General features: G+C 51.6%; 1 protein-coding gene across 1 annotated transcript; it reads left to right on the top strand.

Annotated features, from left to right (window-relative positions):
- Positions 1-2,824: 2,824 nt before the first annotated feature.
- Positions 2,825-38,112, top strand: LOC149428948 (uncharacterized; the record flags this gene model as incomplete). Its single annotated transcript, XM_089666905.1, has 9 exons — positions 2,825-3,152; positions 6,663-6,926; positions 10,823-10,917; positions 12,983-13,246; positions 20,434-20,683; positions 30,751-31,080; positions 31,257-31,550; positions 31,776-31,882; positions 34,658-38,112. Coding segments are annotated over 9 exons (2,166 nt in total), but the record flags the coding sequence as incomplete, so codon positions are not given.
- Between the last annotated feature and the right edge of the window lie 31,609 nt (positions 38,113-69,721).

Genomic DNA, 69,721 nt, shown 5'->3' on the forward strand with positions numbered 1-69,721 from the left:
GGGTTATGGAGAGCAGGTTTCTTTGGGGGCGGGGTTATGCAGAGTAGGGGGGGGCTTTGGGGGCGGGGTTATGGAAAGCTTCACACAGATTTTTACCTCCCTGCAGAGAATCCACGAATGTTTAAAAGAAAAAAAAAAAATTTAAACTTTCTGGTTTTAGAAACAATCTCCCCCCCCCCTCCCACGGTACAATACAGTGAATTCTATACCAACAATAGAGCTTAGGGGGCAGGGATATGGAGAGCGGAGGGGGGCTCTGGGTGGGGTTATGGAGAGCGGAGGGGGGCTTTGGGTGGGGTTATGGAGAGCGGAGGGGGGGCTTTGGGAGTGGAATTATGAAAAGCTGAGGGGGGCTGTAGGGACTGAGGTATGGAGAGTAAAGGGGCATTGGGGGCGGGGTATAAAGCTTGTGAGGCAGGCGGAGATATGGGGGGGGGGGGGGATGTAACAGGCGGGGTTCGGGAAGGTGTGGGGGATGGTTATATTAAGATTTATGAGGATTCTGGAAATGAGGCCATGGAGGTTTATTGGGACTTTAGGGTTGGAGGGGGACAATGGAGGTTGGGATGAGGTTGGGGGAGGTTGAGGGACCATGGAGGTTGGGGGGGGGGGGGGGAAACTATGGTGGTTGAGGGGGAGGTTGGAGGGGGACCATGGAGGTTGGTGGGGGGGCATTGGTGGTTGAGGGGGGGTTGGAGGGGGACCATGGAGGTTGAGGGGGGGGGTACATGGAGGTTAGAGGGGGACCATGGAGGTTGGGGGGGGGAGGTTGAAGGGGGACCATGGAGGTTGGTGGGGGGGGTTTGAGGGGGACCATGGAGGTTGGTGGGGGGGGGGGGGAGACATTGGTGGTTGGGAGCGCACTGCAGTGAAGCTATTACTGTATCCATGTTGGGTGGAGCTCCGATTCCCTGGGGAACAACCAATGGCTGTGCATTTTGGAGGAGGAATTTACATTGAAGCGCATTGTGACATCACAGGGATGTTATCCAACCATCTTACTGGCCGTTCACATAGAATATACAAGATGGAAACCACAGGGGATGGAGTGTATGCAGACTGGGGAAAGGTGATGAGGGATCTGGGGGGGCTCTGGTGGCCCAACTGTGAAGGATAGGGAGGGCTCTGGGGTTGGACCCGTGGAGGATAGGGAGGGCTCTGGGGGTTGGACCCGTAGAGGATGGGGAGGGCTCTGGGGGTTGGACCCGTGGAGGATGGGGAGGGCTCTGGGGGTTGGACCCGTGGAGGATAGGGAGGGCTCTGGGGTTGGACCCGTGGAGGATGGGGAGGGCTCTGGGGGTTGGACCCGTGGAGGATGGGGAGGGCTCTGGGGGTTGGACCCGTGGAGGATGGGGAGGGCTCTGGGGGTTGGACCCGTGGAGGATGGGGAGGGCTCTGGGGGTTGGACCCGTGGAGGATGGGGAGGGCTCTGGGGGTTGGACCCGTGGAGGATGGGGAGGGCTCTGGGGGTTGGACCCGTGGAGGATGGGGAGGGCTCTGGGGGTTGGACCCGTGGAGGATGGGGAGGGCTCTGGGGGTTGGACCCGTGGAGGATGGGGAGGGCTCTGGGGGTTGGACCCGTGGAGGATGGGGAGGGCTCTGGGGGTTGGACCCGTGGAGGATGGGGAGGGCTCTGGGGGTTGGACCCGTGGAGGATGGGGAGGGCTCTGGGGGTTGGACCCGTGGAGGATGGGGAGGGCTCTGGGGGTTGGACCCGTGGAGGATGGGGAGGGCTCTGGGGGTTGGACCCGTGGAGGATGGGGAGGGCTCTGGGGGTTGGACCCGTGGAGGATGGGGAGGGCTCTGGGGGTTGGACCCGTGGAGGATGGGGAGGGCTCTGGGGGTTGGACCCGTGGAGGATGGGGAGGGCTCTGGGGTCGTTCCTGTGGAGGAGGGGGACGTTTGTGGAGTATGGATAGGTTCAGTCTGTGTGCAGAGTGCGTTATCTGGAGGTTTGTGTGTGGGAAAAAAATCTATAATTTCAGTCCCACACATAGAATATTCCTTGGGTTCACCATTGGTGACGTTCCACCCGTGTTTAGGGTCTGTATCCCCAGACAAATAATACGGGAAGAAATGTCCCCGAACTATCTGTCAGATTTTAAAACAGTGTGGCCGTTCAGGGCTCCGCCCACACGGCCGCGTCATTCATTCACAGACTACCGTGAATGAATGAACCTCGAGTCCCGGCAGCCTTAGCAGCTGTCAGCCTGTAGTCCTCAATGAACTATCACAGCACTGAGGAGCGCCATGTTAGTTTTTTGAAGCTTCCTATCAGAATATCCGCTTGTACACCCTCCCGCACATCTCCGCACGCCTCCCGCACTCCTCCGTACGCACGCCTCCCGCACGCCTCCCGCACGTCTCCGTACGCACGCCTCCCGCACGTCTCCGTACACCCCCCTCCCCGCACGTCTCCGTACACCCAAACCCCCCCCCCCCCCCCCATACATCTCCGTACGGCAATCTGTTACTCTGACAGGCCTGCAGGAGACCGGCATGACACCATAGATCCATAGATCTACTGATCGCTGGTGTAATGCCTTCCAGGCTCCTGCAGACAAAAATAATAAAAGCACTTTTTTTTTTTAACCTGTAAAAGAGAGCGCATGTATTATTTTTGTCTAAAAGGTGAACTTCTCCTTTAACCAGAGCCCTCCTCAGCCCCGACCCTGGACACAAGTGTAATGACTCACTCCTTACAGAAGGGGGCACACTTTGTAGTTAAAGTATTTCTGTCTATTCTGTTCCCTGGCTAGGGAAGCCTGTTTTGTTACTTGAAAACTTTAATAAAAAGATTGAAATATTATAAATCTCTTTTCTTCCAGGTGTTCTGTCCATTCTGATTCCCGTGGAATGTTCAGGGACGGTGTATGTCCGGACCGGAGGAAACCTCACTGGTTGTATGCCGTGTCTTCACCCTGATGACACCCTGGAGCTGTACAGAGAGTGCGGAGGAATGGACAAGGAGGGTCTCTTGCTGATTCTCTGTCACAGTAACTCTAGTAAACGTTCTAACCCCAGAATCCTCCTGGACACAAGCAGCCAATGCTGGACTTTGCCAGATGGCGGGAGGAATGATTCCTGTCTGTATAGGATCCATTATCTCAGCGCTGGGATTCCAGATCACATGACGGACATCCGAGTTCTGGGTAAGAGCCAATAGGCACCACCGTCCTCCCCACCCGGCATCGTCTGTAGGTCAGGGTACGTCTAGTCGGTGTCACTCACCTGGACCCGTTCTGTAATGCTGAAGACGTTTCACTGTTCAGACAACATCACAGAACGAGCCCATTGTAATGAGTGTCGGGAACAGACCTCGGCATTTATAACCACATGGGTCTCACTGTTGCTGCAAGTTTAGACCTGTATCTAATCTGCTGCTCCTTTGAAAAGTGATCAGAGTTCAGACAGCCTTTCAGAGGTGATTAACAGGCAGGAGGTGATGACACCTCCACCACCTGTTTTAACCCATTTTTGTCAAACGTGCGCTTGCGGCTCTTCCCTGCAATGGGTTGCATTCAGCGTGCTTGCTGATGGCAATATGTTGGCTTCATACACCCAACCCCCCCATGTTCTGCTGAAATTACAGCCACATGTTTTTACCGCTCCGCTGATACACTGCAGCAGGATGGCGCAGGCAGGCTCCGTCACGGACATATGTGATTGAGCCTGTTGTGTATTAGTGCGGCATGCTCCTCTGACTGCTTTGTCCATCAGCACAGCGGATCCGGTAACCAGGAATCGTGATTGGTCCTAGCGATCACATGATACCAATGGCTTTCTATTCATGAACCGCTTGCTTACTATTGTGATCTGAGATTTGGCCCAAATCAATGACATGATATCTGGCTACCTGTACCATGTGATTGGCTATAGTGTACAGAAACCTCTGCTCAACCCTCCATGGTGACACTGAGCTGCGCCTCACTAGTCCTATGATGGCGCTATACTGCGCTGGGGACATTATGATAAAAAAGATAAAAAATTGATTAACCTCCCTAGCGGTCTGATTATGTCCATATTTCTGTGCTCAAAGCGGTACATTTTTTGCATGGAAATATGTTGTTTTTTTATTGTTGTCCTGTAATTCTTAGGAATAACTCGCTGAAATCTGTCCGAACAAGAGTCTAGTAAACATCCCGGGGATGATAAAATTTGAAACCCGAAATCATAAATTATAATATAATCATAAAAAATAATAATAAATGTAATTCAATAATATAATCAAACCAAAAACACTGAAATTTGAAATATAGCGCCAAGTTCGCACATCGCTGAGCAAAGTCGCAGAATCGTTTTCAGTGTCTGATGAGGAATTTCCCCCACCAATCATTATCACTCAATTCTGCAAGTGGTTCTGATTTACTATCGCTGTTCTCTAGCCGGTCTAAAACCGCGTCTGACCTAAAGGGACGCTTTTTGGACGCCATGGACGTTTCTCAGTTTCCAGGCAGAAAGAACAGTAACAATGCAGGCAGGGCGCCGGACAAAGCACTCGGGACAAAATGTATGTGAAATGGTTTGATACAGGAATGGAATACGATCAGATATTAGTGTAGTGAATGTAATAAAATATATAATAAAAATATATATATATATATATATATATATATATATATATATATATATATATATATATTTATATATATTAGAATTTTTTATATATTTTTTTTGAGCCTGAAAAGCATTGCACCAGCAATCAGAGCACTCGATATCACTGGGAACTACCACCCAACATTTGTAAAGGATTGATTCGTTCACAGAACTCTGAGACTGGATGACGTGGCCATGTGGGCGGAGCCCTGCACAGCCACGCTCTTGTCAGAGGGATAGCTGGTACAGGGAAGTTCTCCCCGTGCTGCTGTCACACACGCGGCTCGGATCTGCATTCTGCGGCGATGTGACTCACGTGTGCATGCGCAGACTAGGTGAAGATGGAGGCTGTGGGGAGCCGTGACCGTGCGGTGCTGGAGGGCTCTGTAGGCAAGTCTGTCCTAGTGTGCAGTGCATACTAGTACATTATGACTTGAACCTGCTGGGGTGCCTAGTTCTTTCATCTTCTAGCCTGACTGTGCTCCTGCATGTTTTCGATCGGAACATATTAAAGCGGTAGTGAAGTAGGACCGGGCAAAACTCCACGCAGGGAGAGTAGACGTCTGCTTGAATGACAGAGTAGGCTAAGACGTAATCGGCAGTATCATGACATTTCCACACAAAGTAAGTCCAGTATGTGGGGAATTCCCCAACTAGAACATCAGAAGAGGTGATATCAATGAAAGTATTGCAACGTGATTGGTTCCCATGTGCCCCTCCCCAGACCTAGCTCGGGACTCACTCGGGGGGAGATAGTCGCCAGTTGGGCTGCCTGGTAGTACGTAGCAAAGTGAGGAACACCTGGAACCCCCCCCCCCCTCCCTCAAAAACAGCTTGGACCTGTGTAGTCGCGGGTGAGTTGCACCCCATATGAAATTTGAGACTGCATTGCAATATTCATTAAAAAAAAAATAGGGATGAGAAGTGGGAGATTGCAAAGTAGACCATTTGGACAGCAAAGTGGAACAAGTGAGCTAGCTTTAAGGGCATTGGAATGACTGGGTAGCCAGATCACTCGCTGTGTTCTTTCATAACTGAAGCATAGTAAACTATTGGGGGTGGGGGGCTGTCAGGTTGGCTGTATGGGGGCCCATGGTTTCTCACAGCAGCCCTGGGTGGAGGGGGGCATAGATTGGTACCTGGGCACTGGATAACCTTGCGCTATCATTGCCCACAAACTATTCCAAATCAAGTGTTTGTTAAGCCTAGTAAAACCAAGTGGTAGCAGGTCATGGCCGCCGGCTCTGAAAGCTGCTGAGCAGGGGCGGACTGACCATTTGGAAACTTGGGCACTGCCCGAGGGCCGGGGTCAGTAGGGGGCTCCATGAGATGCCGCTGGTACCTTTTTCATAGGCTTTTTTGAGTTTGGGCAAGGACACACGGGCCCCATGATCCCCTATTGCCCGGTGGCCCCATGAGTTGTCAGTCCGCCCCTGTTGCTGAGTGAATGTAGAGTATAGAGTTTTGACGACTTTACGTTGCTGTGATATCTCACACACAGGCCCATTGCATTAGAAAAATAAATAGGGGTTTCAAACGTTGATATCTCTCAACATGTTCTTGGACAATCAGCATCTGCCTTGACACATTACATAGTTATCAGATGATAGTAACTATGTTACCCATATGGCTGTATTTGCTGGGGTGTGTTCCTGATACTCATTACAGCTGTGTTGGGAGTCGTGAAATATCTTTAACATTCTAGGCCAGGGGTGGGCAGCTGTGGCCCTCCTGCTGCTGGTGAACTACAAGTCCCATCATGCCTCTGCCTTTGGGAGTCATGCTTGTAACTGTCAGTTTTGCAATGCCTCATGGGACTTGTAGTTCTGCAACAGCTGGAGGGCCACAGTTGCCCACCCCTGTTCTAGGACAAGTCTAGTTGATTGGGACAAACTACTACTAGATGCTCCTGACTCCATTGTACTCTATGGGGGAAATTGAATAGAGAGGACTGCATGTAAGAGTGTCTGAAGATTGCTTGACTAATGATCAGTGCTGATGAGCTAGCACTCTTTTCCATGTATCTGGGCTCTGTGTTGGTGACTTATGACTTCTGATCATTCCAGATCCGGTTCTCATCTCCAACATCACCAGTAATGGCAGCCGGCTGGGTGAGGACATGGCGGTGAGCGTCCAGTTCTCTGGAGAAGAGAGCGCTGTGACCTGGGAGGTGGACGGGAAGCCTCTCCCTGAAAGATACCGGCTGATAGATGACAATTGGACGCTGATTATCCCCAGTGTGCAGAGAGACGACGCCGAGAGGAGATTCCGGGTCAGGATCACCAACCCGGTCAGTAATGACACCCAGGAATTCCAGCTGGAGAGCAGAGGTGAGAGGGGCAAATACTGGGGTAATGCACTGATCACAGGGGTGTGGAAATTTTTGAAAAAAACTACTTGTCCAGGGACTAAATCAGTGCGCCAATCTACTTGTCCAGATGAAGAAAAGAAGAAAATTTTTTTAACCAAAACCGTATTGAAATCACAGATGATTTTAAGACTGTTTTAAAAACAAAAGGGGTTTTATGGCGACTTAAATGTGTAACATTGCGCTGTTTATCTCCTCCCATTTTTATTTATTTTTTTATGTCGCATGATATTACTGCAAAATTTCAGTAAAAATACAAGTTAATTTTAGCTCACAAAAAAAGCAATAAATTACCCTATTTTTTTTTTTTTTGCATAGTATAATAGATGAAGTTGCATCGAGTAAATAGATATCCAACATGTCAAACCTTAAATGTGCGTGCGCTTGTGAAATGGCGACGAATTTCAGTACTCGAAATTTTCTATAGGTGATGCTTTTAAAGCCTCTTATAGGTCATCAGTGTAGTGTACGGAGGAGGTCCGGTGCTAGAATCATCGCTCTCATCATGGCGTGCGCAGCGATATGTGAAATGTGTATTGTAACTGACATTTACATGCGTAGGCGCCCCAGCGTGTGCTTTTATGTTTGTGCGTATATGTAGGGGGGGGGGGGGGGGAGATATGTTCTTCTGTGTAACTTTCATTTTTTAATACAGTGAGGAACAGAAGTATTTGAACCCCCTGCGATTCTGCAAGTTCTCCCACTTCTCCATCATGGAGGGTCTGACATTCACATTGCAGGGGATTCCCACTCTGAAGACAGAATTCAGGGAATCACATTGTATGATTTGTAAAGAATGTATTTGTCTCGCACAGCTGAACAGAAGTATTTGAACCCCTGAGAAGATCCGTGTTAATATTTGGTACAGAAGTCTGTGTCTGCAATTACAGAGGTCAGACGGTTCCTGTAGTCCTTGGCCAGGTTTGCACTGCAACAGGGATTTTGGCCGACTCCTCCACACCGATCTCCTCTAGATCTGTCAGGTTTCGGGGCTGTCGCTGAGCAACACGGAGTTTCAGCTCCCTCCAAAATGTTCTATTGGATTTAGGTGTGGAGACTGGCTAGGCCACTCCAGAACCTTGATATGCTTCTTACGGAGCCACTCCTTGGTTCTCCTGGCTCTGTGCTTTGGGTCGTTGTCATGTTGGAAGACCCAGCCACGACCCGTCTTCAATGCTCTGACTGAGGGAAGGAGGTTGTTGCTGAAAATCTCACCATAAATGGCCCCATTCATCCTCTCCTTAATACAGTGCAGTCGTCCTGTCCCCTTCGCAGAAAAGCACCCCCAAAGCATGATGTTACCACCCCCATGCTTCACAGTAGGGATGGTGTTCTTGGGATGCAACTCATCCTTCTTTTTCCTCCAAACACGATGAGTGAAGTTTAGACCAAAAAGTTCTACTTTGGTCTCCTCTGACCACATGACTTTCTCCCATGCCTCCTCTGAAGTTTGCCAATGACCATCTGGATGATCCAGATGGGCCTGGACATGTGATGACTGGAGCAGGGGAACCTTCAGATGGGCCTGGACCCCTTGCTGTTTCTCAGGGGTTCAAATACTTCTGTTCAGCAGTGCAAGACAAATACATTCTTTACAAATCATACAATGTGATTTCCTGAATTGTTTTTAAATTCTGCCTCTGAGTGGGAATGCACCTACAATGTGAATGTCAGACCCCTCCATGATTTCTAAGTGTGTGTGTGTGTGTATATATGTATATATGTATATATGTGTATATATATATATATATATATATATATATGTGTGTATATATATATGTGTGTATATATATATATGTGTGTATATATATATATATGTGTGTATATATATATGTGTGTGTGTATATATATATGTGTGTATGTATATATATATGTGTGTATATATATATATGTGTGTGTATATATATATATGTGTGTGTATATATATATATGTGTGTGTATATATATATATGTGTGTGTATATATATATATATATGTGTGTGTATATATATATATATGTGTGTGTATATATATATATGTGTGTGTATATATATATGTGTGTGTATATATATATATGTGTGTGTATATATATATATGTGTGTGTGTATATACATACATACATACATACAGTCAGGTCCATAAATATTGGGACAGTGACACAATTCTAACATTTTTGGCTCTGTACACCACCACAATGGATTTGAAATGAAACGATCAAGATGTGCTTTAACTGCAGACTGTCAGCTTTAATTTGAGGGTATTTACATCCAAATCAGGTGAACAGTGTAGGAATTACAACAGTTTGCATATGTGCCTCCCACTCCCACTTGGACCAAAAGTAATGGGACAATTGGCTTCTCAGCTGTTCCATGGCCAGGTGTGTGTTATTCCCTCATTATCCCAATTACAATGAGCAGATAAAAGGTCCAGAGTTCATTTCAAGTGTGCTATTTGCATTTGGAATCTGTTGCTGTCAACTCTCAAGATGAGACCCAAAGAGCTGTCACTATCAGTGAAGCCATCATTAGGCTGAAAAAACAAAACAAACCCATCAGAGAGATAGCAAAAACATTAGGCGTGGCCAAAACAACTGTTTGGAACATTCTTAAAAAGAAGGAACGCACCGGTGAGCTCAGCAACACCAAAAGACCCGGAAGACCACGGAAAACAACTGTGGTGGATGAGCGAAGAATTCTTTCCCTGGTGAAGAAAACACCCTTCACAACAGTTGGCCAGATCAAGAACACTCTCCAGGAGGTAGGTGTATGTGTGTCAAAGTCACCAATCAAGAGAAGACTTCACCAGAGTGAATACAGAGGGTTCACCACAAGATGGAAACCATTGGTGAGCCTCAAAAACAGGAAGGCCAGATTAGAGTTTGCCAAACGACATGTAAAAAAGCCTTCACAGTTCTGGAACAACATCCTATGGACAGATGAGACCGACATCAACTTGTACCAGAGTGATGGGAAGAGAAGAGTATGGAGAAGGAACTGCTCATGGTCCTCAGCATACCACCTCATCAGTGATCATGGTGGTGGTAGTGTCATGGCGTGGGCATGTATGGCTGCCAATGGAACTGCTTCTCTGGTATTTATTGATGATGTGACTGCTGACAGAAGCAGCCGGATGAATTGTGAAGTGTTTCGGGAATATTATCGGCTCATATTCAGCCAAATGCTTCACAACTCATTGGACGCTTCACAGTGCAGATGGACAATGACCCAAAGCAGACTGCAAAAGCAACCAAAGAGTTTTTTAAGGGAAAGAATATGGAATGTTCTGCAATGGCCAAGTCCATCACCTGACCTGAATCCAATTGAGCATTTCACTTGCTGAAGACAAAACTGAAGGGAAAATGCCCCAAGAACAAGCAGGAACTGAAGACAGTTGCAGTAGAGGCCTGGCAGAGCATCACCAGGGATGACACCCAGCGTCTGGTGATGTCTATGCGTTCCAGACTTCAGGCTGTAATTGACTGCAAAGGATTTGCAACCAAGTATTAAAAAGTGAAAGTTTGATTTATGATTATTATTCTGTCCCATTACTTTTGGTCCCTTAACAAGTGGGAGGCACATATGAAAACTGTTATAATTCCTACACCGTTCACCTGATTTGGATGTAAATACCCTCAAATTAAAGCTGACAGTCTGCAGTTAAAGCACATCTTGTTTGTTCATTTCAAATCCATTGTGGTGGTGTATAGAGCCAAAAATGTTAGAATTGTGTCCATGTCCCAATACTTGTGGACCTGACTGTATATGTGTGTGTGTGTGTTTCTCTCTCCAGTTTAGGTTAGAACAAGTCAGAGGTGTTGTTAGCCGTGTACAGAGATACTTTCAGTCTCAGACATTTTACTTCATCACATTTTTATCGCAGGTTATGAACCATATGGAAGGAATCGAGGCGTCACGGCTGGTATTGTTGTTGGAGATGTCCTAGTAATAATGGGGGCGATTTACCTGATCCTTCTGGTGAGTGATGTGACTCTCTGTATACTATTGCTGTGATAATGAGCGGCCCACTGATGGTGGGGGGGGGGGGGTTATATTGTTTATATCGCAGTACACTCCTTATATTCAGTGTATTGGCAGACATTTCATTTTCCAGAGCGAGTATTTTTGGCCATGAATGGTTTTTTGCGTTCTATGATCTGGCACTGTTTGGTGCACTGAAATGACAATTCTGGTGCTGAAACTGAAATGTTTGCGTATGTGGGGGGTGTTGAGGCTCAAATATTTTACTTTTTAATGTGTGTTTTTATGAATTTATCTTTAAAGCCGAGTTCCAGTCATTTTTGTGTTCTTTTATTAAAGGTCAGCAGATACAAAAACTGTATCTGCTGACTTTTAAAATACAGACCCTTGCCTGTCCCTCGGTCCTGCGGTGTCCTCATCACAGCTGGTTTCGCCGTCCATCTTCTCTCCCCAGCGCCGGCATCTTCAGTGTGGGCACCCGGCTGTGACAGCTTGTGGCTTCACAGCCTGGTGCCCACTGCGCATGCGCTTGTTGCACCGCACCTTCTGATTGGTCCAGCAGTCCCCCCCCCCCCCCACCAAAAGGTACCAATATGGCAGTGGGGAGGAGGCAGATAAGCAGAGCTTCCGCTTTACGTTTATTTATTTTTTTATGTGATGGCATAAAAGTGACAGGTCCTCTTTGTAGGGGGGGGCAGTGTGTGCAAGGAGGGGGCAGGAGAGGAGCAGTGTATACAGAGAGGCTCCCTCACATGCAGCCACTAAATGTCATTACCGGTTTTTAAATGAAATTTCCGGATTTTTTTTTTTTTTTTCCTTCACTATAGCCCCAAGAAGGAGCGGTCATTCACCCTGCCGCTTAAGTAAACAAAGGGGTGGGGGTCACAGTGACTCCGCCCCTTTGTTTACTTTAGCGGCGGGGCGAATGACCGCTCCTTCTCAGATGTATAGTGAAGGAGAAATTAAAGCCAGAAATTGCATTTAAAAATCGGAAACTACATTTTAGTGGCTGCAAGTGAGGGAGCCTGTCTGTATACCCGGCCTCCCCTCGCTGTATACCCGGCTCCCCTCCTCTCCTGCCTTTCTCTGCCGCCCCCTCCATCTGCAGTACACTCAGCCCCCCAAAACCCCCCTGCCAAATAGTCCACCCCTCATTGGGGCCGGGCCTCATCAGCACCTGTATCGGCTCACTTTTTTTCCTTTTTGGTGAAGTACCGATTTATGTTTCGGCCGCTGATGTTTCTGTGCATCTCTACTGTTTGATATTATTATTTGTGTGTTTTTTATAGCACGGCACATTTTTTTTCTTATGTTCATGTAGTTCTCATTAACCATTTCCTGTGCGCCCTACAGCAGAAATACTGCTACAGGGTGGCCATTTGCGGCTGCCAGTCACCATGTCCCGGCTGGTGATTACTCACCGGCGCCCGGTCATTGCCAGGCATCTCCAGGGAGAACTGTTTGTAAACAAAACCGTTCTCTTCCCTGTCAGCTCCTGCACACTGCTTTGCATGGCTCTGCACTGCACTGCCATCCAGAGCAGTATGCTTACAATGAAGCACACAGTCACAGCCTTTAGCAAAACTGCACACAGTTAACCCTTTGATCTCCCCAGATGTTAACCCCTTCCTGCCAAGTGCCATTAGTACAGTGTAAGTGCTTTTTCTTAGCACTGATCACTATTGGTGTCAGTGGGGATGTCAGTGATACCAAGTCAGTTCAACCCCCCCCCAAGTTGCAGAATGCCTGCTGTAGTCCCGCTACAAGCCGCTGATCGCTACCATTACTAGTAAAAATTAAACAAAAAAAAAAAAATCCCATTATCTATACCGCCATTTGTAAACACTTGAACTTTCACGTAAACCAATAAATTTTATATGTATTGGGTTTTTTTTTTTTTTTTGTAACCGACACGGAGCAGAATTCATTTTGGCTGGCGGTGGTACCATATGGTGGAAGGTTGCAGTAGATCAACCATAAAGAGTGTTTGTTTTCTTTGAGGGTTTCCTATACCATCATCTGACATGTCCTTCTTCTTTTTTTTTTTCTTTCATATGCTCAGAAATGTTCCAGAAATGTGATCCCAGAAACTACGACACTAAATGGTAAACCATACGGATCTGTGCCAACCATTCCGGAACATGAGCCTGTGCCACTGTCACCGAGAGATGAGCCTGTGACTATCATAGTACAGAATGGATCTGTGCCCACCATTCCGGAACATGAGCCTGTGCCGCTGAGAGATGAGCCTGTGACTATCATAGTACAGAATGGATCTGTGCCCACCATTCCGGAACATGGGTCCGTTCCCACTGTCGCTGAGAGATGAGCCTGTGACTATCATAGTACAGAATGGATGTGCCCACCATTCCGGAACATGAGTCTGTGCCGCTGTCACTGAGAGATGAGCCTGTGACTATCGTACAGAATGGATCTGTGCCCACCATTCCAGAACATGGGTCCGTTCCCGCTGTCACCGAGAGATGAGCCTGTGACTGTCATAGTACAGAATGGATCTGTGCCCGCTACAGCCCCGCGGCAATGGAGAACCTGTGACTATCATAGGACATAATGGGTCTGTGCCTGCTGTCACTCCTGGCCAATGGATCTGTGCCCTTCATGGTACATAGTGGGTCTGTGCCCTTCATGGTACATGATGGGTCTGTGCCCGCTGTCACTTCTGGCCAATGGATCTGTGCCCTTCATGGTACATGATGGGTCTGTGCCCTTCATGGTACACGATGGGTCTGGGCCCTTCATGGTACACGATGGGTCTGGGCCCTTCATGGTACACGGTGGGTCTGTGCCCTTCATGGTACACGGTGGGTCTGTGCCCTTCATGGTACACGGTGGGTCTGGGCCCGCTGTCACTCGGGGTAACAAGCCTGTGACTATCACTGCACATAATAGACCTGTGCCAGGTGTTGGCCTCAGAATGGATCCGATGCCACCATTGCCCAGACTGGAGATCCTGTCACTCACAAGTCTCTGCATGAGGCAGACTTACCTGTAGCCAACATGTCATCGTATCCAGGCACTGGAAGAGATTGGAGAAATGTATGTTGTACTGTGTACAATGTGAAGCCGTATACCCGGTATTAGCGATGGTCAGCTTGAAAACTAAACTCAACTGTGGCCCCGACCCTTCCAGAAGCTTCACCATTGCAGCACATCTTCAAGCCTTGAGGTGGATTGCATCAAGTTGGCAGAACACACCTCGATGCCCATACATTGGTGTTGGTGGCAGCAATAACCCCTCAAAGCATTGATGTCATGGATACAATATAGTTTGATTATTAGGGAAATGTATGGTTCTTAAACTATTTCTTTTCTTCTTATCTTTGCAAAAAAAAGACTTGAAAGCATTTGAAGGAGACCAGAGCTCTGCCAGGTAGGCTGGATACTAAAACTCCCTTTATTGCTAAATTCTACCTTTTTACCTGGCAGAAAAAAAAGGATCCTTTTAAAAAAAAAAAAAAAAAATGCTTTTTTTTTTTTTTTTTTTTCCTGACTATAAAATAGAAAATGTACATGTAACCATTTTTACTTAATAATAAATGTATATAATTCCGTTTTTGAGGTTTTGTGGTTCTTCTATCGGTACAGATTGTGGGAAGAGAGCAATTTACTAAACTCCTATTCCTACTACCTATCCTGGAGGGGGAGGGGGAGGGGGGGGGGGTCTGTGCTCCCAATTTACACTTGGAGGTGAAGGTCCTTCCTAAAAGCAGATGATGGCGATTACCTGTTAGAAAAGCATCTTCTACCATTTCCCCGTGCCTCAAATATTCTCTCAAATGGATTCCAGTCTTTTCTAGTTCTTATAGGCTTTGGAAGGCTCTCAAAAAAAATACTTCAGTTGGTAATATCTTAGTCTATCCATCTTATTAAAGACTTCTCCCTTTCTTTCCTCCAAATCTTTGTATGACCCAATTTCCTCTCCTCCTTGAGGCACGGGGAAATGGTAGACACGGAATGGCAAAAATTCATAAGATATTAATGGATCTTGACACACACACAAAACTAATTCACATAGAGAAGTGGGAAAGAGATATGGGAAGAAAGATGGAGGAGGAGGAACAGAGGAAAATGTTTACACTAATTCACGATAATGTTGGCACGCGGGAGGTGGAAATAAATTATAAGTGTTTGAATAGATGGCACATTACCCCTAATGTGGAGCACAGGATGAGTGTGGAGATTTCACAGATGTGTTGGAGAGGCTGTGGAGAGGAGGGCACGTGGTATCATATGTGGTGGGAGTGTCCAGAAATACAGGTGTTCTGGCGGAGGATAGTTTACTTGATAGGGAAAATCACTAAAATTAATATAGGATTAGATCCAGAATTATGCCTCCTCCATATCTCAGAGCTCTCAGTGAAAGCATATAAGAGTTCTGGGATATGGTATTTGACCGCAGCAAAGAGTCTGATCCCCAGGTTTTGGAAGAAAAGAGAGGTGCCAACTGAGGAGGATTGGAGGGGTACAGTAAACCAGATCTCAGACAGAAAAATTGTTCTATACGCATGAGGACAAGTTGGAGCTGTATAATAAAAAATGGAAAGGATGGGAAGAATACAGAGAAAAGGAAAAATATATGAAGAGATAATATCCCAGGAAGAGGTTTTAGAAACGGCTTTAGGAACAATAGAATAATATGGACTTAATCCGAGAAGAGAAAATGTGAAGTGGAGGAGGGAGGGGCTAAGAGGATAGAGGGGGGAGGTTCTCGGGTGGGGGGGTTGGTAAAAAAAAAAAAAAAAAAAAAAAAATGGAAGTTATATATAAATTATGAGGAGAAAACAATGTTTTTTTAGACAACGAGTTTAATAGAAATGTTGAAATGTTTTTGTATATGATTTGAAAAATCAATAAATATTAACAAAAAAAAAAAAAGCATCTTCTGTGCTCCTCTCTGGTTGTAGTTTCACATCGGTGGAGCCGGACTAGCCTGAATTTGATGGCATTAGCTCCACCCACTGCCATCCCAATGAGATCTCTGACCAGCCGATTGGAAAATATCATTGGACAGCTGAGTGACAGTTGGTGGAGCTTAACCATCGAGTCAGGGAAAGTCAGATCCCGGTAACAAAGTGAAACTGAATCAGAGTGGAGCTCAGAGGATACTTTTTCTGGCGATAACAGTTCTTGTTCTGCTAAGCCCTAGGCAGGACTTTTCAGTTTTTAAAGTGTTACTAAACCCCGGACCCCCCATTCCCTCTATCCGCTCTCCCCGGACCCTGCCATTCCCTCTATCCGCTCTCCCCGGACCCCGCATTCCCTCTATCCGCTCTCCCCGGACCCCGCCAGTCCCTCTCTCCGCTCTCCCCGGACCCCGCCGTTCGCTCTCTCCGCTCTCCCCGGACCCCGCCTTTCACTCTCTCCGCTCTCCCCGGACCCCGCCGTTCGCTCTCTCCGCTCTCCCCGGACCCCGCACAACATGGAAATGCAATTATTTTAGTAAATATAAACTGCTATATACCTTTTCTCATCAGCAGTATAGAGCAGTCTTGTGACTTCTATTAGTGTCCAGCAGAGCCCTGGTTAATGCTTGGAGGAGGAGTTTTCTGCTCCAGGAGCATGCAGGACCCCTGACCTCTGGACAGTGCTGATTGGCCCTGTACAGATCGCATGCACTCTCCCAAGAAAAAAAAAAAACCCTCTAGCAATACACACCAAGCTGAGCATGTGCAGAGTGACTCCACATGATATGTCTTATCCTGATGTCTCTGATCCTCCCCTTCTTCCAAACAGCTTTTTTTTAAACCCGTGCAACGGATTATTCCCTTAGGTCCCACAGTGAGTATAACAAGCATGCTTTACTGCCGCATCTGTGTGCGGTGCGGTTCCTGTGCCAATCACGTGCGATCTGTGTGCGGTGCGGTTCCTGTGCCAATCACGTGCGATCTGTATGCGGTGCGGTTCCTGTGCCAATCACGTGCGATCTGTGTGTGGTGCGGTTCCTGTGCCAATCACGTGCGATCTGTGTCTGGTGCGGTTCCTGTGCCAATCACGTGCGATCTGTGTGCGGTTCCTGTGCCAATCACGTGCGATCTGTGTGCGGTTCCTGTGCCAATCACGTGCGATCTGTGTGCGGTTCCTGTGCCAATCACGTGCGATCTGTGTGCGGTTCCTGTGCCAATCACGTGCGATCTGTGTGCGGTTCCTGTGCCAATCACGTGCGATCTGTGTGCGGTTCCTGTGCCAATCACGTGCGATCTGTATGCGGTGCGGTTCCTCTGCCAATCACGTGCGATCTGTATGCGGTGCGGTTCCTGTGCCAATCACGTGCGATCTGTATGCGGTGCGGTTCCTGTGCCAATCACGTGCGATCTGTGTGCGGTTCCTGTGCCAATCACGTGCGATCTGTGTGCGGTTCCTGTGCCAATAACGTGCGATCTGTGTGCGGTTCCTGTGCCAATCACGTGCGATCTGTGTGCGGTTCCTGTGCCAATCACGTGCGATCTGTATGCAGTGCGGTTCCTGTGCCAATCACGTGCGATCTGTGTGCGGTTCCTGTGCCAATCACGTGCGATCTGTGTGCGGTTCCTGTGCCAATCACGTGCGATCTGTGTGCGGTTCCTGTGCCAATCACGTGCGATCTGTGTGCGGTTCCTGTGCCAATCACGTGCGATCTGTGTGCGGTTCCTGTGCCAATCACGTGCGATCTGTATGCGGTGCGGTTCCTCTGCCAATCACGTGCGATCTGTATGCGGTGCGGTTCCTGTGCCAATCACGTGCGATCTGTGTGCGGTTCCTGTGCCAATCACGTGCGATCTGTGTGCGGTTCCTGTGCCAATAACGTGCGATCTGTGTGCGGTTCCTGTGCCAATCACGTGCGATCTGTGTGCGGTTCCTGTGCCAATCACGTGCGATCTGTGTGCGGTTCGTGTGCCAGTCACGTGCGATCTGTGTGCGGTTCCTGTGCCAATCACGTGCGATCTGTGTGCGGTTCCTGTGCCAATCACGTGCGATCTGTGTGTGGTGTGCTCGGATCCGTACACTTTGCATGGCTCAGATCGCACCGCATCGGCACCAGAAGGGCCAGCCCCCTTTTTTTGGTCCGGTCTAGAATCGGATGGCACGGGTGATCACAATCGGGATAAGGACAGCAGGTAAGTCTCCTGGAATGGAATCTGTGTGCAGTGCGGTTCCTGCGCCAATCACGTGCGATCTGTGGGCGGACAGCAGGTAAGTCTCCTGGAATGGGAGGTGCTACCTGTACGGAGATATTTCTGCTGGGAATATATTCGGGAAATCTACCTATCAGAGAGTTCCGTTTGGAATGCCCATTTTGGTCTGCGGGACAAGAAAAAGTGACTTTACTGACCCCATCCTACCCCCTGCTGCTCTCACCTCCTCCCCTCCAGCAATGGGCTGTCCCTCGGCATCTTCTGGTCCAGTGCAGGGCTATGGGCTCTGTATTGTACTTGATGATGTCAGATGACCTGTGACCACTGGAGTGTAGGAGGAAGAGGCTGTGGGCAGAAACCATGGGGCCCTCATACAGCCAACCTGACAGCCCCTCAAGATAAAACACAGTTTACTATGCTTCTGTTAAGAATGAACACAGTAATCAGTAGCGATCATTCATTGTGTTCATTCAGGAAAGGAAGGCGCTGGCAAATGTGACATACTTACCACACCCCTTCTGTGACCCATATACTGGACCCTTCCCCAACTCTCCCTCCTAAAGGATCCACTGAATACTATGTTTCAGTTGTGAATGAACACAGTGAGTGGATGGTACAAATCACTCATTGTGTTCATTCAGGAAAGGAAGGCCTAGCAAATGTGACATGCTTATCACACCCTTCTGTGACACATATACTGGACCCTTCCTACACTCTCCATCCTAAATGGTCCACTGATTACTATGCTTCAGTTGTGAATGAACACAGCGAGTGGATGGTACTGATCACTCATTGTGTTCATTCAGAAAAGGAATGGGCTAGCAAATGTGACATGCCTACCACATCCTTCTGTGACACATATACTGGACCCTTCCCACACTGTCCATCCTAAAGGATCCACTAATTACTAGGCTTCAGTTGTGAATGAACACAGCGAGTGATTGGTACTGATCACTCATTGTTTATTCAGGAAAGAAAGGGGCTGGTAAATGTAAGATGCTTACCACACCCTTCTGTGACACATGTACTGGACCCTTCCCCCACTCTCCATCCTAAAAGATCCACAGATTACTATGCTTCAGTTGTGAATGAACACAGCGAGTGCTCAGTAGCGATCATTCAGGAACGGAAGAGGCTGGGAAATGTGACATGCTTACCACACCTCTCCGTGACCCATATACTGGACCCTTCCCCCAACTCTCCATCCTAAAGGATCAATTGATTACTATGCCTCATTTGTGAATGAACACAGCGAGTGATTGGTACTGATCACTTGTGTGCATTCAGGAAAGGAAGCGCTTGGTACATATAACATGCTTTCCACGCCCTTCTGCTACTCTCCAACCTGAAGGATCCTTTAGTGTTCTTGCAACTACCGGAGGGAAGGAGGAGGAGGGAAGCTCATGCCCAATCGGAGAGCATGCGTGCGCATTCATGTCTGACAACACTGCAATATTTTTTTTTTTTTTTTGCGCATAATTGCCGTAGTGCAGGGATAGCTAAACTTTTTTCAAAGAGGGCCAGATTGGATGAAGTGAACATGGTGGAGGGCCGAACATTTTCCAAACATTCTTTGAGCCATTACAATTAAATGCAAATAAATGATTTTATGCCAAATTAATTGCAAACGACATACTTTTCATTTCATAACATTAAGATCAGCTGACAGCTGAGTTTTCACAATGTATTGAAAATAAATTTAAAAAAAAACTTACCTGCACTAATGTGAAGGGTGGAAAAGGTAGGAGGAGCTGAAGTCTCTGCTGGGCAGCCGGGAGGGGAAGAGAAACACACTTCACGCTGGAAGCCCGGCCCTGACGTCACCGCCCTCTGTCGCTCCCAGCGCTGAGCAATCACGCATGCGCACTGCTCTCAAGCAGATGACTGTCTGCCATAGAAGGGAGGGCCACATTACACAGAGCAGGGAGGGCCGTATTAAACCGACCCCCAGGCCGTAAATGGCCCACGGGCCGGACTTTAGACATGCCTGCAGTAGTGAAAACCGTACTCCGGGTGGGGGCTGGGTACCGGAGCGGACGCAGGTCGTGTCGGCTGCAGGCAAAGCTGTGAGAGGGGAACTACAGGGGCGGAGACACCGGAGGAAAAACAGGCGTGGCCGAGAGCTGACTGTGGGCAAAGCCGCTGATCTGACATAGCAATCAGAACCGTAGGAGCTCCGCCCCCTGTCCAGTTTCAGCTTTCTGACTGGCTGGAGAGGATGAATAATAAGTAGCCATGTGCGCAGAGCCCCGCCCAGCTACTGAACGGCTCGTTGAGGGGCGGGGTTAGGTGATTACCGTCATCATGGGCGGAGTGTCAGATCATCTGGAATATGTTTTACATTTTCACACGGAGAGGACACCGACCCTGATCCCGGCAGAGGCGGCGGTGTGAGGGGGAGACACGAAGCCATTGGCTGCCCCAGCGGAGGAGGACTCTGGTAGTCACATATTGCATCGCCATTCATGCGGCTGCCGTATACATGGAATGCGGTCATCCCTCCCTGACCGACCACCCGGGGATAACAGCGCCTGCGCCGCCTACAGGGATCAATACCGAGATATTGTCTGCTTCCTGCAGTAATCCAGTGTCGGTAGAGATGTCGGTGATGATCGGGCGATGTGTGACAGGTAATGTCTGGGCTGTCCTCCGTATACACGGAGATCGGTATATAGGAACGGACGGGATCCGTATACAGCGATGTGATGTCCGATCCCGGCACTGTAATATGTAATACGGAGCTCGGTGGTCATGTACTGTGATTTCTGTTGTCACACCTGATGGAATGAGAGTCGGATGAGATATTTCTCGGAATCTCCTCCATACAGAATGACATTTGTTAGGTTTCTGTTCTTGTCTTCCAGTAGTACACTCAGTATTCCCTGACACCCTGGGGAATGAAGTGTCATGACAGGTGTCAGCTCTGTGTGCTGTACAGTATAAAGTATTGGGTCATTGCCATGTGTTAGAAATGACACCAATCACATTGTACTGAGGAGCTCGGGGGGCGGTAAGATGTAATGAGGAGCTCGGCGGGCGGTAAGATGTGACGAGGAGCTCGGTGGTCGGTAAGATGTCATGTGTGGCTCGGTGGTCAGTAACAGGGCTGTTTTTAATGTTGATTGGGCCCTGGGCAAACAGTAGACAGCAATTGGTTGCTAGAGGTTACTGTACATTGCTATTGCGCACTGAGTGGTTGCTATAGATTTCTGCTTACCATTAATGATCACTGATTGGTTGCTAGAAGTTACAGCACATCATCACTGCTGATTGGTTGCTAGAGACTACGGCAGATCTGTACTGTTCACTGACTGGTTGCTAGAGGTTACTGCACAACTGCAAGACGGCACATTAATACACATAGTACAAGAGATGGTAAGAAACTTCAGACACAGTACAGGAGACGACCAGAGACTGCGGACACGGTACAGGAGACGACCAGAGACTGCGGACAGTACAGGAGACGACCAGAGACTACGGACACGGTACAGGAGACGACCAGAGACTGCGGACACGGTACAGGAGACGACCGGAGACTGCGGACACGGTACAGGAGACGACCGGAGACTGCGGACACGGTACAGGAGACGACCGGAGACTGCGGACACGGTACAGGAGACGACCGGAGACTGCGGACACGGTACAGGAGACGACCGGAGACTGCGGACACGGTACAGGAGACGACCGGAGACTGCGGACACCGGTACAGGAGACGACCGGAGACTGCGGACACGGTACAGGGGACGGCCGGAGACTGCGGACACGGTACAGGGGACGGCCGGAGACTGCGGACACGGTACAGGGGACGACCGGAGACTGCGGACACGGTACAGGAGACGACCGGAGACTGCGGACACGGTACAGGAGACGACCGGAGACTGCGGACACGGTACAGCAGACGACCGGAGACTGCGGACACGGTACAGGAGACGACCGGAGACTGCGGACACGGTACAGGGGACGACCGGAGACTGCGGACACGGTACAGGAGACGGCCGGAGACTGCGGACACGGTACAGGGGACGGCCGGAGACTGCGGACACGGTACAGGGGACGGCCGGAGACTGCGGACACGGTACAGGGGACGGCCGGAGACTGCGGACACGGTACAGGGGACGGCCGGAGACTGCGGACACGGTACAGGAGACGACCGGAGACTGCGGACACGGTACAGGAGACGACCGGAGACTGCGGACACGGTACAGGAGACGACCGGAGACTGCGGACACGGTACAGGGGACGACCGGAGACTGCGGACACGGTACAGGGGACGACCGGAGACTGCGGACACGGTACAGGGGACGACCGGAGACTGCGGACACGGTACAGGAGACGACCGGAGACTGCGGACACGGTACAGGAGACGACCGGAGACTGCGGACACGGTACAGGGGACGACCGGAGACTGCGGACACGGTACAGGGGACGACCGGAGACTGCGGACACGGTACAGGGGACGGTCGGAGACTTCGGACACGGTACAGGGGACGACCGGAGACTGCGGACACGGTACAGGGGACGACCGGAGACTGCGGACACGGTACAGGGGACGACCGGAGACTGCGGACACGGTACAGGGGACGGTCGGAGACTTCGGACACGGTACAGAAGACGGTCTGAGTTCTTCCAGCAATGCACAGATGTAGTTTGTGAGGATCGGCTCCGGGTTGGTATAACTGTCCACAGGCAGTCTACGAGGGGGGGGGACATAGCTGGCCAGCCGTGCTCAGCATCCTCTCTGAGGTCCGGGGGCGGGGCTTCCAGGGGGGGGGGCTCCCACTCACATTGCAGCTTCTACTACAGCAGCTCCCTCCCGAGCATTGAATCTGAAGAACAGAGAACAGAGGTATACCGCTCAGGGAAACAATCCGGATCAATCCAAGACGGGTGCCGGCTCTGCCTCCCCACCACACACCATGCAATAGGAAGAAGGGTCAGCCGCACTCCGCAGGACTGACATTTCTTGGTCCATAGAACACACAGGACACCGGGACATGAATCCAGGACTTGTAACGCGTTTCACACCATCTCGTGCTTCACATAGAGAACATCAGGAATGCTGCCTGATATAGGCGTCAGGTGAGAGAACTCCAATAATAATCATCACTCCTGAGTCCTGAGGATACGCCGACTGATACATTGTAACAAGACATAGAACCATTGTATCAGAAAGAATAATGTCAACAAACAAGAGGAAGGAAAAAGAAAAACAGAGAAAGAATGAAAACTAAAACTTGGGAGTGAAAATTAAAGTAGAAATACACAAAGAGTTCAATAAGAAGGAGTGAATATCCCACAGAAAGCACAAATATATATACACACGTGGTAGTCGTGCCGTATGTGGTTGTCGTGCCCGTATGTGGTTGTCGTGCCGTATGTGGTTGTCGTGCCGTATGTGGTTGTCATGTCTGTATGTGGTTGCTGTGCCCGTATGTGGTTGTCCTGCCCGTATGTGGTTGTCCAGCCGTATGTGGTTGTCGTGCCCGTATGTGGTTGTCCAGCCGTATGTGGTTGTCGTGCCCGTATGTGGTTGTCCAGCCGTATGTGGTTGTCGTGCCCGTATGTGGTTGTCGTGCCGTATGTGGTTGTCGTGCCGTATGTGGTTGTCATGCCGTATGTGGTCGTGCCCGTATGTGGTTGTCATGCCGTATGTGGTCGTGCCCGTATGTGGTTGTCGTGCCGTATGTGGTCGTCGTGCCGTATGTGGTCATGCCCATATGTGGTTGTCGTGCCGTATGTGGTTGTCGTGCCGTATGTGGTTGTCGTGCCCATATTTGTGCTTTCTGTGGGATATTCACTCCTTCTTATTGAACTCTTTGTGTATTTTTACTTTAATTTTCATTCCCAATTTTTAATTTTCATTCATTTTCTCCATTTTTCCCTCCTTTTGTTTGTTGATCTTATTCTTTTTTTTTTTTTTTTTCATCCAATGGTTTTATGTCTCGTCACGTGACTTGTTACAGGGACTTGGTACTATTTTTTCCTCTTCTCTACTGACCGCCATGTTTAATGGGCGGGATCAGATGAGCTTCCTGGCCCCGCCCCGTCCCTCTGTCGGATTGCAGCGATGTCTCCAGTGAACTCTGTGCGCTCTGCGATGCCATCATCGGGGCCCCAATTCGCGGGTAGCGCGGGCTGCTTTGGACCCCACAACAAATTCTGGGTCCGGGGTAGCTGAACGGTTTCCCGGCATGTGGGCGTGTCTCGTAACTCCTCCTTTATGTCTTGGGGGTGTGTTCTATGACGTGATTGGTTGCCCGTGTACTCTACGTCACAGAATAGGTGTGTGCAGGGAAGGAGTGGTGGTTGTATGTCAGACAAGACTGCTGACAGACGGTCCCACAGAGCCCGGTGCGGGAAGGATGGAGACGATGATCGGTATGTACTGAGAGCGGATGGGGCCGCCGACAAGGGGGTATCTCCGGTCCTCCTGTAGGGGCCCCGGGCCCTTCTCTGTGACAGGGGGGCGGGCCCGCAGCTTATCACCCATCAGTAATACGGCTTTCTCTCAGCCGGAGCCCCTTGTATTGCCGCTCGGTACACCCCCTATACACACCGGGGGGCGGGGGGGGGCTTCTGTACTGTATGAGGGACAGCCGAACCGAAAGGTACCAGATTCATGAAACTAGGAGGGGGCGGGGCATACCTTTGTAGCCCCGCCCACCGCGTCATCTGGATCAATGGCAGCACGAGCTGCCCGTGTTGGTGACTACGAGGCACACCATGCAATAGGAAGAAGGGTCAGCCGCACTCCGCAGGACTGATATTTCTTGGTCCATAGAACACACAGGACACCGGGACATGAATCCAGGACTTGTAACGCGTTTCACACCATCTCGTGCTTCACATAGAGAACATCAGGAATGCTGCCTGATATAGGCGTCAGGTGAGAGAACTCCAATAATAATCATCCCTCCTGAGTCCTGAGGATACGCCGACTGATACATTGTAACAAGACATAGAACCATTGTATCAGAAAGAAGAAGATCAACAAACAAGAGGAAGGTAAAACAGAGAGAGAATGAAAACTAAAACTTGGGAATGAAAATTAAAGTAGAAATACACAAAGAGTTCAATAAGAAGGAGTGAATATCCCACAGAAAGCACAAATACATATCCACACGTGGTAGTCGTGCCGTATGTGGTTGTCGTGCCGTATGTGGCTGTCGTGCCGTATGTGGTTGTCGTGCCCGTATGTGGCTGTCGTGCCGTATGTGGTTGTCGTGCCCGTATGTATTTGTACTTTCTGTGGGATATTCACTCCTTCTTATTGAACTCTTTTTGTATTTCTACTTTAATTTTCATTCCCAAGTTTTAGTTCATTCGTTTTCTCTTTTTTTTCCCTTTTTCCTTTTTTTGGTTTGTTGATCTTATTCTTTTTACAATGGTTTTATGTCTTGTCACGTGACTTGTTACAGGGTTTTTCAGTATCATTTTTGCCTCCTCTCGCGACCAACCAGGCTTAATGGTCAGAGGCGCTTCCTGGCCCCTCCCCTCCCCTCTGTCGGAATGCAGCGATGTCTCCAGTGTACCCTGTGCGCTCTGCGGTGCCATCATCGGGGCCCCAATTCGCGGGTAGCGCAGCTGCTTTGGGCCCCACAACAAAGTCTGGGTCCGGGGCAGCTGCCCGTTTCTCCGGCATGTGGGCGTGCCTCGTAACTCCTCGTGTATTTCTTGGGGCGTGTTTTAAGACGTGATTGGTTAGTGGTGTATATATATGTGACGTAGGGTATACCACCAACCAATCACCGTCTCGTGACACTCAAAACAGGAAGGCGTGTTGGTATTAGTAGATGGGACAGTGCGGACGGCCCCACAGAGCCCTGTGCGGGAAGGATGGAGATGATCGGTATGTACTGAGAGCGGATGGGGGGCGGGGTCTGTACACTGAGCCAGTGTCTCCTCATGTAGGTATGTCCCCCTGAAGCAACTGGGCATGTCACCGGGGTATCTCCGGTCCTCCTGTAGGGGCCCCGGGCCCTTCCCTGTGACAGGGGGGCGGCCCGCAGCTTATCACCCATCAGTAATACGGCTTTCTCTCAGCCGGAGCCCCTTGTATTGCCGTTCGGTACACCCCGTATACACACCGGGGGGGGAGGGGCTTCTGTATTGTATGGGGGACGGCCGAACCTTTTCTGAATTATGGAACTAGCTGGGGCGGGGCACACATCTAGCTACGCCCACAATCTCTTTCCCCTGTAGGTGACAGTACAGCGTTCTCTATGGAGGGGAGGAGCGCCGTGTACTGAGAGGGGGGAGAACTCTGCAGGGGGGGGGGGGGGTAATTGCAGGGCTGTAGCTGCATTTTTACTGCTCACTGTATTGGTGTCACTGGGGATGTCAGTGACACAAAGTCAGTCCCATTTCCCCCCCCCCCCCCCCCCCCAGTGTCAGAATGCCCACCGCAGTCCTGCTGTAAATCGCTGATCGCCACCATTGCTAGTAAAAATAATCCCCGTATCTATCCCGCCATTTGTAAACGCTACAACCTTCACATAAACCAATTACAGTCATTTACACACATTGGGATTTTTTTCAGCAAACACACCGAGCAGAATACATTTTGGCTGCAATTTATGATGAAATTTGATTTTTTTTTTTCACTTTTTTTTTTTTTTTTACTGGACATGTTTTATAGAAAAAAAATCAAAAATATTGGACAGACCGCAGGGCACGGCGTGGGGGACACAGCCAGGCACACTACATGGGACACAGCAGGTCACACTACGGGGGACACAGCCGGGCACACTACATGGGACACAGCCGGGCACACTACATGGGACACACCGCAGGACATGGCGTGGGGGACACAACAGGTCACACTACATGGGACACAACAGGTCACACTACATGGGACAGACCGCAGGGCACAGCCGGGCACACTACATGGGACAGACCGCAGGACACGGCGTGGGGGACACAACAGGGCACACTACATGGGACAGACCGCAGGGCACAGCGTGGGGGACACAGCCGGGCACACTACATGGGACAGACCGCAGGGCACGGCGTGGGGGACACACTACATGGGACAGACCACAGGGCACAGCGTGGGGGACACAGCCGGGCACACTACATGGGACAGACCGCAGGGCACGGCGTGGGGGACACACTACATGGGACAGACCACAGGGCACAGCGTGGGGGACACAGCCGGGCACACTACATGGGACAGACCACAGGGCACGGTGTGGGGGACACAACAGGTCACACTACATGGGACAGACCACAGGGCACGGCGTGGGGGACACAACAGGTCACACTACATGGGACAGACCACAGGGCACAGCCGGGCACACTACATGGGACAGACCGCAGGACACAGGAAGGGTGGACACAGCCGGGCACACTACATGGGACAGACCGCAGGACACGGCATGGGGGATACAGCCGGGCACACTACATGGGACAGACCGCAGGGCACAGCTGGGCACACTACATGGGACAGACCGCAGGGCACGGCGTGGGGGACCGCCAGACTGGAATGACAGATCTGCCTCTCAGCAGGGAGGTCCTCACGCCAACCGATGACATCACGTGTTCACCCCGCCCCTTGCAGCTCACTGTCTCTCCGGCTCCCGCTCCCAGCCTGTACATGAGGATCCCAGCAAGCTCCTGTCTGCCCTCAAGGTAGGATGTGATCTTACAGGGGCACTCTGATGGGCACAACATAGAATGTGCCCCATAGTGCAAAATGTGCCCATCAGAGTGCCCCTTAATATAAACGTGCCCATCAGAGTGATGGGCACGTTTATATTAAGGGGCAGAGTGCCCCTTAACCACTAGCCCACCGGACACTTCTACCCCTTCCTGCCTACAGGGCGCTTCTACCCCCTTCCTGCCTACCGGGCACTTCTACCCCCTTCCTGCCTACAGGGCACTTCTACCCCCTTCCCGCCTACCGGGCACTTCTACCCCCTTCCCGCCTACCGGGCACTTCTACCCCCTTCCCGCCTACAGGACACTTCTACCCCCTTCCCGCCTACAGGACACTTCTACCCCCTTCCCGCCTACAGGGCACTTCTACCCCCTTCCCGCCTACCGGGCACTTCTACCCTCTTCCCGCCTACCGGGCACTTCTACCCTCTTCCCGCCTACCGGGCACTTCTACCCTCTTCCCGCCTACCGGGCACTTCTACCCTCTTCCCGCCTACCGGGCACTTCTACCCTCTTCCCGCCTACCGGGCACTTCTACCCTCTTCCTGCCTACCGGGCACTTCTACCCTCTTCCCGCCTACCGGGCACTTCTACCCCCTTCCAGCCTACCGGGCACTTCTACCCCCTTCCCGCCTACAGGACACTTCTACCCCCTTCCCGCCTACAGGACACTTCTACCCCCTTCCCGCCTACCGGACACTTCTACCCCCTTCCCGCCTACCGGACACTTCTACCCCCTTCCCGCCTACAGGACACTTCTACCCCCTTCCCGCCTACAGGACACTTCTACCCCCTTCCCGCCTACAGGACACTTCTACCCCCTTCCCGCCTACAGGACACTTCTACCCCCTTCCCGCCTACCGGGCACTTCTACCCTCTTCCCGCCTACCGGGCGCTTCTACCCCCTTCCCGCCTACCGGGCGCTTCTACCCCCTTCCCGCCTACCGGGCGCTTCTACCCCCTTCCCGCCTACCGGGCGCTTCTACCCCCTTCCCGCCTACCGGGCGCTTCTACCCCCTTCCCGCCTACCGGGCGCTTCTACCCCCTTCCCGCCTACCGGGCGCTTCTACCCCCTTCCTGTCCAGGCCAATTTCCAGCTTTTAGCGCTATCACACTTTGAATGACAATTGCGCGGTCATGCAACACTGCACCCATATGAATTTTTCCACCAAAGTAGCACTGGAACCTTTTTCCAAAATCCCATCACAGAGTCACATTGATGGGAAGGGGCACCCTGGGAAATAATGTGATTTCCATGGTCATGTGACTTTGTGTGACTCAAGTCGCATCAGAAATCGCAGCCGTGTGAACCTGACGTTCTGCTAGTGTGCAATGCTGGTCCTAAAATGCACCAAAAATGAAAAATCCCTTCATTGTTGTAAATACGACCCCCAAACCTGTGCCCCTGTTATTGCCGGTCACCCCATCCCTCCTCCCGGCCTGGATGAAGATGCTGAATCTGTGTTGGTGGGTCGGTGTAGGTCAGGGTTGTAGACCAGATCTGACAACGTCTGAGTACGGTAGGTGGATGCCAATGAGTGACTGTGAAGGACGGACTCCTCTAGCAGGTAAAAGGGGTCCTTGTGGTCCCCATCTCTGCGATTTTAGCCCCTCCGGTTATATTCCAGAAGCTGGGACGGTGTCATCCACCATGGCTGATGCTTGAAGCGCGGTCAGCTGGGACTGCGCAAATCCAGACAAGCTCAGTTTGGTCAGTCTTTGGACATTTCTATCGTGGAACGGCATTCACCATCCCAGTGGAAATGTCTGGAGGCTGGTCTCTTAAAGGGAGAGTCCATAGGAAGTAGCTACTAAAGGACAGAGGTGGATGAGCAGAGACCAACCTAAAAAGTGTGTGACCTGTTTTAACCCCTTCCCTACCGGGCACTTTTACCCCCCTTCCTGCCCAGGCCAATTTTCAGCTTTGTGTTGTCACACATTGAATGACAATTGTGCGGTCATGCAACATTGTATCCATATGACATTTTCATCATTTTTTTTCACACAAATAGAGCTTTCTTTTGGTGATATTTAATTGTCGCTGGTGGTTTGATTTTTTTTGCACTATAAATGAAAAAACAGAAACAAAGAAACTTTTTTTTTTTTTTTTCCAAATTTTTTTGCTAAGAGGTAATTTTTTTTTCTCCTTCACTGTTGTTCGTTAATGAGGCTTCACTGATGGGCACTGAGGTGGCACAGGCAGCACTGAGATGGCACAGATAGGCAGCACTGAGATGGCACGGATAGGCAGCACTGATGGGCACTGAGGTGGCACGGATAGGCAGAACTTATGGGCACTGAGGTGACACGGATAGGCGGCACTGCTGGGCATTGATGAGGCACTGATGGGTGGTGCTGACGGATGGGCACAACTGCTGGGCAGCACTGACGGGACACAGGTGAGCACTGCTGGGTGGCACTGATGATCGGTGCCGATCTGCTCTGTGACAATTGCCGGGTATCAGCAGTACTTTCATCTCGCTGTGACAGTGTAAGGAAAGTGCTCCCGATAACCGGCAACTGTATATACTCGGTGATCTGCTCTGTCATTGGACACCATTGATCACGTGCTAGAAGTCCGCTGTGATTGGTCTTTTACCCCATCACGTGATCAGCTGTGCCTGTAGGAGTTCGCTGGGGGCGCATGGGAGGGCGCATTGTTTTTTTGGAATTCTATTGCCCGGTTGGATTCACAAGGAGTGAAGATCTGCTTGGAGGGACCTAGCATGGACTGGTTGCAGCATGAAGGACATTTACCAACAAGCGCATGTGACCTCTGCTATTATATAGGTCTAGTGATGAGGTGAGCAGGGAGAGCGCCCACAAGGGGAGCATTTCTTGTTTGAAGCGGGGGCCAGGCACTCTATTAGGACATTTCATTGGGACTGGATCACTATTTTACAGATTCTAGTTGTGGACGTATGTTTGTTTTTTATGGTTTCTTATGTTCTTTGAGGAGTTGGCGCACCACATGTTAAATGTAATATTCCAGAACAACATTTACAAACAGACCTCTAGTGATCTATTTTTCTCCTTTTAGTTCTGTATATCCTCAGCTGCCCATTGCTGACATGGGGGGCGGTGTACATACAGAGCGGGTCGGAGATCAGTGCATGTAATATGAAGTGTCCTCAGCCTCGAGGTGTCGTGGAGCTGTACAGACAATGTGGAGGGAAAGCAGAACCTTTACTTGAGATGTACTGTGGTGATCCTCGCACCATCAACAATGACAAGGCCAGACTTCACCTGGACAGGGAGAGCGGCTGCTGGAAGCTGACCCAGACTGGAAGGAGAGACTCCTGTGTGTATATTATAGAATTTCACGGCAGCTCAATAATACAACTCTTCTCTACAGACATCCGTGTTCTGGGTAAGAGACCATATAATGAATTGTGCTCTATGGGGAATGATGTATATTGTGAATGTAGGTATGTGGGGGAGGAGCTACAGATCATATGAGGTAATGATAAGTCTGTGTACAAGAGCTAGCACTCTATTCCCTGTATCTGGGCTCTGTGTTGGTGACTGTCCTCCTGTTCACTTCAGATCCGGTTCTCATCTCCAACATCACCAGTAATGGCAGCCGGCTGGGTGAGGACATGGCGGTGAGCGTCCAGTTCTCTGGAGAAGAGAGCGCTGTGACCTGGGAGGTGGACGGGGAGCCCCTCCCTGAAAGATACCGGCTGATAGATGACAATAGGACGCTGATTATCCCCAGTGTGCAGAGAGACGACGCCGACAGGAGATTCCGGGTCAGGATCACCAACCCGGTCAGTGAGGAGATCCAGGAATACCGGCCGATCAATGATACAATGTTCATCAGAATGCCGGAAGCAGAAGGTATTGGTGACTATGGGGGAGGGGTCATGTTATAATGTATTGGGGGGGTCAGCTTGTCTTCTCTGACCTGGGGGGTCATAGTGGGAGGGTGACGCAGGATAGCAACATGGTGTCATGTTGTCTCTGCTCTCCTGATGGAGGATTATACAGGTGAGATGTCACATGACTGTCAGTACAATGTAGTATATTTATCATTTGTGTATCTCAGTCTAGGTTACATTGTAGTTACAGATGCTGAATCGTCTAGAAGGCTCGTTGTTGGTCTTGGTGTCGGTCTTGGTGGTGTTGTCCCAGTAATATTGGTAGCAGTGATGGCCTATATCATATATCAGGTGAGTGATATTCCCTCTCTCTATATTACACTGACTGTAGTAAGGGGTCTATTTAACTGGTTCCCACCTGGCCGTCAGTCTATCCTTTCCCCACTGCACCCCCCACACATCTGACAACAGATGCAAAGTTACTAGTGATCGAGTGTCTGGGTGCGGCATGACCTGCTGCCTGTTCTGTCTCCTTATGGTGGACCCTAATAATGAATGATGTCATGTTTGAGAGATTCCTGAAGTAGCCCCATCCTAGTCGGGATCTGGGAGGCGTATGGCCGGGATCTGGGAGGCGTATGGCCGGGATCTGGGAGGCGTATGGCCGGGATCTGGGAGGCGTATGGCCGGGATCTGGGAGGCGTATGGCCGGGATCTGGGAGGCGTATGGCCGGGATCTGGGAGGCGTATGGCCGGTCGCTTGGAGGCGTATGGCCGGGATCTGGGAGGCGTATGGCCGGGATCTGGGAGGCGTATAGTCAGGCTAAGCATAGCTGCATTTCTCTGATCACCAGAGAGGCTGTCAGGTAAATTCAGTGCGGTATTCTGCTTAATAGACTGTTGTGATGGATTAGTCAGGTCTGCTCATGCTGCTCTGGTGCTGGAATTTGCCTGAGTTCTGCCCACCTTCAGGAAGCTATAAGAACCTTCTAGAACATGGGTAGGGGCAAATGAACAGCATGAATATGGATACAGCCCTGGCCAGTTGCAGGGGAGGGTGGCCCCATTGCATGCTGGGAGTGGTATTTATGTTCTGTGAGCACATGAGTTCAGTATCTTTCCTTGGACAGAATTACACCAACCCAGACTAAAGGCAGGCTGCCTCACCTGGCACTTGCCATGCAGCCTCAGGTGGGTCGATCTGAGGGCCTGAAGTTAGAGTGACCCTGGTTCTTCAGTAAGCTGACTGAGCTGAGCTGTCTGCCACAGTTCTGTCTGGCATCACTGGAGGGTTTTGCTTGGAAGACTGGAAGGAGTCGACTATTCTGTCCTTTGGGCCTTGTGGGTACTGACATTGAGGAATTTGCGAACTCCATGTGCTTGCTATACTCCCCCAACCCCCCCCCCCCCCCCCCCCTTCTGCTTGATAGCGTGGGTCTGAAAAGGAAAGGGAACACTGGCTAGTGTTCTGAAGAGCTTGTCCAATTGTTGCTGTTGCAAAGGACTTTGCTCAGCTACATTACCTTTTGGGCTGCTGTAACTGGCTTATACCGGAGGAGCTCAGCCCTGTAACCACTACTACTGCTGAAGGAACTTGGCTCACTCCTGGAACTACTTATGTCTACACTTTAAAGAGAAGTCTATCTACTTTCAGTCAGGACTTCAATACTGATCAACCAGGAGATCAGCTACATGTCCTCAGTGTGAATAGTTCTAACTTTGGAGTATCCTACTACAATTATTTTAGATCTGGGGACCAGGATGGGGAAAACACCAAAATCACACCTCCCCTAGACTGGTCATTGAAGGCAAGGAGTGGAAGTGTGTGTATTTGGCTGAAGAAATGCACTGCGCCTGGCTGCGGGGCAAAGTACGAGGAAACCGGGGCAATACACAAGCGGCCATTGCGAGGGCAGCACTACACTTCCCGCAGTGTACCGCTGTCTAGTCCCCTAGTGTACCGCTGTCTAGTCCCCTAGTGTACCGCTGTCTAGTCCCGCAGCGTACCGCTGTCTAGTCCCGCAGCGTACCGCTGTCTAGTCCCGCAGCGTACCGCTGTCTAGTCCCGCAGCGTACCGCTGTCTAGTCCCGCAGCGTACCGCTGTCTAGTCCCGCAGCGTCCCGCAGCGTACCGCTGTCTAGTCCCGCAGCGTACCGCTGTCTAGTCCCGCAGCGTACCGCTGTCTAGTCCCGCAGCGTACCGCTGTCTAGTCCCGCAGCGTACCGCTGTCTAGTCCCGCAGCGTACCGCTGTCTAGTCCCGCAGCGTACCGCTGTCTAGTCCCGCAGCGTACCGCTGTCTAGTCCCGCAGCGTACCGCTGTCTAGTCCCGCAGCGTACCGCTGTCTAGTCCCCCAGCGTACCGCTGTCTAGTCCCATAAATATGGCGACTGTTAGCAAGGATCACACAATGTACTTACAACATGCAAAGGGGCTACAGGGAGAAGGTATCATGCCATACATACCTCCCAACTGTCTGAGATGGGAACGAGGGACACCTATTGGCAAAAGTATGTAGGCATAGGAAAGCCCCCCCCCCCCCCCCATGCTACTATTCCTTTATATTGGCTTTGGAAATATCCAAGTGCAGCAATTTAGAATTTGGATGAAGGGTTTAGCACTGTAAAATACTTTTTGTTAAATAGTGCATTTCATATACAACTATATAGATCAGGACAAATGAGGAGGACAGAGGGACTTTGTTCCAAATGGGGGACAGTCCTTCGAAATCAGGGACAGTTGGGAGCTATGTACATGGGTATACAATGTTACATCTATGGGGCCTTTAAATGTATTTGGAGGGTGACCGTATAATCGTGTCTGACGTGTGCTTCTTTAGCCCTTTGTACATGAAAATACTCCTGATAGGGACAATGGGTGTATGAGTAAAGGATGAGTATTATGAAGTCAAATCATACAATTGTATTAAGATGATCATGGATGGTGAGGGCCTCCTAAATGTCTTGGAGAGCCACCAACTTGGCTGAAAACGTCCCGATAGTCATGATAGTGACATGACCGGGGACAGTCAGTGAATGGATGAGTGTCATTGCTATAAATCCTGTGTGATCTGTGATGATGTTCTGTGCTGTCACCTGACCTGTCATCCCGGGTTTTATATTCTCAGAGACGTTCCAAGAGGAGAAAGAAGAAGGCGGTGATCCCAGAAATGGTTCCTCTAAATAGCGTGGGGAATGGAGCTGTGGCCGCTGTGGGGAATGGAGCTGTGGCCGCTGTGGGGAATGGAGCTGTGGCCGCTGTGGGGAATGGAGCTGTGGCCGCTGTGGGCAGTGGAGCTGTGGCCGCTGTGGGGAATGGAGCTGTGGACAATGGAGGCATGGCCACTATGGAGAACCTGTAGCCAACCTGGTACTGGAAAAAAATGAAGATTATGTAGAGCAGGGGTCCTCAAACTATAGCCAGATCAGGCCCCCCAAAGTTATTTACCTAGCCTGCCAGGCCGGCCAAAATTAAATTAAAAAAAAATGGCGCCGGCAAATAGCTAGGCAGCTCACTGGGTCCTCAGCCATGAGGACCCAGCGAGCCGCAGCCTGGTGAAGTATCACCTCGTGACTTCAGGCTGATTTCTCTGCTGCCAGAGGAGCAACAGGAGCGGAGGAGGAGGAGGGCTCCCCAGGTACAGAGCATTTTATATATTGTATTTTTCTTTTCCTGTTTTTTGCACTACAACTGAGATATGTGCGCTGTGCACCGGGATTTGTTCATAGTTTTTTCCAACTACAGTCCAGCCCCCCAACAGTGTGTAGGTCAGTGAACTGGCCCCCTGTTTGACTAGTTTGAGGACCCCTGATGTAGAGTGTACAGAGTGAAGATGGGAGATACTTTAAGTTGTTTTTAATGAATACGGATCTCCAGGCAAACGCTGGAACATGCTATTGTACTGGAACTAAATAAGTGAAATGTCTCATCAGCCAAACGTGTATAATTCTGCTCAGCCAGTCTTGTGAGACTTCCCAGCAGGACACCATAGTCAAGTCGGTGACCTCGGTTTTTATTCAACTGCCCCCTTCTCAGCTCACTGATTGGACAATGAAGGAGAATCACGCACTGATGAGGTCACCCCTGCACCCCCCCCCCCATGCTCCCAGTGTTACATTGACAGCAATGTGGGAAATATTTGATTGCTCCATATTGGTGCTCCAACCTTCTGTGCATAGAACCACATGGACTATTCCGGCTTTATGAAGGACATTTTTATAGAGTCCTTCCATTTTCCACATTATGGGTTACAGAAACCGAGAACAGATATGAAATTGAACAAAGTGACCGTAGTCCTCAGTTGGACCTTGGCCTATAATCGGCTTGTTAGCGGCACATTGACTGAAAATTGCCAACCAAGCTTCAGAATACAGAAATATACACGGCTCAAAAAAATGAAAGTTACACTTTTTAATCAGTCTGGCATCAAGTCAATGACATTCCCGGGATATTGATCTGGTCAGGGAAGTAGCAGAGGGGGTTGTTAATCAGTTTCAGCTGCTTTTTGTGTTAATGGAATAAACAACAGGTGCACTAGATGGGCAACAATGAGATGACCCCCAAAACAGGAATGGTTTTACAGGTGGAGGCCACTAATACTTTTTTCCCTACTCATCTTTTCTATTTGTCACTAGTTTTGCCTTTGGTTGGGGTCAGTGTCACTACTGGTAGCCTGAGGCTATACCTGGACCCTACAGAGGTTGCACAGGCAGTCCAACTCCTCCAGGATGGCACATCAATACATACCATTGCCAGGTTTGCTGTGTCTCCCAACACTGTCTCCTGGAATCTCCTCCATGCTCTTGAGACTGACAGTTACTCTAGGAGAGCTGGACAGGGCCGTAGAAGGTCCTTAACCCATCAGCAGGACCGGTATCTGCTCCTTTGTGCAAGGAGGAACAGGATGAGCCCTGCCAGAGCCCTACAAAATGACCTCCAGCAGGCCACTGGTGTGAATGTCTCTGACCAATCAGAAACAGACTTCATGAGGGTGGTCTGAGGGCCTGACGTCCTCTAGTGGGCCCTGTGCTCACTGCCCGGCACCATAGAGCTGGATTGGCATTTGCCATTGAACACCAGAATTGTCAGGTCCACCACTGGCACCCTGTGCTTTTCACAGATGAGAGCAGGTTCCCCCTGAGCACATGGGACAGACGTGAAAGGGTCTGGAGAAGCCGTGGAGAATGTTCTGCTGCCTGTAACATGGTTCAGCATGACCATTTTGGTGGTGGGTCAGTGATGGTCTGGAGAGGCCTATCCATGGAGGGACACACAGACCTCTACAGGCTAGACAATGGCCCCCTGACTGCCATTAGGTATCGGGATGAAATCCTTGGACCCATTGTCAGACCCTATGCTGGTGCAGTGGGTCCTGGGTTCCTCCTGGTGCAGTGGGTCCTGGGTTCCTCCTGGTGTACAATGCCCGGCCTCATGTGGGAGAGTATGAAGGCAGTTCCTGGAGGATGAAGGAATTGATACCATTGAATGGCCCCCACGCTCTCCTGACCTAAATCCAATAGAACCCCTCTGGGATGTCATGTTTCGGTCCATCCGACGCCATCAGATTGTACCTCAGACTGTCCAGGAGCTCAGTGATGCTCTGGTCCAGATCTGGGAGGAAATCCCCCAGGACACCATCCGTGGTCTCATTAGGAGCCTCCCCCGACGTTGTCAGGCATGCATACAAGCACGTGGGGGCCACACAGACTACTGAGGACCATTCTGAGTTGCTGCAATGACATTTCAGCAAAATGGACTCGCCTGCTGCATCATTCCTTTACTTTGATTTTTGGGGTGTCTTTGAATCCAGTCCTCTGTAGGCAGATAACATTCATTTCCATCCAACGATGGGCCATCCTTACGTTCCTCACCCATCCCCCATCCATGTCAGTATAGAGATCCAGCAGGAGATTCCTCCCCATTGAGATCTGATGGGTTTTCAGGGTGTTGAACCACTTTACATCCACGCTATATCCGAAAGATGGCTACAATGCGGTTGTCCAGTTCTAGGAAGGCGTTGTATAACTTCCTCCCAGAACGTGCCCCCCCCCCCCCCCTTGTGCTGTCAGTGATCACCTGTGTCCTATGGACACAGCTAATCACATGACAAGATAAAAGGCCAATCACAGCAGCCTTTTACCATGGGATCATCTGTATCCAATGACACGGCTGATCACAAAGTAAATACAGTTGCCGGAGATCAGCAGCACTTTCCTCACACTGTCACAGCGAGGAAAGTACTGCCGATAACCGGCCAATGTCACAGAGGACATCCGCACTGATCATCAGTGCCCAATAATGCCGCCCATCAGTGCTCTGGACTGAGACATATACACACTATAGGGGGATGTGCTTTGTTCATATTTCATGTCTGAGGTTTACAACCACTTTAGGCTTCTGGGCCAGAACAGCAGCGAAGTTTTACCGATGAATGTTTTACCGATGAATGTTAAAAACCCTGCGAGGGTAACCCTGGTGTGTTTGGGGGATTTTATTAAAAATAGGCAAGAAAAGCCGGTGAAAGGTTTTATATGTAATGTTACATTTTAATATATTTTTGAGAATAAAGTAATCTTGTTCTGAGTTCTTGTTGTGTTTCCAGGATTACTGATCAGTCATAACCGACGATGAATATTAGGAGGTACACTGCATCGGCCTGACTTCAGTCAGAGGGTCTGTACATGACTAGAGCCGGGGCTGCAGGAGTACAGTCATTAACCCCTTCATGCCTGAGGGTAAAACAAATATAAATGCCTAAGCACAATTTTGCAACGTTGACATGTGTTAGTAAAACCGTCCGTATCATCACAACTACGTCGTACATCCGGGTGGATTATACCGCGTTTTTTTCCAGGACAAATTGGGCTTTCATTTGGTGGTAAATGGTAATGGATATCTCCTGATTTTTTTTTTTTTTTTTTAATTATCAAAAAAAACTGGCCCAAAATAGTAAAATAAAAAAATGTTTTATTGAGCTGTGTGTTTCTTGTTACCATAACCTACCACCAAAGAACAACCAAAAATAAATTCTCCAGCTCTTGACGATCGCAGCGATATCATATATGTGTGTTATTTGTTGTTTGTACCCGGAGTACAGCCCAGAAACAATAATGCCCTTCTTTTTTTTTTTTTTTTTTTTTACCTAAAACACTGGCAGACGGCAGGAGAGTGGAACTTGTGTTTTTTTTGTTTTTTTTTTGAGGGTGGGGTCGGTTGGGGGGGCGAGCAATGCGATTAGCATTGGATCTACTTCGGGGGACATTTTTTTTGTTTTTAAATAAAGGACTTTTCAAAGACTCTCCAGTCATTTTTACGATACACTTTTTTTTTTTAATGAATGCGTAGCGCTACCATGTACAAAATACTCATTCACGGGGGGGGGGGGTGGATCTGGGGTGCCCCTGGGGGCTTTTCATGGACCGTCAGCTGCATCCCGAAGATTGCCCAAAAGCCCCAATACATGATATATTGTCTGAATACAGAGACCCTGCAGAATAAAATACTAGTTCTGATTTGTCACGTCACATGATATTAGTGCAACGGTTTGTCAAGTACACAATTGTAGAAATGTAGCAGAATACATCTCGGCCTAAATTTATGAAGAACAATTATTTATTTGCAAACTTTTATAACAGAAACAAAAATTAGATTTTATTTTATTTTTTTTTAATTTTGGGTCTTTTTTTAATTTAGCAAAAAATAAAACCCCCATTATTGCTTAAATATCACCAAAAGAAATCTCTAGTTGTGTGAAGAAAATTATAACATTTTAGTTTGGGTACAATGTTGTATGACCGCGCAATTGTCATTCAAAGTGTGAGAGCGCTGAAAGCTGGAAATTGGCCTGGACTGGAAGGGGGTAAAAGTGCCCGGTATGGAAATGGTTAAAGCTCAGATCATCTCCAACATGACAATGAGGTCCCTGCACTCCAATGGCCTCCACAGTCACCAGATCTCCATCCAATAGAGCACCTTTGGGATGTGGTGGAACGGGAGATTCCCATCATGGATGTGCAGCCGACAAATCTGCAGCAACTGCGTGACGCCATCATGTCAATATGGACCAAAATTTCTGAGGAACGTTTCCAACACCTTGTTGAATCCATGCCACGAAGAATGAAGGCAAAAAGGGGGTCCAACCTGGGACTAGCAAGGTGGATCTAAAAAAAAAAGTGTCTGGTGAGTGTATGAGAACACTGCGGCATTTTTGCAGCCACTTTTAGGGACGACAGGCTTTTTTTCTTTTTTTTGCTGCTTGTAAAAACAGCCCTCCATGTTATCCTATGTGTCCGTGCACACGGGGACTTTTAGTGGCAGGAGCGTTTACAGGCAGGAAAGCCCAGGGCCAGTGCGTCCAGGAGCAGCAGTGTTTTGGCAGAAAAAGCACGGCGCGTGTAGCCATGCCTAAACGCAGTTTAGCGCTTGAGCGTTAATTGATTTCAATGGCTAGAATTATTATATAAAAGCGTTCGATACTTTTACAAGCGTCAGGAGTTTTTGCTGCAAAAACGCTTCTGCCGGGAGGAAGACTTCTAGGAGAGTTTTTTTTTTTTGTAACATAAGGCCTAAGAAAGGTGTGATGTTCCAATGTTGCCAGTAGGTGGCAGTGTGTTACTCCATGAAGAGCTATTATAAAAATGAACAAAGTGACTACAGAAAAATGCGATGTTCCAGTGTTGTCAGCAGGTGGCGGGGTGTTATTCATGTCAATGAGATCAATAGTTACTTTGTACTAACAAAGCGGCCACTGTAAGGTAACAATAGAAGACAGCAGCACAGGGGCTAAATGGTTAGCACTTCCGCCTGGCAGCACAAGGGTCATTGGTTCGAATCCCAGCCATGGCAGCACCTGCCTGGAGTTTGCATGTTCTTCCTGTGCCTATGTTTCCTCCGGGTACGCCGGTTTCCTTCCACACTCCAAAGACATGCTGTTTGGTGAATTGGATCCTGTCTAAATTGTCCCTAGTATGTGTATGTATGGATGTGAGTTAGGGACCTTAGATTGTACGCCCCTTGAGGGTTAGGGACTGATGTGAATATACAATATATATGTAAAGCACTGCATACATTGACGGCGCTATATAAGTACCTAAAATAAATAATAAACAAAAAATTATATAGGATCAAAAAACGGAAAATTGGATGACAGATTCCTATCGTAATTTTCCTTTCCTGACGGGCTCCATGTCAGCACAGCTGGGTAAGGCCCCCTCTCCCCCCCATTCTTCCAGGACCTAACTCATACATTTGAGCTCACCTGCAGCCTCAGAGCTCTGTAACTAGTCCTACCAAACACTCAAGCAGCAGGAAGATACAACAAAGAACTGTACTGCACGCTGGATGGACTGCAAGCAAACACCCTGGAAACATCTCCTACGAGTCTGAGTCCCACTCCACCTATCTTTAAATATGCCGTCTCTACTGCTCATCTTCATATTACTATCCTGCGTTCCCAAAATCTCCTTTCCTTACCCCTCTGCTCCACCCCAAAGATTACACATCTCCCCCTCACTGCTTCCATCTCCCTACTACTGCTCTCATCACCTCCTGCTGATACTTCACTCTCCTGCTGACCCAAACACCAGGACTGGAAGGCATGTGCGCTCGAGTACATCCCGCTCCCATCTTACTTTCCTCACCCTCCTTCTCCTAACCTCTGGGGATATCTCCCCAAACCCTGGTCCTCCAGTATCTCACCCCCACACCAGGCACCCTCCTTCTCCTAATCTCTGGGGACATCTCCCCAAACCCTGGTCCTCCAGTATCTCACCCCTACACCAGGCACCCTCCTTCCTCCACAAATAGCTGCAATCTCCTCAATTTAATATCGGTCCCCGTGCTCCCAAAAACCTCCCTCCCTTTTTAATGTGCGCTCTGGAATGCCCGCTCTGTCTGTAATAAGCTCACCTCTGTCCATGACCTTTTTGTCTCCCGCTCCCTTAACCTACTAGCAATTACAGAAACTTGGCTTCAAGCAGCAGATTCTGCTTCTCCCACAGCACTTTCCTATGGAGGCCTCCTCTGGACCCACTCACCCAGACCCAGTGGTTGGAAATGTGATGGGGTTGGTTTGCTTCTATCCCCAATGAGCACCTTTCAAGTCCTCCCTACCCCTCCCTCTCTATCCTTCTCTTCTGTCGAGACTCACTGTTGTTTTCTTCCATTTCTCTGAGGATTGCAGTGATCTATCGGCCTCCTGGACCCGTGTCCCGCTTTCTTGATGACTTCTCCACCTGGCTACGCTACTTTCTCTCCTCTGAACTACCCGCTATCATTCTCGGAGATTTTAGCATCCCTATTAATGTCAACAACCCGGCTACATCCCAACTCTTCCACATAACCTCATCTTTTGCATTAGCACAATGTATACAGTCCTCCACTCACTCTGATGGGAATACATTAGTCCTTGTTTTCTCCCATCTTTGCACTCCCTACAACCTCACAAACACCCCCTTTCCTCTCTCTGATCACAATCTCATCACCTTCACAGTCTCCTCGTCTTCAAACACCTATCCCTCCAAGCAGCAAACAATTACCCGCAGAAACCTTCACAACTTGAACCCGTCTCCTTTCCACTCTGCAACTGACCAACTCTGACAGAATCTCTCCCCTGTCCTGCCCTGACCTGGCCACTGCTGTCTACAACAGTTCGCTTTCATCCACATTAGACTCGCTTGCTCCTCTAACAACACGAAGCGTCAGGCCCCGACCATTACAACCTTGGCACACTGACAACACCAGAGATCTTAAATGACATAGTCGTGCGCTGGAGCAAATGTGGCGTAAAACCGAATCCCACCAAGTGTTCACCCGATATAAATCTGCTTTCTTAACATACAATTCCTCCCTTCGTGCTGCCAAACAAGCCTGCTTTGTCACTCCTATTAATACCTTCTCATCCAGTCCTCGTCGTCTCTTTTAACTCTCTACTTTCTCCACCTCCACCCAGTACCTCACTCACTGCTCACGAGATTGCAAATCATTTCAAAAACAAGATTGACGCAATTCATAGGGACATCTCCACTGCACAGACATCCATCCCACTTAGCATACCTTGTACTAAACCTCCCTCAACACTTTCCTCTTTTGACCTCGCTACTACCGAAGAGGTCACTAAGGTTTTCTCAGAAGCCCATCTCACCACCTGCCCCCTGGATTCTGTCCCCTCACAACTACTACGGTCACCCTCTTCTTCCATCCTATGCTCCCTCACTCACATCTTCAATCTTTCCCTCTCTAACGGTGCCTTCCCCTCCCCTCTAAAGCATGCGCACATCACTCCCATACTTAACGAGCCCTCCTTGGATCCCACCAACCTGAACAACTGAAGACCCATCTCCCTGCTGCCATTTACCTCTAAACTCTTAGAGCGCTTAGTCTACAATCGTCTGAGCTCCCACCTCACTGACAACAACCTTCTTGATCCTTTACAGTCTGGCTTTCGCTCTCTACACTCCACTGAAACTGCCCTACTAAAACTCACTAATGATCTACTAACAGATGAAACCAATGGCCACCACTCCGTACTCATCCCAACCAATGGCCACTACTCCGTACTCATCCCAACCAATGGCCACTACTCCGTACTCATCCCAACCAATGGCCACTACTCCGTACTCATCCCAACCAATGGCCACTACTCCGTACTCATCCCAACCAATGGCCACTACTCCGTACTCTTACTACTTGACCTCTCTGCAGCTTTTGATACGGTTGACCATCCCCTCCTCCTCAAAAAATTCCACTCTCTTGGCCTCAAAAACACTGCTCTCTCCTGGTTCTCCTCCTACCTATCGCAGCGCTCCTTCAGTGTTACCTATAACGCCGCCTCCTCCTTTTCACTCCCTCTCTCTGTAGGGGTCCCTCAAGGTTCTGTCCTTGGACCCCTTCTCTTCTCCATCTACACCTCCTCCCTTGGTCACTTGATAAACTCCCACGGCTTTAAGTACCATCTCTATGCTGATGACACACAAATCTATCTTTCTACCCCTCACCTCACCCCTTCAGTCTCCACTCGCATTACTAACCTACTAAGTGACATATCGGCTTGGATGTCACTCCACTTCCTCAAACTCAATCTTTCCAAAACTGAGCTCTTAGTATTCCCCCCAGCCCATGCCCCCTCCCCTGACTTCTCCATCAAGACCAATAATACAACCATCAGTCCCTCCCCTCATGCCAGGGTACTAGGTGTAATCCTAGACTCCCATCTGTCCTTCCAGTCCCAAATCCAATCACTGTCCAAATCGTGTAGACTTCACCTCCGCAACATCTCCAAGATACGACCGCTCCTAACTTCGGAAACCACAAAGCAACTTATTCACTCCCTAATTATATCTCGCCTTGACTATTGTAACTCCCTCCTCATTAGCCTACCTCATCGCAGGCTATCCCCTCTTCAGTCTATAATGAATGCTGCTGCCAGACTCGTCCACTTTACTAACCGTACTGTGTCTGCCACCCCTCTCTGCCAATCCCTCCTCTGGCTTCCCGTTGCCCAACGGATAAAATTCAAAACACTAACTATAACGTATAAAGCCATTTATAACTGCCCCAAATTACATCAATGATCTTGTCTCTAAAATCACCCAAACCGTACTCTCCGCTCCTCGCAAGACCTCCTACTCTCTAGCTCCCTTGGGTACTCCTCCCATGCTCATCTCCAGGACTTCTCCAGAGCTTCCCCCATCCTCTGGAACTCTCTACCCCAATTTATCAGACTATCGCCTACTCTGCTCACTTTTAGGTGATCTCTGAAAACCTCTCTCTTCAGGGAAGCCTATCCTGCCCTCAGCTAATACTGGAATCTTCTACTCTTCCAACCAGCCCATCCCCCACAGTTACTACCTTTTGTACCACTAGCCCCTCCCTCCTAGATTGTAAACTCCAAGGAGCAGGGCCCTCAAATCCCTCTTGTAATGAACTGTATTGTTACTGTATTGTCTCCCGTTATATTGTAAAGCGCTGAGCAAACTGTTGGCGCCATAAATCCTGTATAATAATAATAATAATAATGAGAGATCCCCTGATATCAGCAGACTTGTGTCTGGGCAGAGAGTTTTCAGCTACACTTAACCTTTTTGTAATATTGGTTGAGGAATCCACAATAGCATGTCAGCTGCAGAGCTAAACTGTATCAAACCAGAGAACAAAAATATAATATATTGCAGCTTACCAGTCCTTAGGTGTGGTGACTGCATTGGTTTTCTTATTTCAGTGTGAGTACATCGCCAATGCTCAATCTACCTCCCCACCTAGCCTCCCTCCCACGATAACCCCCTCAACTCTCCCCTCCTCTGACCTCGCAACCACCCTGACCCCCACCACACCTAACATCCCGCACACTAAAACCTGCCCAACACTCCACTCCTTCAGCCTTGCTACTACTGAAGAGGTCACTAAGGTCTTCTCAGAAGCCCACCTCACCACTTGCCCCCTTGACCCTGTCCCCGCACAACTCCTCCGGTCTCCCTCCTCCTCCATCCTACGCTCCCTCACCTATATCTTCAATCTCTCCCTCTCTACTGGCACATTCCCCTCCCCCCTAAAGCACGCGCACATCACTCAATACTCAAAAAAGCCTCCCTGGACCCCAACGACCTGAGCAACCTTAGACCCATCTCCCTGCTGCCATTTTCATCCAAACTCCTCCAGCGCTTGGTCTACAATCACCTTAGCTCCCACCTCACCGACAACAACCTCCTCGTTCCACTACAGTCCCCTACACTCCACCGAAATCACCCTACTCAAAATCACTAATGACCTGCTAACCGCCAAAGCTAATGGCCACTACTCAGTCCTCCTACTCCTCGACCTCTCCGCGGCCTTCGACACAGTTGACCACCCCCTCCTCCTTAATAAACTACACTCCCTTGGCATCAGAGACTCCGCTCTCTCCTGGCTTTCCTCCTATCTATCCCAACGCTCCTTCAGCATTATCTATTACGCTACCACCTCCCCCTCTCTGTAGGGGTCCCCCAAGGCTCTGTTCTCGGTCCTCCTCTTTTCCATCTACACCTCCTCCCTTGGCCAACTGATACACTCCCACGGCTTCAACTACCACCTCTACGCCGATGAAACGCAAATCTACCTCTCTATCCCTCGCCTCACCCCTTCAGTCTCCGCCCGAACCACCCGCCTACTGAACGACATATCAAACTGGATGTCACTCCACTTCCCCAAAATTAAACCTGTCCAAAACTGAGCTCCTAATTTTCCCCCCAGCCTGCGCCCTCCCCCCCCTCTCCATCACGACCAACAACGCCACCATCAGCCCCACCCCACAAGCCAAAGTCCTAGGTGTCACTTTAGACTCAAATCTGTCCTTCCCAACCCCATGTCCAATCGCTCGCATCCACCTCACCAACCACTGCGCATCCACCACCCCCCTCTGTCATTCCCTCCATTGGCTCCCGATTGCCCAACACATTAAATTCAAACTACTAACATTGATGTACAAAGCCATTCATAACGCCGCCCCAAACTACCTTACCGACCTGATACCCAAATACAACCTAACCCATGCTCTTCGCTCCTCACAAGACCTCCTACTTTCTAGCTCCCTGGTCTCCTCCTCCAACGCCCGACAGCAGGACTTCTCCAGGACTTCCCCCATCCTCTGGAATTCACTACCCCAATCCATCAGACTGTCACCTACCCTCCTCACCTTTAGGTGCACCCTGAAAACCCATCTCTTCAGGGAAGCCTACCCCACCCTCACCTAACAGCCGATCTCCTCCACTCCATCCCCCACAGCCACTTCCTCCTGTACCACTATCACCTCCCTCCTAGATTGTAAGCTCGAAAGAGCAGGGCCCTCGCACCCCTCGTGTATTGTTTTGTTACTGTATTGTATTATGTACTGTCCCCCACTATATTGTACAGCGCTGAGCAAACTTTTTGGCGCTATATAAATACTGTATAATAATAATAATACTAGAGCTAGCACTCTATTCCTTGTATCTGGGCACTGTGCTGGTCATACATGAATTAGCTTGCATATTCTCCCTGTGCTTGCCTAGGTCATGATGGTTTCCCATCTCCTAAGTGCTTTGAGCCCCCAGGACAAAAAATGCTATTCAAATGAAATTAAATCCTCAAATTAAATTGGGACTGTCCTTATTCTGATAATTCCAGATCCGGTTCTCATCTCCAACATCACCAGTAATGGCAGCCGGCTGGGTGAGGACATGGCGGTGAGCGTCCAGTTCTCTGGAGAAGAGAGCGCTGTGACCTGGGAGGTGGACGGGGAGCCTCTCCCTGAAAGATACCGGCTGATAGATGACAATAGGACGCTGATTATCCCCAGTGTGCAGAGAGACGACGCCGACAGGAGATTCCGGGTCAGGATCACCAACCCGGTCAGTGAGGAGATCCGGGAATACCGGCCGATCAATGATACAATGTTCATCAGAATGCTGGAAGCAGAAGGTATTGGTGACTATGGGGGGTCATGTTATATTCCATGTATTGGGGTGTTATAGATCGGGGTCATCATGTCTCCTCTTCTCTGGGGGGTCATAGTGGGAGGGTGACACAGGATAGTAACATTGTGTCATGTTGTCTCTTCTCTGCTCTCCTAATGGAGGATTATACAGGTGAGATGTCACATGACCACCAACAATACAGACTGATACATTGTATATTTATCATATGTGTATCTAAATCTTTTATACGTTGTGTCTACATTCCATTTATTTTCTCACAGATTTGAAGCCATATAGAGGAAGGATGGGTCTCATTGCTGCTCTCATTGTTTCAGGAGCAGTGATTGTTTCTTCTATATGTCAGGTAAGTGATATTTCTTCCTCTCAGTAATACATTATTACACAGATGAGAGTAGTAAGTTGTCGATGCAGTAGGAGTAAATAACATACCCGGGCATCAGTGGGAAGTAAAATGCTCCTATGTCAGCAGTGAACCTTCTGTCTCTGCTGGGTCTGTCCCTCCTCTGTCCATCCTTCTGTCTCTGGTGGGTCCGTCCCTCCTCTGTCCATCCTTCTGTCTCTGGTGGGTCTGTCCCTCCTCTGCTCATCCTTCTGTCTCTGGTAGGTCTGTCCCTCCACTATCCATCCTTCTGTCTCTGGTGCGTCTGTACCTCCTCTGCTCATCCTTCTGTCTCTGGTAGGTCTGTCCCTCCACTATCCATCCTTCTGTCTCTGGTGGGTCTGTCCCTCCTCTGCTCATCCTTCTGTCTCTGGTAGGTCTGTCCCTCCTCTGTCCATCCTTCTGTCTCTGCTTGGTTCAGCTGCTGTGAAAATGCTCCGTGTGCATGAGGACGTTCTCACAGTCTGTCTGACATTTCATCCTCATGCACACTGGGCCCCCCAGCAGAGAGAGCTTGACAGTGACCAACAACACCCCTGCCCCATCAGCCCCCCCCCCTACTGAAGAGAACCTTCCACTAACACCTCCCCCTCCCCCCGGAGACAGCTTTGGCCATCCCCAGGAATGACAGTCGACAGTTGGGTTCAAGCAGCACACAGCCTCTCTCGGATCCCCCCTTGTCCCCATGCCACATATGTCCCTTCTTCCCGGGGGCAGTGCTGCCCCCCTACAAAGAATGCCGCCCTAGGCAATTGCCTTGTGGTGAATACGCCCTGCACTGGACTTTTTACAGCGGCTGTTGTTGGCTTTCGGCGGTTTTTTCTACAGCCAGTGAACTCCCCGGCATGTTCTCCTAGGTGTCTGTGCACACAGAGGCTTCAATCAGCATTTTTTTTGGCCAGGGGCGTTTTCTGGCTGGAAAAACCCAGAACTAGTGGATTCTAGAGGAGATTTTTTAGCTGTAAATACGCTCTAACGCTGATAAATGCAGCAAAATGGTGTTTCTGGACAACTTGTTATTTTATTGTGTAAAAAACGCTAAAAAATAGTCTAAACACTAATGCAAAAAAGCTAAAAAAAAATGCAGAAAAACTTGTTTTAACGTGACTTTATACAACTAGCGCTAATGGTGTTCTTAAAACGCCCGGCTGTGCAGGAGGAGCGGTGAGGACAGACATGGTGATCAGGGGGGGTCACACATTGGGGGAGAGTTACTAACACTGGAGGACTCAGAATCCGGAGGCTCTGTGCATGGGAGCCAATCAGCTTCTGACTTCAGATTGTCTAATTAAGCTTTGGCAATAAAACCTGGAAGCTGATTGGTTGCTATGAGGAGCTGCTCCGGATTTCGCTCTCTTCAGGTTTAGTAAATCTCCTCCATTGTATCCTTTTATCACATTTCCTACAACTGTCACTGATCTCCATACAGCACACGGACACGCCCCTTCCACTACTCAGAGCCCCGCCCATTCATGCTAATAGCGCTCCTCCCGTCAGCGCCTGACTGGCTGGAGAGGAGGAGTAATAAGTAGCCATGTGCGCAGAGCCCCGCCCAGCTACAGCTCGGGAATGCTGATTGGAGGGTGGGCGGAGACCTGCAGTGTGGGCGGAGTTATGAGAGGAGGCATCGGGACCGGAGGGAGGGGGGGATCAGAGGGGAATCTACCGAGGGGGGCGGTACTGATACTGGGGGAGGGGCCGGAGATACAAAATATCCCGAATAAGAGAAGCAGAGAAAACATCCAAGAAATCCGAGATGTAGATCTGTATACCGACACGTGTGCCGTACATACAGCAACGTGTCCCCTGTAACAAAACACAACATAACCCCCCCGGACCTCCCCCCTTATTGTATTCACCATGGAAAAAAATCATGTAAAGCTTTCTCCTCCCCGACAATGAAAGGGTTAACCACGTGACAATGCCCCTCTGGCGGCGAGTGGGAGGAGCACACAGGGATCGCCCCGCCCTCTTATAGATCAGTCACATTGTATACAATGTATCTCTAAATGAATCTTTCCCCTCTGGCCCCGCCCCCATACAGTACAAGACCCCGCCCATCCATTTATTTCTAGCTCAGTGCGGAGATGGCGGGACGTCGGTGTGGAAGGGGAAGAATGATTTCCCGGTGTCCTCCAGCCTGTCCGGTGGAGGGTCTCCGGTATACGGGAGCACAGAGCGCAGGAGGAGGACGACCCGTGACAGCATGGCCGCCTACCGACAGGTACCTACCTCTGTTCTGCTGGGGGGGGGGGTCTGTATTCGGACATTTCGGGTCTGTGGTCAGGCTGGTGGTGGGGGGGCCACACTGTGGCCCCTTCATATTATACAGGTCAGTGGGGGGAGGTGATTCTCTGTGGGTGCGATGCTCTGCACACCGCACTGCCATGATGGAAGACATAGTCCCTTCCTCCCCTCCATGTATCGGTCCCGGTCACACGGGACGCACTCATCAGTCCCGGTCGCACTCATCGGTCCCGGTCCCACCGGACGCACTCATCAGTCCCGTTCACACATATTGGTCCCGGTCAAACCGGACGCACTCATCGGTCCCGGTCACACGTATTGGTCCCGGTCCCATCGGATGCACTCATCGGTCCCGGTCCCACTGGACGCACTCATCGGTCCCGTTCACACGTATTGGTCCCGGTCCAACCAGACGCACTCATCGGACACGGTCACACGTATTGGTCCCGTTCACACGTATCGGTCCTGGTCAAACCGGATGCACTCATCGGTCCCGGTCAAACCGGACGCACTCATTGGTCCTGGTCACACGTCCTGGTCCCACCGGACGCACTCATCAGTCCCGGTCCCACCAGACGCACTCATCGGTCCCACTCATTGGTCCCGGTCCCACTCATTGGTCCCGGTCCCACGTATTGGTCCCGTTCACACGTATTGGTCCCGATCCCACTGGACGCACTCATTGGTCCCGTTCACACGTATTGGTCCCGGTCAAACCGGACGCACTCATTGGTCCCGGTCACACGCATCGGTCCCACTGGACGCACTCATCGGTCCCGGTCCCACTCATTGGTCCCGGTGCCACTGGACGCACTCATCAGTCCCGTTCACACTCATTGGTCCCGGTCACACCGGATGCACTCATTGGTCCCTGTCAAACTGGATGCACTCATCGGTCCCGGTCACACGTATTGGTCCCGGTCACACCGGACGCACTCATCAGTCCCGGTCACACTGGTCGCACTCATCAGTCCCGGTCACACTGGTCGCACCCGGTCACACTGGTCGCACGTATTCGCTCCCGGTCACACTGGTCGCACGTATCGCTCCCGGTCACACTGGTCGCACGTATCGGTCCCGGTCACACTGGTCGCACGTATCGGTCCCGGTCACACCTGACGCAGTCATCGGTCCCGGTCACACCGGACGCGCTGCAATGACAGCGGTCACACGGGTGCGATTCACACTCCTATGGTACCCGCACTAACCTCAGGGGTGACTTATATAGACTTCTGTGTCCAACATCCTACAAATCGCACCTGAAATCGCCATCTCACCCGACTCCACTGTTATCACACGATTCTAACTCCGGTTTGGTGTCAGAGCCCCAATTGGGGAGATTGCCCCCCCCCCCCTCCCCCTGTCCTGCAGCTGTCAATGACCGGGTTCCAGCCAGTAATTACCCGCCGGCATGATTTCTGATGATCATCGATGAGGAAGAGGACTATCGGCTCGGGCACATTACACAGCACAGCCATCCACAGCAGTGTGATTACAGTGAAGCACACAGACCCCGCCCCCTAGTAAAACACTCCCAGCACACAGTTAACCCTTTGATCGCCCCTCATGTTAACCCCTTCCTGCCCAGTGCCATTAGTACAGTGTCAGTGCTTTTTATTAGCACTGATCACTGTATTGGTGTCACTGGGGATGTCAGTGACACCAAGTCAGTCCCTCCCCCCCCCCATCATCCCGGAATGCCTGCCGCAGGCCTGCTGTAAGTTGAAATGAAAGGAAATAAATAGAGAAGAGCAAAGTATTCAAAAATTCGATTTGGCTGATTCGGCGAATTTCAGGAAGAAATTCGATTCGATGCGAATTTATTCGCTACGAAGATAACTTATAAAAAGGGTTTCTAGGCTTCAGAGAGCCTTTAAATTAGTGCAGAACACTGTACCTTTAATTTAAATGTCCTTGGAGATGAGGAAGGAGAAGGAGAAGGAGAAGGATGAGAAGATGGAGAAGGAGAAGGATGAGGAGAAGGAGAAGGATGAGGAGAAGGAGAAGGATGAGGAGAAGGAGAAGGATGAGGAGAAGGAGAAGGATGAGGAGAAGAAGAAGGATGAGGAGAAGAAGAAGGATGAGGAGAAGAAGAAGGATGAGGAGAAGAAGAAGGATGAGGAGAAGGAGAAGGATGAGGAGAAGGATGAGGAGAAGGAGAAGGATGAGGAGAAGGATGAGGAGAAGGATGAGGAGAAGGATGAGGAGAAGGATGAGGAGAAGGATGAGGAGAAGGATGAGAAGAAGGACAGTTCTGTGACAGTTTCTGTCTATTTCTGACAGTTCTGGGACATTCACTCCATACAGCGGTTGAAACATTGTATCTGTTTCCATAAATGACATTCTGCAGATACACTTAGAGGAGCTCTGCAGATACACTTTTTGCCGGCTTGGAATTATTCTTATTTTCATCCTACTTCTTCTTCTTCTTCTTCATCCTCTTCTTCTGAGGATGAGGATGAAGAAGAAGAAGAAGAAGAAGTAGGATGAAAATAAGAATTCCAAACCGGCAAAAAGTGTATGTGCAGAGTTCCTCTATTTCTGACAGTTCTCTGACAGCTCCTTCACATGTACAGCGGTTGAAACATCTGTATCCTAAATGGAAACTAATAGATACAATGTTTCAACCGCTGTACATGTGAAGGAACTGTCAGAGAAATGTCAGAAATAGCGGAGCTCTCTGCAGGGACACTTTTGCCGGCTGATCGGGAAAAATTTGATTCGCGCACCCGAAGTAGGCAAATTTTCGGATTCGACGCGAATCGAATTTTTCCTGAAATTCGTATCGAATTCCGGTTCGCCTGGTTCGATTCGCTCATCTCTAGAAATAAACATCCCAGTATATATATAACTTTCACGTAAACCAATTAATTTACACGTATTGGGTTTTTTTTTTTTTTTAGCAAAGACACGGAGCAGAATACATTTTGGCTTAAATTTTAAATTTGATTTTTAAAATTTTTTTTACTGGACACGTTTAATAGCAAAAAGTAAAAAAAAAAAATAATTTTTTTTCTCAAAATTGTCTTTTTTAAAAAAAAAAAAAAATTTTTTATTATAGCACAAAAAATAAACTGTACAGGCGATCAAATACCACCAAAAGAAAGCTCTATTTGTGGGGGGGGAGGCATAGTTTCATTTGGGCACAGCGTTGCATGACAGCGCAATTGTCAAAGTAATACAGCGCTGTAACACAAAAAATGGCCTGGTTAGGAAAGAGGGGGGGGGGGGGGGGGGGGTCAGCATCTAGGAGCAGAAAAAGAAAATTTGTAGAGAGGTGTTTTTTTATTTCCAGGAGTAAAAATGGTAAACGTTACTAAATCGCTCTTAACAGCTTTTTTTTTTTCCTGGTGTTTTTTGTTTTTTTTAATTTTATTTTTCCCCTCAACATGTATTGTGAAAATGCTGACGCTCCCGACTGTTGACACTCCCGGCACGATACTAAAATGCGCTATTACCAGCATTTTTTTTTATCCAGCGCTTCTTTAGCGTAAAAAAAACAAAAAACAAAAACCTGCTAGTGTGCAAGGAGCCATAATCTTTGAAAACTGACTCTGCCTTTACTGCGAGGGAGGGGGGCTCCAGACTTAAAGGGCCAGTTTACTGTCCTTCAGACTTTAGGGGGGCCCGACTGTGGCCAATTGGAGTAGAAAATGCCCCGGTGTCAGTGAGAGTGTACAGTGCCGCAGTCCTGGTGGTCAGAGTAAAAAAATATATATGGTACCCAGGGGTGGACTGACAACTCATATGGCCCCCGGGCAATAGGGGATCATGGGGCCCCTGTGTCCTTGCCCAAACTCAAAAAAGCCTATGAAAAAGGTACCAGGGGCATCTCATGGGGCCCCCTACTGACCCCGGGCCCTCGGGCAGTGCCCGAGTTTCCAAATGGTCAGTCCGCCCCTGATGGTACCTGTTGTCAGTAGGAAGAGGAATAGTGCCCCCTCGTTGGTGTCAGTGGGAGGGATACCACCCCCTCCACGTAGGCCACGGTGGGAGGACTGGTGCCCCATTGCTTGTATTAGTGGGAAGAATGGTGCCCTGCCGTCGGTGAGAGGAATAGTGTCTCATATCAATGTGAGGAACGTGCCCCAGGGGCTGCATACAGGTGAGTGAGGGGCCACAGTTTGGAGACCGCAGTGCTAGAGCATAAAAATTTTTTTTAGACCTTTGTGGTACCAGGTTGGAGAAGACCTGCCTTACTAGAAATCACTAATGAAACAATGTAAATCAAATTCAATGTTTAAACCACTAGGGGTCGGGGTATCTAAAGTGTGAATCCACCTAAACTCTTATTGGCTGAGAGTGTGTACTTTGTGACTACCTCTCCAGTGTTTGTGTTTTTTTTTGTTTTTTAAACTTTCAATCCCCCAGAATTTTAAATTGGATGATTCCTTGTGCATGAATGAGAAGTGTTTAGATACACTATGCTTACTGTATCCCTTTTTAATATTTTGTATATGTTCCTTAACCACTTCCAGTCCGGACACTTTCCCCCCCTTCCAGTCCGGACACTTTCCCCCCCTTCCAGTCCGGACACTTCCCCCCCCTTCCAGTCCGGACACTTCCCCCCCCCCCCCCTTCCAGTCCGGACACTTCCCCCCCTTCCAGTCCGGACACTTCCCCCCCTTCCAGTCCGGACACTTTCCCCCCCCCCCCCCTTCCAGTCCGGACACTTTCCCCCCCCCCCTTCCAGTCCGGACACTTTCCCCCCCCCCCTTCCAGTCCGGACACTTTCCCCCCCCCCTTCCAGTCCGGACACTTTCCCCCCCCCCTTCCAGTCCGGACACTTTCCCCCCCTTCCAGTCCGGACACTTTCCCCCCCTTCCAGTCTGGACACTTTCCCCCCCTTCCAGTCTGGACACTTTCCCCCCCTTCCAGTCTGGACACTTTCCCCCCCTTCCAGTCTGGACACTTTCCCCCCCTTCCAGTCTGGACACTTTCCCCCCCTTCCAGTCTGGACACTTTCCCCCCCTTCCAGTCTGGACACTTTCCCCCCCTTCCAGTCTGGACACTTTCCCCCCCTTCCAGTCTGGACACTTTCCCCCCCTTCCAGTCCGGACACTTTCACCCCCTTCCTGCCCAGGCCAAATTTCAGCTTTTAGCGCTATCACACTTTCAATGACAATTGCGCGGTCATGCAACACTGTACCCATATAAATTTTTTAGCATTTTTTTGAGACAGATCAAACTTTATTTTGGTGGTATTTATTCACCACTGGGATTTTTTTTTTTTTTGCTATATAAATGAAAGTCCAAAGATGTTTTAAAGTGTTTTTCTTATAAAATTTTGCAAACAAGCTTTCTTCATAGATCTTGGCCAAAATTTACAGTTATCTTTTTAGTAAAAAATAAAATAACTAAAAAAATAAAGTTTGAAAAATTAAACTAATTTGGGTTATGTGTTTTTTTTTTTTTTTTTTATATAACATACTTTCACCCTAGCAGTACAGTGTCACCATAGTGACACTGTACTACTTGTGGGGGGAGGGGGGTGAAGAATTTTTTTTTTTACACTGATTGCTTTTACAGCCTTTATGGGTGTAAAAGCAGTCATTACTCCTTCTCTCTGGCTGCATTCCTGCAGCCATTGAGAAATACTGTGTGAGCTGTGATTGGTCACAGCTTGTCACATGGTACAAGGCTGTTGTGAATAGCCCTGTACCATGTGACCTCTGTGATCATTCAGATTTCACACGTAGTAAGTAATGATGTCATTAGTGACATCTTGCTTACTACTCTTCATGTGATCACTGATTGGCCAATCAGTGATCACATGATCGGGACCTCACACAGAGGTCCCGTAGAGCAATCGGTGTTCCCGTGTGTCCGGAGGATACATCTGGCATCGGATTGCGGTGCTGTGTGCTCTCTAGGAGCGAGCACAAGTGGGGAGGAGGTTTATATACATGGGCTGGACGGGAAGTGGTTAATTTTGACTTTAAGTTGTCTTTTAGTTCTACCTACGTATTGTGGTCTGCATGTACACTCCAGCACATAGACTACTCCTTCCGTGTTGCAGCATATACAATCTTTAATGGAATACACTAGATCTGTAGCAGTTGCCCTAAATTCAGATTTCTTCTCAGTTAGTTTTGGAAAAACTGATCCACAATATTAACATATTGAATAAAAGGGAGGCGAAATACCTTATTCCTGAAATGTGTAGAACACCGGTCATTTATACTGTACCAAAGATCCAGAAGGATAAGAATGATCCCACTCCAAGACCGATAGTCGACGGTATTAATTACATGACGACGAGACTTGGCCAGTATATCGATTATTATTTACAGCCGATTGTCCAGAAAACAAGCGCTCACTTAAGGGATACAAAACAACTATTACAATTACTGTAGGAAGTAGGAAGTAGTATTTGAAAAGGAATCAACTTATCTGGTACCGGCAGATGTCATTGTTGTATACGATCATAAATCATCATCATCATCAGGCCTGTGAAGCAATGAAGGGGCACTGAGAACGCACAGCCAGCTATCATGTATTCAAAGAAGGTACCTCATTAAATGTTTAGAATTTTGTTTTAAAAAAAAAGAATTATTTCTGGCATAACCAATCATTCTATCAACAAACGGGTGCAGCCATGGGTGCAAAGTTCGCACCTAGTGTGGCTAATTTATTCATGGCACAATGGGAGGAAGAATCTATATATCAAAATACACCAGTGGGGTTCATATTTTACAAGAGGTTTATTGATAATGTAATCATGATCTGGAAAGGGAAAGAAAAAAAGTTATTGGAGTTCCTAGAAACTTGAAACAAAAATGAGAGGAATATATGCCTCTCATGGGATATAAGTAAGGAGATTACTTTCCTTCATCTTGATATTTCAATGGATGGGCAGAAACGATCTACTAAAACACACTTCAAGAATGTAGATAAACAGCTACCTCCCTATTGGCAGTTGGCATCACTTGTCTTGGCTGTACAATATACCAAAAGGGACAATTAATGCGGTTGAGAAGGAACTGTAATAAATAAGGAGGATTTCCTTGAACAAGCGAGTATGATAGGCAGAAGATTCACTTCCAAGGGGTGTGATCAACAATTCATTAATGACAGAATAAAAGAAGTGGTGAGTATAGATAGGAGTGAATTGATCAATACCACAACTATAGAAAAACAGACAGATATGGTACTGATTGTACTGGAATATAATACACAACATAAACAAGTAGAGAAAATTGTACAACACTGGCCTATATTAAAGGCTGATAAACATCTCATTACCCCCCTACCTGAGCGACCAAGATTTGTGTACAGAAGAGCACCCACCCTAAGGGATAAAATAGTAAAGAATGTCATTGAACAGTTACCCAGAAATACTTTTCCCGAGAAGAAAAAAAAAAAAGGCTTCTATCCATGCAGAAGATGCTATGCATGTAACCACGCCAAAAAACTGAGAAGAAATCTGAATTTAGAGATCTGCTACAGATCTAGTTTATTCCATTAAAGATTGTATATGCTGCAACACGGAAGGAGTAGTCTATGTGCTGGAGTGTACATGCAGACCACAATACGTAGGTAGAACTAAAGGACAACTTAAAGTCAGAATTAACCACTTCCTGTACAGTTGTGTTCAAAATAATAGCCGTGTGTTGAAAAAAGTGAATAAAGCTGAAAATCCTTCTAATAGCTTTTATTTCCATCCACACAAATGCATTGGGAACACGACACATTCTATTCCAAATCACAACATGAAGAAAAATACATCAAATTTGTGTTGTTCCTCTAAAAAAATTGAAGAAAAGTGAATATTAGACGGTTCAAAAAAATAGCAATGTTTGTATTCTTCTTTACAAACTCAAACATTCACTATATAAACTGAGAAATGTTTGAAGATTTTGCTTTCCTTTGAATGACTTCATGAATATTTGGTTGTAGTCGCACTGTTTCTGAGAACTGCTGTACATCTGTGTTGCATGGAGTCACCCAACTTCTGGCCCCTGTGATCAGGTATTCCAGCCCAGGATGATTGGACTACATTCCACAGTTCTTCTCTATTTCTTGGTTTTGCCTCAGAAACGGCATTTTTGATGTCACCCCACAAGTTTTCTATTGGATGAAGATCCGGGGATTGGGCTGGTCACTCCATAACGTCCATCTTGTTGGTCTGGAACCAAGATGTTGCACGTTTACTGGTGTGTTTGGGGTCGTTGTCTTGTTGGAACACCCATTTCAAGGGCATTTCCTCTTCAGTATAAGGCAGCATGACCTCTTCAAGTATTCTGATAGATTCAAACTGATCCATGATCCCTGGTATGCGATAAATAGGCCCAACACCGTAGTATGAGAAACATCCCCATATCATGATGCTTGCACCACCATGCTTCACGGTCTTCACAGTGTACTGTGGCTTGAATTCAGTGTTTGGGGGTCGTCTGACAAACTGTCTCCGCCCACTAGACCCAAAAAGAACAATCTTACTTCCATCAGTCCACAAAATGTTGCGTCATTTCTCTTTAGGCCGGTCAATGTGCTCTTTGGCAGATTGTAACCTCTTCAGCACACGTCTTTTTTCCAACAGTGGGACTTTGCGGGGACTTCTTGCAGATAGCTTGGCTTCACATCGGCGTCTTCTAATTGTAACAGTCCTCACAGGGAACGTCACACCTTCTTTCATCTTCCTGGAGCTGATTGTTGGCTGAGTCCGCGCCATTTTGGTTATTCTTCTATCCATTTGAAAGGTAGTTTTTTGCTTTCTTCCACGTCTTTCAGGTTTTGGTTGCCATTTTAAAGCATTTGCCATCATTTTAGCTGAGCAGCCGATCATTTTCTGCACTTCTTTATATGTTTTCCCCTCTCCAATCAACTTTTTAATCAAGGTACGCTGTTCTTCTGAACAATGTCTGGAACGACCCATTTTCCTCAGAATTTCAGAGAGAAATGCACTGTAACCAGCATGTCCAACATTTGCTGCCTTCCTTCCTTAAATAAGGGCAATAATTGCCGCCTGTTTTTCAAAGAATGAATGACGTCACTAATAGAACTCCACACGGCTATTATTTTGAACACGCCCCTTTCAATGAGTGATTCAATGACACAGAATCAGCAGCATGTATGTCATGACTGTCGGGTCTGTTGGATTTCTATGACTCTACTACACCTGCTAGGAAATTATTTGCCATGTAGAAATATCATTTCTACCAAAAACAGTGATTGATCCGGTTAGTGATGTCTGACTGCTAGTAATTTCAACACAACTGTATATAAATGGCCTCCCTGCTACTTGCTTGTGCACACTTCCTGGGAGCGCGCAGCACTGTGATCCGGTGCCCGCTGTGTCCTCCAGACTGGAACACCGATCGCTGTACAAGACCTCTGTGTGAGGTCCCGATCATGTGATCACTGATTGGCCAATCGGTGATCACATGAATAGGTGTAAGCAAGATGTCACTTCTGCCCTACTAAAACTCACTAATGATCTACTAACAGCTAAAACCAATGGCCACTACTCCATACTCCTCCCAACCAATGGCCACTACTCCATACTCCTACTCCTTGACCTCTGTGGCTTTTGATACGGTTGACCACCCCCTCCTCCTCAAAACTCCACTCTCTTGGCCTCCGAGACACCGCTCTCTCCTGGTTCTCCTCCTACCTATCGCAGCGCTCCTTCAGTGTTACCTATAACGCTGCCTTCTCCTCTCCACTTCCTCTTTCTGTAGGGGTCCCTCAAGGTTCTGTCCTTGGACCCCTTCTCTTCTCCATCTACATCTCCTCCCTTGGTCACTTGATAAACTCCCATGGCTTTAAGTACAATCTCTATGCTGATGACACACAAATCTAACTTTCTACCCCTCACCTCAACTGTTCAGTCTCCACTCACTTTATTATTATTATTATTATTATTATACAGTATTTATATAGTGGCAGAAGGTTCGCTCAGCGCTGTACATTATAGTGGGGGACAGTACATGAGACAATACAGTAACAATACAATACACGAGGGGTTCGAGGGCCCTGCTCCTTGGAGCTTACAATCTAGGAGGGAGGGGATAGTGGTACAGGAGGAAATAGATGTGGGGGATGGAGTGGTGGGAGGAGTGGAGGAGATTGGCTGTTAGGTGAGGGTGGGGTAGGCTTCCCTGAAGAGATGGGTTTTCAGGGTGCACCTAAAGGTGAGGAGGGTAGGTGGCAGTCTGATGGATTGGGGTAGTGAGTCCCAGAGGATGGGGGAAGTCCTGCAGTCGGGCGTGGGAGGTGGAGACCAGGGATCTAGAAAGTAGGAGGTCTTGTGAGCAGCGAAGATTACGGGTAGGGTGGTATTGTAGTTTGGGGCAGCGTTATGAATGGCTTTGTATGTTAGAGTTAGTAGTTTGAATTTTATGCGTTGGGCAATCGGGAGTCCAGTGGAGGGAATGACAGAGGGGGGTGGAGCCCAGTGGAGGGAATGACAGAGGGGGGGTGGAGCCCAGTGGAGGGAATGACAGAGGGGGGTGGAGCCTAGTGGAGGGAATGACAGAGGGGGGTGGAGCCCAGTGGAGGGAATGACAGAGGGGGGTGGAGCCCAGTGGAGGGAATGACAGAGGGGGGTGGAGCCCAGTGGAGGGAATGACAGAGGGGGGTGGAGCCCAGTGGAGGGAATGACAGAGGGGTGGAGCCCAGTGGAGGGAATGACAGAGGGGGGTGTAGGACACTGAGTGGAGGACAGTGAAGGGAGGGGGGAGGGGGGGGAAGGGTCCGCGGGGGGGAGGGGAAAGGGTCCGCGGACTGGAGGGGGGGGAAGGGCCCGCGGGGGGGAAAAGGGTCCGCGGACGGGAGGGGGGGGAGGGGGAAGAAAGGGTCCGCGGAGGGGGGGAGAAAGGGTCCGCGGACGGGAGGGGGGGGAGAAAGGGTCCGCGGACGGGAGGGGGGGAAGAAAGGGTCCGCGGACGGGAGGGGGGGAGAAAGGGTCCGCGGACGGGAGGGGGGGGAGAAAGGGTCCGCGGACGGGAGGGGGGGGGGAAAGGGTCCGCGGACGGGAGGGGAGAAAGGGTCCGCGGACGGGAGGGGGGGGAGAAAGGGTCCGCGGGGGGGGGGGAAAGGGTCCGCGGGGGGGGGAAAGGGTCCGCGGGGGGGAGGGGGGGGGGGGAAAGGGTCCGCGGGGGGGGGGAAAGGGTCCGCGGACGGGAGGGGGGGGAGAAAGGGTCCGCGGACGGGAGGGGGGGGAGAAAGGGTCCGCGGACTGGAGGGGGAGGGGGGGGGAGAAAGGGTCCGCGGACTGGAGGGGAGGGGGGGGGGAGAAAGGGTCCGCGGACGGGAGGGGAGGGGGGGGGGAGAAAGGGTCCGCGGACGGGAGGGGGGGGAGGGGGGAGAAAGGGTCCGCGGACGGGAGGGGGGGGGGGGGGAGAAAGGGTCCGCGGACTGGAGGGGAGGGGGGGGGAGAAAGGGTCCGCGGACTGGAGGGGAGGGGGGGGGGAGAAAGGGTCCGCGGACTGGAGGGGAGGGGGGGGGGAGAAAGGGTCCGCGGACTGGAGGGGAGGGGGGGGGAGAAAGGGTCCGCGGACTGGAGGGGAGGGGGGGGGGAGAAAGGGTCCGCGGACGGGGAGGGGGGGAGGGGGGAGAAAGGGTCCGCGGACTGGAGGGGGGGAAGGGGGGAGAAAGGGTCCGCAGACGGGAGGGGGGGGAAGGGGGAGAAAGGGTCCGCGGACGGGAGGGGGGAGGGGGAGAAAGGGTCCGCGGACGGGAGGGGGAGAAAGGGGGAGAAAGGGGGGGAGGGGGGGAGAAAGGGTCCGCGGGGGGGAGGGGGGGAGAAAGGGTCCGCGGGGGGGGAAAGGGTCCGCGAACTGGAGGGGGGGGGAAGGGTCCGCGGACTGGAGGGGGGGAGAGAAAGGGTCCGCGGGGGGGAGGGGGGGAAGGGTCCGCGGACGGGAGGGGGGGGGGAGAAAGGGTCCGCGGGGGGGAGGGGGGGGAAAGGGTCCGCGGACTGGAGGGGGGGGGAAAGGGTCCGCGGACTGGAGGGGGGGGGAAAGGGTCCGCGGACTGGAGGGGGGGGGGGAGAAAGGGTCCGCGGACGGGAGGGGGGGGGAAAGGGTCCGCGGACGGGAGGGGGGGGGGAAAGGGTCCGCGGGGGGGGAGAAAGGGTCCGCGGGGGGGGAAAGGGTCCGCGGACGGGAGGGGGGGGAGGGGGAGAAAGGGTCCGCGGACTGGAGGGGAGGGGAGGGGGGGAGAAAGGGTCCGCGGACGGGAGGGGAGGGGGGGGGGAGAAAGGGTCCGCGGACGGGAGGGGGGGGAGGGGGAGAAAGGGTCCGCGGACGGGAGGGGGGGGAGGGGGAGAAAGGGTCCGCGGACTGGAGGGGAGGGGGGGGGGAGAAAGGGTCCGCGGACGGGAGGGGGGGAAGGGGGGAGAAAGGGGTCCGCGGACGGGAGGGGGGAGAAAGGGTCCGCGGACGGGAGGGGGGAGAAAGGGTCCGCGGGGGGGAGGGGGGAGAAAGGGTCCGCGGGGGGGAAAGGGTCCGCGAACTGGAGGGGGGGGGAAGGGTCCGCGGACTGGAGGGGGGGGGAGAAAGGGTCCGCGGGGGGGAGGGGGAGAAAGGGTCCGCGGGGAGGAGGGGGGAGAAAGGGTCCGCGGGGGGAGGGGGGGGGAAAGGGTCCGCGGGGGGGAAGGGTCCGCGAACTGGAGGGGGGGGAAAGGGTCCGCGGACTGGAGGGGGGGGGAAAGGGTCCGCGGACTGGAGGGGGGGGGAAAGGGTCCGCGGACTGGAGGGGGGGGGGGGGAAAGGGTCCGCGGACTGGAGGGGGGGGGAGAAAGGGTCCGCGGACTGGAGGGGGGGGGAGAAAGGGTCTGCGGAGGGGGGGAGGGGGGGGAGAAAGGGTCCGCGGACGGGAGGGGGGGGAGGGGGGAAAAAGGGTCCGCGGACGGGAGGGGGGGAAGGGGGGGGGAGAAAGGGTCCGCGGACTGGAGGGGGGGGGAGAAAGGGTCCGCGGACTGGAGGGGGGGGGAGAAAGGGTCCGCGGACTGGAGGGGGGGGGAGAAAGGGTCCGCGGACTGGAGGGGGGGGGGAAAGGGTCCGCGGACTGGAGGGGGGGGGGAGAAAGGGTCTGCGGAGGGGGAGAGAAAGGGTCCGCGGACGGGAGGGGGGGGAGGGGGGAAAAAGGGTCCGCGGACGGGAGGGGGGGAAGGGGGGGGAGAAAGGGTCCGAGGACTGGAGGGGGGGGAGAAAGGGTCCGAGGACTGGAGGGGGGGAGAAAGGGTCCGCGGACTGGAGGGGAGGGGGGGGGGAGAAAGGGTCCGCGGACTGGAGGGGAGGGGGGGGGGAGAAAGGGTCCGCGGACGGGAGGGGGGGGAGGGGGGAGAAAGGGTCCGCGGACGGGAGGGGGGAGAGGGGGGAGAAAGGGTCCGTGGACGGGAGGGGGAGAGGGGGGAGAAAGGGTCCGTGGACGGAGGGGGAGAAAGGGTCCGCGGGGGGGGAGGGGGGGGGGGGAAAGGGTCCGCGGGAGGGAAAGGGTCCGCGGACTGGAGGGGGGGGGAGAAAGGGTCCGCGGACTGGAGGAGGGGGGGGAAAGGGTCCGCGGACTGGAGGGGGGGGGGGAGAGAAAGGGTCCGCGGACTGGAGGGGGGGGAGAAAGGGTCCGCGGACTGGAGGGGGGGGAGAAAGGGTCTGCGGAGGGGGGGAGGGGGGAGAAAGGGTCCGCGGACGGAGGGGGGGAGGGGGGAAAAAGGGTCCGCGGACGGGAGGGGGGGAGGGGGGGAGAAAGGGTCCGCGGACTGGAGGGGGGGGGGGAGAAAGGGTCCGCGGACTGGAGGGGGGGGGGAGAAAGGGTCCGCGGACTGGAGGGGGGGGGGAGAAAGGGTCCGCGGACTGGAGGGGGGGGAGAAAGGGTCCGCGGACTGGAGGGGGGGGGGAGAAAGGGTCCGCGGACTGGAGGGGGGAGGGGGGAGAAAGGGTCCACGGACGGGGGAGAAAGGGTCCGCGGGGGGGAGGGGGGAGAAAGGGTCCGCGGACGGGAGGGGGGAGAAAGGGTCCGCGGGGGGGAGGGGGGAGAAAGGGTCCGCGGGGGGAGGGGGGAGAAAGGGTCCGAGGGGGGGGAGGGGGGAGAAAGGGTCTGCGGACGGGAGGGGGGGGAGAAAGGGTCCGCGGACGGGAGGGGGGGGAGGGGGGAGAAAGGGTCCGCGGACGGGAGGGGGGGGAGGGGGGGGAGAAAGGGTCCACGGGGGGGGAGAAGGGTCCGCGGGGGGGAAGGGGGGGGGAGAAAGGGTCCGCGGGGGGGGGAGAAAGGGTCCGCGGGGGGGAAGGGGGGGAGAAAGGGTCCGCGGGGGGAAGGGGGGGAGAAAGGGTCCGCGGACGGGAGGGGGGGGGGAAAGGGTCCGCGGACGGGAGGGGCGGAGGGGGGAGAAAGGGTCCGCGGACGGAGGGGGGGGAGAAAGGGTCCGCGGAGGGGGGGGAGAGGGGGGGGGAGAAAGGGTCCGCGGAGGGGGGGAGGGGGGGAGAAAGGGTCCGCGGACGGGAGGGGGGGGAGAAAGGGTCCGCGGAGGGGAGGGGGGGAGGGGGGGAGAAAGGGTCCGCGGACGGGAGGGGGGGGAGAAAGGGTCCGCGGACGGGAGGGGGGGGAGAAAGGGTCCGCGGACCCTTTCTCCCCTCCCCCCGTCCAGTCCGCGGACTGGAAGGGGGGGGAGAGAAAGCGTCCGGACTGGAAGGGGGGGAGAAAGCGTCCGGACCTGGGGGGGGGGGGGAGAAAGCGTCCGGACCTGGGGGGGGGGGAGAAAGCGTCCGGACTGGAAGGGGGGGAGAAAGCGTCCGGACTGGAAGGGGGGAGAAAGCGTCCGGACTGGAGGGGGGGGGGAGAAAGCGTCCGGACTGGAAGGGGGGAGAAAGCGTCCGGACTGGAAGGGGGGGAGAAAGCGTCCGGACCTGGGGGGGGGGGAGAAAGCGTCCGGACCTGGGGGGGGGGGGAGAAAGCGTCCGGACTGGAGGGGGGGGAGAAAGCGTCCGGACTGGAGGGGGGGGAGAAAGCGTCCGGACTGGAAGGGGGGAGAAAGCGTCCGGACTGGAGGGGGGGGGGGGAGAAAGCGTCCGGACTGGAAGGGGGGAGAAAGCGTCCGGACTGGAGGCGGGGGGGGGGGGAGAAAGCGTCCGGACTGGAGGGGGGGGGGGGGAGAAAGCGTCCGGACTGGAAGGGGGGAGAAAGCGTCCGGACTTGAGGGGGGGAGAAAGCGTCCGGACTTGAGGGGGGGGGGGAAGAAAGCGTCTGGACTGGAAGGGGGGAGAAAGGGTCCGCGGAGGGGGGGGAGAAAGGGTCCGCGGACGGAAGGGGGGGAGAAAGGGTCCGCGGAGGGGGGGGAGAAAGGGTCCGCGGAGGGGGGGGGGGAGAGGGGGGGAGAAAGGGTCCGCGGAGGGGGGGAGGGGGGAGAAAGGGTCCGCGGACGGGAGGGGGGGGAGAAAGGGTCCGCGGGGGGGAGGGGGGGAGAAAGGGTCCGCGGACGGGAGGGGGGGGGAGAAAGGGTCCGCGGACTGGAAGGGGGGAGAAAGCGTCCGGACTGGAAGGGGGGGAGAAAGCGTCCGGACCTGGGGGGGGGGGGGGGAGAAAGCGTCCGGACCTGGGGGGGGGGGAGAAAGCGTCCGGACTGGAGGGGGGGGAGAAAGCGTCCGGACTGGAAGGGGGGGAGAAAGCGTCCGGACTGGAAGGGGGGAGAAAGCGTCCGGACTGGAGGGGGGGGGGGGAGAAAGCGTCCGGACTGGAAGGGGGAGAAAGCGTCCGGACTGGAGGGGGGGGGGGGGAGAAAGCGTCCGGACTGGAAGGGGGGAGAAAGCGTCCGGACTGGAGGGGGTGGGGAAAAAGCGTCCGGACTGGAAGGGGGGAGAAAGCGTCCGGACTTGAGGGGGGGGAGAAAGTGTCCGGACTTGAGGGGGGGGGAAGAAAGCGTCTGGACTGGAAGGGGGGAGAAAGGGTCCGCGGAGGGGGGGGGGAGAGGGGGGGGAGAAAGGGTCCGCGGAGGGGGGGAGGGGGGAGAAAGGGTCCGCGGACGGGAGGGGGGGAGGGGGGGGGAGAAAGGGTCCGCGGACGGGAGGGGGGGGAGAAAGGGTCCGCGGACTGGAAGGGGGGGAGGGGAGAAAGGGTCCGCGGACTGGAAGGGGGGGGGAGAGAAAGCGTCCGGACTGGAAGGGGGGGAGAAAGCGTCCGGACCTGGGGGGGGGGGGAGAAAGCGTCCGGACTGCAGGGGGGGGGGAGAAAGCGTCCGGACTGGAGGGGGGGGGGAGAAAGCGTCCGGACTGGAGGGGGGGGGGAGAAAGCGTCCGGACTGGAGGGGGGGGGGAGAAAGCGTCCGGACTGGAAGGGGGGGAGAAAGCGTCCGGACTGGAAGGGGGAGAAAGCGTCCGGACTGGAGGGGGGGGGGGGAGAAAGCGTCCGGACTGGAAGGGGGGAGAAAGCGTCCGGACTGGAGGGGGGGGGGAGAAAGCGTCCGGACTGGAAGGGGGGAGAAAGCGTCCGGACTGGAAGGGGGGAGAAAGCGTCCGGACTGGAAGGGGGGAGAAAGTGTCCGGACTGGAAGGGGGGGGGAAGAAAGCGTCCGGACTGGAGGGGGGGGGGAGAAAGCGTCCGGACTGAGGGGGGGGGAGAAAGCGTTCGGACTGGAGGGGGGGGGAGAAAGCGTTCGGACTGGAAGGGGGGAGAAAGCGTCGGGACTGGAGGGGGGGGGGGGAGAAAGCGTCCGGACTGGAGGGGGGGGGGAGAAAGCGTCCGGACTGGAGGGGGGGGGGAGAAAGCGTCCGGACTGGAGGGGGGGGAGAAAGCGTCCGGACTGGAGGGGGGGGGAGAAAGCGTCCGGACTGGAGGGGGGGAGAAAGCGTCCGGACTGGAGGGGGGGGGAGAAAGCATCCGGACTGGAAGGGGGGAGAAAGCGTCCAGACTGGAGGGAGGGGGGGGGAGAAAGCGTCCGGACTGGAGGGGGGGGAGAAAGCGTCCGGACTGGAGGGGGGGAGAAAGCGTCGGGACTGGAGGGGGGGGGGAGAAAGCGTCCGGACTGGAGGGGGGGGGGGGGGGAGAAAGCGTCCGGACTGGAGGGGGGGGAGAAAGCGTCCGGACTGGAAGGGGGGAGAAAGCATCCGGACTGGAAGGGGGGAGAAAGCGTCCAGACTGGAGGGAGGGGGGGGGGAGAAAGCGTCCGGACTGGAGGGGGGGGAGAAAGCGTCCGGACTGGAGGGGGGGGGGGAGAAAGCGTCCGGACTGGAGGGGCGGGGGAGAATGCGTCCGGACTGGAGGGGGGGGAGAAAGCGTCCGGACTGGAAGGGGGGAGAAAGCGTCCGGACTGGAGGGGGGGGGAGAAAGCGTTTAGACTGTAGGGGGGGGGAGAAAGCATCCGGACTGGAAGGGGGGGGGGAGAAAGCGTCCGGACTGGAGGGGGGGGGGGAGAAAGCGTCCGGACTGGAAGGGGGGAGAAAGCGTCCGGACTGGAGGGGGGGGGGGAGAGAAAGCGTCCGGACTGGAGGGGGGGGGAGAGAAAGCGTCCGGACTGGAAGGGGGGAGAAAGCGTCCGGACTGGAGGGGGGGGGGGGAGAGAAAGCGTCCGGACTGGAAGTGGTTAATGGTTTGAAGGGGGGGGGGGGGTTGGGTGCCATTCAATTGATGCCCCTATGCATCGGGTGTGTGAAGCCGCATGTTGCTGCAGCGCCGTCCCGTGCAGTTCTGTGCAGCGCTGTTCCACGCACCACTTTTTTTAGGTAAAGGATCAGGGATTTGCCTCCCGCAGGTACAGCCGCCTTTTGGAATGAAGAGACTGGTGTCCCCGTGCAAACGCAGAACCCCGGATCCGCTGCAGTGACCCCAGCCTGTGTCCTGTATTATGGGGGGAGAGCACTGCTGCCAGGAAAGGGTTCTGTACACCAAACGGTCACATTGAACCACCAACCAGACATAGGTTTCGAATTGATACATTTGGGAACATTGGATGGTGTGGGGGGGTGGGGTCACCTTCCATGAGGGGGGGGTCACCTTCGATGGGGGGAGGGGTCACCTTCATATATTCTGCAGTTTGCTGTAAAGTGATATTAAAGATTCCGTTTTATTTTCAGAACAAACCTGTCATACTTCGCTGCTCTTTGTAATGGTTGTGCACAGAGCAACCCCGAAACTCTTCTGGGGTCCCCCGCTGGCACTCCTGGCTCCCCCCACCAACAATCCCCACCACAAAGGTCACCCATAGCCACGTTCTACGGGGGTGCTTGTGTGCGCTCTCTCCCCAGCCTCCCTCTCTGTATAATGACAGACAGCTGTGTTCGGCCCCGCCCCGTTCTCTCACGTCATAGGATTTGATTGACAGGACATGGCTGTGCCCAGCGAGGACGGACAGAGCCGGTTGGCGTGTATTCTGTGGTCGGCGCTGTTCCGAGATGCAGCTCTCCGGTGTCCTGGCTGTGCTCGGTACGTACCGCTCCGGGTCCTCGGTGTGGGGGAGGAAGGCTGTGCGAACAGCGGGGTCTGCCCGGTTCACATGGTGGAGCGCCGGTCCCGGTTGATCAGCGGGACCTCTTCCATGGCTGTCCGGGGAGGATCGGTGTCATTGTACCGGAATGTCAGCACTTCCGGCCGGCCTCTTCTGTGGGGCTTCACCGGCCAGAGGGGTCATGTGATTGGCGGGGTTGTGGGGAACAGACGGAATTTGTGGATGGGGGGCGGGGTTATGGAGAGCAGGTTTCTTTGGGGGCGGGGTTATGGGGAACAGACGGAATTTGTGGATGGGGTGACGCAGAACGGGGGGCTTTGGGGGGGGCGGGGTTATGGAGAGCAGGTGAGCTTTGGGTCATGGAGGGGAGATGGACTTTGGGGGTGGGGTTATGGAGAGCAGGTTTCTTTGGGGGTGGGGTTATGGAGAGCAGGTTTCTTTGGGGGTGGGGTTATGGAGAGCAGGTTTCTTTGGGGGCGGGGTTATGGAGAGCTTCACACAGCTCCCTTTTTTTTTTTTTTTTTTTTTAAACCTTCCTGCAGATAATCCAATGTTTAAAAAAAAAAAGAAAAAAAAACAAACAACTTTCTGTATACAATACAGTGAATTCTATACCAACAATAGAGCTGGGGGGCTGGGATATGGAGAGTGGAGGGGCTCTAGGGGTGGATTTGTAGATGGCAGAGGGGGGCTCTGGGTGGGGTTATGGAGAGCGGAGGGGGGCTTTGGAAGTGGAATTATGAAAATCTGAGGGGGCTGTAGGGACTGAGGTATGGAGAGCAAAGGGGCATTGGGGGCGGGGTATAAAGCTTGTGAGACAGGCGGAGATATGGGGGGGGGGGGGGGGATGTAACAGGCGGGTTCGGGAAGGGGTGGGGGATGGTTATATTAAGATTTGAGGATTCTGGAAATGAGGCCATGGAGGTTTAATGGGACTTTAGGGTTGGAGGGGGACAATGGAGGTTGGGGGATGGTAGGGAAGGGACCATGGAGGTTGGAAGGGGACCATGGAGGTTGGGGGGGGGGGGGGGGGACATTGGTGGTTGGGAGCGCACTGCAGTGAAGCTATTTCTGTATCCATGTTGGGTGGAGCTCCGATTCCCTGGGGAACAACCAATGGCTGTGCTTTTTGGAGGAGGAATTTACATTGAAGCGCATTGTGACATCACAGGGATGTTATCCAACCATCTTACTGGCCGTTCACATAGAATATACAAGATGGAAACATCAGGGGATGGAGTGTATGCAGACTGGGGAAAGGTGATGAGGGATCTGGGGGGGCTCTGGTGGCCCAACTGTGGAGGATAGGGAGGGCTCTGGGGTTTGGACCCGCGGAGGATGGGGAGAACTCTGGGGGCGTACCTGTGGAGGAGGGGAAGTTTCTGGAGTATGGATAGGTTCAGGCTGTGTGCAGAGTGCGTTATCTGGAGGTTTATGTGCGTGAAAAAAAATTATGATTTTTGTGACCTGATCTGGAATGCAGTGGTCAGTCCCACACACAGAATATTCCTTGGGGTCACCATTGGTGATATGTTCCACCCGTGTTTAGGGTCTGTATCCCCAGACAAATAATACGGGAAGAAATTTCCCCGAACTATCTGTCAGATTTTAAAACAGCGTAGCCATACAGGGCTCCGCCCACACGGCCGCGTCATTCATTCACAGACTTCCGTGAATGAATGAACCTCGAGTCCCAGCAGCCTTAGCGGCTGTCAGCCTGTAGTCCTCAATGAACTATCA

The sequence above is a fragment of the Staurois parvus genome, unplaced genomic scaffold (genome assembly GCF_062004578.1).
Source record: "Staurois parvus isolate SC_StPar_1 unplaced genomic scaffold, SC_StPar_1.0 ptg002899l, whole genome shotgun sequence".
Lineage (NCBI taxonomy): Eukaryota > Metazoa > Chordata > Amphibia > Anura > Ranidae > Staurois > Staurois parvus.